Below are 62568 nucleotides of genomic sequence, written 5' to 3' on the forward strand. Positions count from 1 at the left end.
GTCAACACTGAGCCACTAACTCAGGTTAATCCAGTTTAGGATTCGGCTCGAGTTCAACTTTAGGAAGAAAATTCCCAATTTGAAGACCCAAGTCAATGATCAGATGGTCGCTTGAGTGATTCACCTCTAGGTCCAAGTATTTGGATATGATGCTTGGGATCACAGAAGGCTGGATACAATCGATCGGGCATTGGATTTACAACTAAATATAAATCATTCATATCATTGACACATAGAACACGAAATCGAACTAGAGTCCAAGTGTGGGTTTCTAAGTCTAAACTGGTTAATCCAATTGGACTAAACCAATTTTGGGTCCCTAAGGATTAGGTTTACTTGATCCGACCCATCAAGGGTCACGATCCAGGGGATCCAAAACACATTGTTTGATAACATGCTTAACTTAGTCTTTACTTTCCAGCAATAGAAAACTTAGGTTAGATAAGGACTAACTATTTGATTAATACTTGCCAACCTAGTACCAGGGTGGGGCAAGATGATAGTACGTTAGGAAGGTTTGGGTTAAGTGGTCAAGAAGGGTAAGGAGAACCTGACTTGATTCACTTAGTCAGACCAAGCTAGCCGAAGCTACCTCGCCACATCCTAGACTAGTTAGACCAAAGTTTATCAAGAAATTGGTTAAGGTCATAATTTCCTAAATTAGTTTTGTCTTAGAATGTGGTCGTTGCTCCGATAACCAAGAAGACCTTTGTGCCTCGCCACTGCTTGGAAACTAATTTTTTTTGAAATGTGGACTTAATTGATTGACGGTTAAATCTGAATCTAACTCAAGGTTAATCAAATATAGATACCTTAAACAATAAACCAAGATAAAATCGGTAAAATCATCTCACAACACCCATAAGATCAACTGGTTGATCACTTAGACTAGGGTGAGATGAGTTAGGTAATAATTTTCTAAATCAACTCAAACAACTAAATTAATAATTTAATTCTAATTAATTTTTAAAACTTAAATGTCTTAATTAAAATTTTCAAAACTTAAATATCTTAATTAATTTTCAAAACTAATTAATTTTTTCAAAATATATTTTAATTAATTTTTCAAAACTTAAATATAATTTTAATTAAATTTTCAAAACTTAAATATATTTTAATTAATTTTTAAAACTTAAATATATTTTAATTAAATTTTCAAAACTTAAATATAATAATTTAATTAAATTTTTAAAACTAAAAATATTTTAAAATATTTTAAAACCTAAACCTTAATTTTTGAAATCCTAAATAACCTTCAAAACCTAGATAATGTTTAATGCTTAAATTATGAAACCCTAGGTTCAAAATAATTAAAACATTAATTTAATTAAAAATTCTAAAAATCAACCATTAAAATGCAACTCAATCGACTCAAGTCGACTTGACCAGGTAGTTGAGTCGACCTGAGCCAACCCTAAAATGGCGTGAATTTTTTCATGAAAATGTCGTTTCGCTGACTCAAGTCGACTTGACCCAAGCGTCAGTCGACTCGCACCGCCAACTCAAGTCAACCTGAGTTTCACTCGAGTCGACTTGAGACGAGTTTATAAAATAGCCATGCGGCCCCACACGGTAAAAGCAACAAAACCACCTTTTTACCCACTTTTTCTCAATTCTCGTGCATCGCGTGAAGCACGTTAGGACAACGGGAATCTTCTTCTATCAGCCAAAATGCCCAAGTAAACCCTAAACTTTTCCCATATTATTAATTTTGTAGTTTCTTTCATGTTAAAACTATAAAATTTTGTGTTTAGACGATATAAGAGAGGACGTGAGGCTGGACCCTCCAGGACCCCCTCTACTGACCCTAGGTTTCCTACCGATGAGTTGAGACTTAGGTTCGAGGAGCTGTCCTTCTTACCATTACCCTGTAGATCTTTAGATAGAGGTTTCTTTTTACAGATCATGCACACTATCCATGCAGATCATCGACCACTACCATCTAGACAGGCTGGTTTATTGTACGACCACGACCAACACTACGTTGTGTGCCGAGTTGTACAACAATCTGGTCCAGTCTCGATGATCATACGATTGCCACCCGTGTCGGACAGAGGGACATCACCATCACTCCATCCATGATTAGCACATTCGTAGGATTTTGTCCCTCCCAGTCCACCTTCATAGTCTATCCACCCACGGATCTACCTTTTGGAGATCCTTATTCTGATATTACCCTAGATGTCATGCATACCTACTTTTTTCCAAGAGGATCGAGCTCCTGGATTTGTGTCATTTCATTCTGGCAGACTTAGGATACATGACTATGTCCTGTATAGGGTTATAGTAAACTGCATACTACCGCTTGCCACCAGGGATCTCACCCGGATGAGACCCTTTCATTCATTTTTGCTATATGCATTTATCCATAGATTAGACATAGACTTAGGTTTACTCATTTTCCATACCATCATCTATGCATCATCTGTAGTGACCAGTAGGAGAGTCCACATGCCCTACTGTCACATTTTGACAGGACTACTGGGCACACTAGGGGTGGATACCACTGTTGGTGATATCCTACCTCCTGGTGATTTTGATTGTATAGGTTCTAGGCACATATCCTTAGGGGGTGTAGATGTAGATGATGAGGGGAGACTTTCCTGGAGGCAGGCACCTCAGCCTCAGCCTCAAGCTCAGCCTCAGCCACCACCCCAGCCCCAGCCCGAGCCAGTAGCTGATGATATGGACCTTGGAGCTGAGTTAGAGGAGTTACTTGGTCTTCTAGTTCTACCATGCTCCACCTCCTCCACTGACCACTGACCAGAGATTGACCAGATTGGAGGACTCTCTTCAGACTGTGATAGGGAGACTTGATGTTCAGGGTGCTAGCATAGCAGAGGTTCTACAGCTACTTAGAGCTATGCAGCAGCCACCACCACCACCACAGTAGTTGATCACTTTTGTATTTTGGACTTACAGTTGACATGTTTTTGCTTATACTTGACTTACTGCATTATAAACCATAGACATGCATGTATAGTTTTACTTTATGCATCAAATTTTTTTTTACTTTGCTTGTCTATTTTTGGTTAGGATTGTGCTTGGTAGACTAGTAAAATTCTGATTTCAAAATTTACTTTTATTTTTTATTTTAATCTATTATAAATAAGTTTTCAAAAGGATTTTTAAAACTTTATTTATTTTATTTTGAAAAATGTACCTTATTTTTAAAATTTTATTTTTTAAAAAAGTAAGAAATTGATGATTTAGCCTTAGACTAGACTCAATCCCCTAGAGAGCATGTACCTATAGATCTAGGTGGGCATCTCACAAAGCATACTAGGTAACTTGATTGTGTTTTGTGAAACATAGATCGGTGTGAGATGTATAGGATTCTAGTCTAAGTACAAGATGCTTATTCTGTGCATCGAACCTTACTTAGACTTTAATAAATAGTGATCAAGTTAAGTGTCCCTATGTCCAAAAGATTATTGGGATGATACACTTAAACTTGGCTAACTGGGTCAAGCTACTACTTTCTAGTAGTTAGCTAAAACCTAAGTTGGACACGTGCCCCACGGATTAAATTTTTTTGTCTAACTATATTAATTATTATTAGCTTGGACTCAATCCCTTAGGTTTATTTTGATTATGTCAAAGGGGGAGAGTTTGTGAGTTTTAAAGAAAAGTTCAAACATGATTTCAAAATCTTTTTAAAAGCTTAATAATGCTTTGAAAAAAGTTTTTGAACTTAAGCTAAAGTTTCAATTATTGAAAAAGTTCAAAAACTTAGAAATTTTCAAAATTAAAAAATTTAGGACTTGAAAGTTTTGCTAAGTTTGTTCAAACTAAGCAATATCAAGTTCAGGGGGAGAGAACTAAAATTTTTTCAAAAACCTGCTTGTTTTACAACTAAGCATAAATTCAGGGGGAGACCTGAAGCAGGGGGAGTTGTGAGTGAATACACTTCATGCATACCATTTTTTATATAGTTGTTCAACTTATTATTTTAAGTTATTTATGTTATTTAACTTAACTTGAAACTTTAGTTGCCATAATCAAAAAGGGGGAGATTGTTGGTGCAGGGAGCACCAGACGATCGAACCTTAATTTTGATAATGGCACTAGGTTCAAGTTAAGTGTGTTGCTGAGCTGACATTGTTAATCCAAGTGTGCAGGGAGCACAGGTTTGAGCTAAGTCCTAGTTGAGACTAGGCAAAGGACTAAGTCCTAGTTGAGACTAGGCACTGGAAAGTCCTGATCTGGAGGATCAGGCGGAAGACTTGGCAGAGTCAAGGCACCAGGTGAAAAGTCCATGCAAGGTCAGGAGGACCAAGGGGCATGGCAAAAATCCAGTCATGTACGGTCAGGAGGACCGGAGGACGTGGTGAAGTCTGGGCGGTCAGGAGGACCGAGCCGCAGCAGCAAATCCTGGGGGCTGAGGACAGAGCCGAGCAAAAGTCCAACGAGTCAGGAGGACTTGGTTGGCACAAGGTAAATTCTCCTGAGTGGAGTGGGTCAGGATGCGTTCCCAAGGGGAACAGTAGGCGTCGGTCTAACCCAGGGTCTCACTGGAGACCTGAAGTTAAGACCAAGAGACAGTTCTAGGAACTGACTCTCCAAACTCTTATTTTGCATGTTATTTGGCTAACTTTTGATGCAGGTTGGAGAGATTGAACACTTAGACTTCGAGCGAAATTTTCCAAAATTTCAGTGTTGGAGTCGACTTGAGTGAAACTCAAGTCGACCTGAGTCTGGTCAATCGCAACGGAAGTCGACGTAGTTCAGAATTTCTCCACGTCGGACTAGAGTCGACTTGAGAGGGGACTAGAGTCGACTTGAGAGTGCAGCAGACAAAGGTTATCGGAAGGTGCCACGTCGGACTAGAGTCGACTTGAGTGTGGACTCGAGTCGACCTGAGGACAAAGTCGCCGCGGAGAAAATGGATCTACGCTGAGCTGGAGTCGACTTGAATTTGAGTCAAGTCGACCTGAGCACTGTATAAAAGAACATCTCGACCAGAAGTTCGATACAACTTTTTCTATGATTCATACGAGCACTCTGTCGAGACGACGGCGCCCTGAGCAACCTCGAGCAACCCTAAAGCCGCCGCAACACCGAAATCGCAAGGAAATGACGATCAAGCAACTTCGGCTTCTTTTGGTAACAAGTTGTAGTTTTCATTGTAAATTCATTTACGATCTTGTTATTGATTTGGTTTTGTATCATTTGACTTGTGTCCATAAGGAACAAGTCTTTAGTGGATTGCCCGTCGGAAACGGTCCAAGACCGTGGGCCTTGGAGTAGCAGCCTTGGGCTGTGAACCAAGTAAAAAAATCGACCGTCTCTTTGTGTTTGTGCTTTTTACTTTACTTCCGCATTTATTCTTTGTACTCATACTGTACTTTCCGCACAGTTTTAACTCGTTCAGTTAAAAATCGATTGAAAAGTAACAACGCGCTATTCACCCCCCCTCTAGCACGTTCTATCGATCCTACATCAGCTTCCAGGCCGTGGTGAGGCATAGGGGTCTTCTTGGGTATCGGAACAACGACCACTTTCTAAGATAAAGCTAATTCAGAAAATTATATGCTTAGTTAGTCTAGAGAAAAACTTTAGTCTAACTAGTATAGGATATGGCAAGGTAGCTTCGGCTAGTTCGACCTAGCTAAACAGATCAAGTAAAGTACTCCTTACCCGACTTGACTACTTAAGCTGGGTTTCCCTAACATACAATCATCTCGCCCCACCCTGGTATTATGTTGGGCAAGAATTAATCAAATATTTATCCTTACCTAGCCTAGGTTAATCTAATGCAGAAATAAATGAAAAAAATATACAAAAGGCAATTAATTAGGTAAAGTTTTAGGTCCCCCTGGATCACGACCCCTGTTGAGTCTAATCAAATAATGTATTTGATCCTTGGGGACTCAGAATTGGCTCAATGCAACTAGATTTGTCAATTTAGATTTTAAAACCCATGCTTCGACTCTGGATTTTTTAGGTCTGTGCAGTAGTGTCATGAATGCTCTATTTTTTGTTTTGTGTCCAATACTAGATCGATTGTATCCAGCCCTTTGGTTTTCAAGTATCATGTCAAGATACTTAGATCCTGAGGTGAATTTTTCAAGTGAACTTTTTAGATCGTCAACTTGAAGCTTCAATTGAAAATTTTCTTTCTCAAGTTGAACTTGAGTTGAATCCTCAATTTGAGTAACCTCGATTGACGATCCCGAGTTGACTTTCTCCTTAAGGAGAGCTACCTCCTCTTGGAACGATTCAACTAAGGCATTGGACTTTGCCAATTTCTTCATTAAACTAAAGATAATATAATATAATTTTTTGAACTTACAGTGGTGTTAGAACCTTCGAAAATGGATGCGGATCTGTGGCTTGAACTTGAGTCTGTGTCTGACTCGCTATCGATCTCCTTTGGTTCATCCCTTGCCAGAAGTGCGAGGAAGCTTGTCATAGGTTCTTCATCTGAATCTTCCGATGATAATTCATCCCATGTAGCCTTCAACGCTTTCTTCATGGATCTTCTTTCCTTTTCTGATTTGGGCACTCTGCTTTGAAATGTCCTTTCTTGTTGCACCCGTAGCACTTTAGATCCGCTTTATCGGTTAAAGATTGCTTGGAGTTTGATTTTTATACCAGCTTCTTCACTTCTGACTTCTTGATTCTGTGCTTCTTCCGTATCATTTTGCGGACTAAGTTCACCAACTCCGTTGTGACCTCGTCGTTGCTCTTAGAGTCTGATGAGTCAGTTTCTTCTGTCACCTTTTTTGTTTTCTTTTCTTTAGATGTACCTACAAGAAGGGCTACACCTTTCTCTTCCACTTCGGTGTTAGACTGTTCATACAACTCGAACTCTGAAAATAATTCATCTAACTTAATTTTTAAAATGTCTTTGGAGACCTTGTAAGCATCAACCATAGATGCCCATAAAGTGTTCCTCGGGAACGCTTTCAAAGCGAACCTTATTATGTCTTGGTTCTCCATCGATTGTCTAATTGCATGAAGCCCGTTCAAGATATCTTGGATCCTTGTATGTAGAGCGCTTGCCGATTCTCCGTCCATCATACGGATATTGTATAGCTTATTCATTAACAGATCCCGCTTGCTAACTTTGGTGTTCGAGGTGCCTTCGTGCAATTCGATTAACTTATTCCATAAGTCCTTTGCACTTATGAAGGGTTTAACTCGGTTCAACTCCTCCTTGGTCAATCCACATTGCAGAATCTAGGTTGCCTTTGCATCTGCCTCTATCTTCTTTCTCGTGGCCACATATCATTTGTCGCAAGTCTGTGGTAAGCCGCCATTGTCAGTCGAAATTGTGAATTTCATCTGGATGACTATCCACATTTTCACTTGTGTCTTCAGGTGGTACTCCATTCTACATTTTCAGTAGATAAAGTCCTCTCCGGAGAACAACGGTGGCCTTGCGGTACTAAATCCTTCCTGATGCGCCATTTATCTAGCACACAAAAAGAACAATAAATTCATTCCAAGACTTGGTCTTGGATTAGTTGTGCGGGAGGAAAAATAAAATAAAATTTTAAAAAAAAATCTGAAAAGAATCTTAGAAAATCTGCTCGACCCGTGGTTGCACTAAGTTTGAGCACTCCGCTTTGATACCAATTGTTAGGATGTATACTGAAAAGACTTGCTCTTTTGTATATAAACATTTATGAAATAAAGTATCATGTTTTGGTCAAATGATTGCATTAGTTTAGTTTTGCAATAAAGTCCTCTTAATTTACATTGTAGATAACTTGGTGTCTGTGAGACACAGAAGATCATGATTATCGGCTCCTTGTAAATTATAAACTAAGGCTCACAACCAAGATGACTTTGGACAAACCATCGAGAACGGTTGTAGTGTAATTCGGTGACTGTCTGTCTTGACTGTAGAATTACACTAGTACACTTTGTGTGTATTGAGTAGGACCATTGAGGTTGTTCGATTTACACTGACTCGCAAATTGAACAAGACCTCTGTTATTATACTTATGCACTCTTAATCCCGATGTAATAAATGGGCACCTATACTTAGTAATTATTGCTTTGATTTACCAAAGGGTGAGATCTTTCCGTCAGATCAAATATTCTCGGTAAGTTGGGTGATGTTACTATCTATACGGTGTGCCATTGATTATAGAAGGAATCCGTGTCCCAGTAGGGTTGATGATGTCCCCTTGAAGAGCTCATAAGGATTGTCAAGTCAAATCTTGCAAGTGGACTTAGTCCGACTGACAATAAGGATGAGTGGTACTATTCAAGGTCTTAGATGTTGATTATTGAGTTGTCAGTAGAACTTAATAATTAACGGACATACGATATCTTAAACACGGGGAGCAATGCATAAAATAATAAGAAGGAACCCATAACGTAATTTGGGGATTGGATTGGTAGTGCAATAATGATCCTCTAGTGGAATGGATCGTTGTTGATGGATGTAGGTGTGTATTCGGGGTTGAATACGGGATCCGAAACCCATCAGAAGGCCAGATCCAATACCTCCTCGAGGTCCCCACTGTAGCCTAAAGACATCTTCAAAAGGATGCAATCAAACGGATGAGATTAGTTCTCAGCCGTCGGATGAGATTTAATCTCAACCGTTGGATGAGATTAGTTCTCGACCGTAGGATGAGTTAATGGATGAGATCAGCTTGTATCCATGGGATTAGATCAAGTTGCATCCGTTGGATCGAAATAAATAAAGAGGAATAAAAGAGAATAGATTAGAACCGTTGGATGAGATTAAGTCGCGTCCGATGGACGAGATCTCTCCGGTTCGGTTTTAATTCTCTTTGGAAGGAAGAACCGGTTCACGAGGTGAACCAAGCATGGTTCAATGAACCACACGCCCAAGGAAATAGATCAGGGCCATTGGATCAAAGGGATTAAGTTATATTAAAGAAGATTATATCGTAACCGTTAGATGAGATTAAGTTGCATCCGACGGATGAGATCTCTTCGGTTCGGTTTTATTTTCTTCTTTAATATAAAGTTGGTTCACGGATTGAACCAAACCCATCCATAAGTGGCCGGCCACATCTAGATAAGGTTGGAATTATTTTTTAAAATAATTCTGAAAAGATCTAACGGCTAGAAACCAAGCAAGCAAATCTAAAGGCCCGGATTTAAGAGATTTCTATAATTTAGAATTGGTTCGCGGAATCAATCAAAATTAAAGAAAAATTTTGAATGGGCTGCCAAGACTTGGTTTGGGCGTGAGGCTATAAAAGAGAGGGATGGGGTGGGCGGCAATAACACAATAAATCCGAGAGAGAAAGAATACGAGATCGAATTCGGTCTCTCCTCTCTTCTTGTTGCCGCCGCCCCTTCCTCTTCTTCTCCTTCTTTTCTTCTTCTTCTTCTTCCTCCGCCCCCTTCTCCTTCTCTCTTGAGGTGGCCGAACCTCCTCCTCCAAAGGTGGTGGCCGGATCCTAGGTGGGAGACAAGACAAGGCGAAGCTGCTGCGAGAAGAAGAAAGGCGATCCAAGGTTTCATCATCCGGAGGTTGCAGTTCCTTTATTTCTGGAGGTCCGTTGTCCACCCAACGTCCAGGAAGAAGTTAGGAATACAGCGGAAGGCTTTGAGGTCATCTACAAGGTTCTGGTATGATTTAGTTTCCGCATTTTAAATCGTAGTAGAACTGTTAGAATTAAAACCGTAGTTAGTAATTTAGGAATCGGCGATCCTGAGGATCGATTGACTTAGTCTTTTGTAGACTTTGTCAATTGATCCAGGCGGGATAAAATTTTTGTCCTGTGGAGTTCTACGCTTCTCGGAGCGGGTAGAATTCGGAACATAGGACGGAGATCCAGAACGCCAACAAATGGTATCAGAGCGTAGGTTCTCCGATTCCGGAAAATTACTTCGGTTTAGTTTTGCATGCTAGTCACATATATTCAATAGTTAGAATTTGCAATAGATTAACTCGGTGTTGCAGGATAATTATTTTCCAACTATTGTGGCCATTATATGTGTGATTGCGTGTGTTGTGCATGATAAGGATTTTTATACGGGGTTGTCCGTATTAGTTTAATTTTTTTTTGCAAAATTAGAATTCATGTAAACTCCTTCAACGGAGTATAGGATCAATTTTGTAAATTTTATTTTCATGCATCGACCGGGTTCCTAGCAAGGCGTGGATCTTTGAGGCCACAAAGGCGCAGCGGAAGAGGAAGCGAGACGGTCAAAAAGCTGAGTTGCAGCGAAGGAAAATAAAAGGCCATAATAGTTGGAAATAGTCTTTATTTTATTTCCATATTTATTGCTGCTTTTATTTTTTGCTGTATATATGTGTGTGGTTGTGTTTAATTTATTAAACATATAAAATACACATAGGTTAATTTCCTACCCCTTAAGGACAATTAAGGAAAATTATGCGCGTATAATTAACGAACTCCGAAGTTGATCTTGTCTAGAAGTGGTGGTTGCTCCCATATCCAAGAAGGCCTTAGCCTCGCCACAGCCTGGAGATCAATTAGGAACTAGTTATTTATACAAGCATGATTAGATAGGAAATTAGAATCAATTATGAAAGCATAAATAAGAAGTTCAATAATTGATTTTGTCTAAGGCCACGGCCTGGAAATCAATTTATTGAATTAATTATTAATGTGATCATAATTCAAAATCCTCAAAGTAAAAACTAAGTGGGAGAGGGATTCTTCGAATCCCGCGGTCTCCATTACTGGTTTGTAGGTGATGCATACAGACTTGCGTGCTGGCTTAGACCTTCCTCCCCAACGGATGGGTCTGTATGCAGGATCACCAGAACAAACTTCCTTAGGGATGGTTATAGGAAGCTGCTTGGCTAGCGTATACGTCCACACTAACGTGGCATACGTGACACTGGGTAGTGGACTTAGTACCAAGTAATGGTGCACACTTAGAATGCAGTTAATAGTAAACGTCCACACTAACGTGGCTTGCTATTAAATGTGCATGACCAAAGTAGGACCAACTATTAATTTTATTGGTCAAAAAGATAGGTTGACCAGATAATAAAATTAATGGGTAAAACCTCCTCTTACAAATGTTTGAGTTAGTATACGTCCACACTAACGTGGCATGCTAATTCTCCGGTGTTTGAGGTGTTGGTGAATTTAATTATATTGTTGATGAGGAATCAATATAATTTTAAATTCGAATATTTGACCAATGGTTATTTTCATGATTTTCAGGAAAATGGCCTTCAACCCACTAGCTGTCATACTAAAAGAAAACAAACTTACTGGTCCTAATTACGTAGATTGGAAAAGAAATCTGGACATAGTGTTGACTGCAGAAGAGTAATCTAGGTTAAGGAAAAACTGGAAAAATTCATTCACAAACTCAAATCAGAGATCAACTCCCTTCTCTTCACTGATCTACGAAGAAACCTCAGGGAACGCCCTTATGGTTCTCAACAGCTTCTTCTGAATCTTTCAGCCAGTAAATCAAGACATCCCAGACAGCAGGGAACGCCCTTGAAGCTGGAATTCTCGTCGCGTGAAGAACAGAGGATGTATTTGCAATCGTTGCTGAAATCTGAGTAATAAATCTGATTAACAATACTTCTGGTGAAGATGGAACCGGAATGGTTGTAGGAACTCTTGGAGAACTCCAGAAAAGCCCTACAATCGGCTGGAAATCGCAGATCTAGGGAACGCCCTTGATCTGATGGTTCGGCGGAATGCGGAGGAAGGAAATGGCTTGATCCTGGAAAATGATCTTGATTGCGATTTGATCAACCTCTTGCTGGTTGCTGATGATTCATGAATTTGCCGTTGAAGACGGAAGCTGGACTGAGATCTGGAGATGCGAATGGAGCTTGGCGTCGGTGTCGCGCGCGCGGAGAAGCAACGCGATCCAAATTTTGCCCGAAGCCGCTGTTCTCTGCTTCAACTCTGGTTTTTCTTCTCCATTGAACCGGGTTCAAGTCTTTGAGTCCGGTTCAACAGTTCGGTTCAATTCCTAGGCTCAATTTCTGGACTGCTTTAACTGATTCGATCAATTAAGTTCAACAGTAACTTGATTTGGCTGATTTTGACTCGTCTGGATTTCCAATGATCCCGGTCTTAACCTAAAACCAAAATTAAAAGACCAATAATGATTAAGCAAATTTGAATTAACTCTAAAGAAAATCATGAATATCAATTTTAACACCAAAACCCATTATTTAACCCAAATAAACTCAAATGTTTATTAATTCGAAGCAAAATGCAATACCAATTAAACCAATCATCAAAATCCCCCACACTTATTTTTGCTTGTCTCAAGCAAATAAAGAAACTAAAATCCTACTTCAATGGCACCCCCCTAAACACATTCCGAAACATGATTAGTAAATCGAAGAAGCAACCATCTAAAATAATAAAGTTCAAAGATCTTAAGCATTCTTGGGCACTCACTTTAACTTTCGGTTTACTAAATACTAACTTCCACTTTCATGAATGAATTGAGCATGATATCACTCAAACCTCCCAGGATAAAAATTCATGTGGCTCTCCTTCTAAACTAAAATGTATGCTTTTTGGTAGAGGGCACTCAAGCTACACATGTTTCTTGAACTACTATAAACTTGCTAATCTTCTACTCTCTACCACTATTATGGATATAAATTCCAGTATAAAGGTAGAATGAAAAGCAATAAAGAAAGAGCATAAACAGTTTAGATTGCAATTTGAAGCAAGAAAGAATAAGAAGAAATTGGTTTTTTCAATGAGTGGAAGATTTGGGCACAAAAGATACTATATGATTGGATTTTGACCATTCTTTTCTACTTCTCTTCTTCTATCAGTCATCATTTCAGAATCTCGAATTTCAGTTTCCCTCAAATTTCAGCATTCCCTTTTCATTTCAGCATTTTTCAATTCCTGCAAATCCTGCACTTAAAAATTCTGCTAACTCCTTTTAAAATTCAAGCTTCTTTCTTCCAGTTATTAACATGATTTCTTCCATTCTTTTTCTCTTTTGTAGCTGGATTACTAATGCTCATTCACCCGCAATTAGCCTTGCAATTCAACTCTAGATCAGTCCATAAAAAATTTCAAATTCAGCTTGTAAAGCTAAACTGCATTTCCTGTTTGCATTTTTCTTCAATCTGATTTTTTTCTCTGATGCTGCCATCAACACGTTAGAAATTTTAGCATCTGAATCTGTTGTTTAAGAAGTAACTAAAATGAATTAAGTTTCCATGAATTCATCTGTTGATCAAATTCTTGAAACTCTCTTTAAACAACTTGGCACAAACCCCTTTGTTTTCTGATTTTTTTTTCTGATTTGATCTGTTACATCTGTTTTCAATAACTTCATTTTCAGCTTGATTTCAGCCTTGATTCCTCTTCGTTTGTACACAATTGGATCATTCATTCAATACTCCATGGATTCACATCAACTTGGCTTCAGTAGGTTAGAATTGCAGTAGCTCTACAACACCAAAATTTCAGATTTGCATAGCTTTGTCAAACCAGAAATCTGCACTGATTTCAGCAATTGATTTGTCTACGGTTCATTTTAGTTTCTGAATTCTAAAGCTTTCCAGACTCAACACATTTCTAACCATATAGCTCATCCAATGGCCATCGAAACAGCTCCATAAAAACTTATAAAATTCAGATTTGGCACATTTGTTTATCTTCTGATTTTCATTTGGTTTCCAAGCACTAATTCATGCACTGTTAACTTCATTCTCTCAACAACATTTCTGCATCTTATTAACCTCTTTTGTACCAAAATCCGACAGAAATAACTCAGAATTTCAGTTCTCTGATTCAACCACAATTTCACACTTAATAGCTTCATTCTAAACTTAAGTTACAATTGATCTTCCATGCTTTTCCTATTTCTGCAATTCTGAACAGCAAGATTGATCCAGCTTAGTTCCTTATCAGTTTTAATCCACTACTCCATTGCTCAGAAACTGACAGTAATCAAGCTCTTAGCTCTCCCCCACACTTCAACCATTGTCTGTCTCAGACAAACCAAAAAAAATACCAGCTCCAGCACTTTCCAGATTCCAGATTTTGCACTTTTTCAAAATATGATATTATCATTCAACCCCTTTGTGCCAAATCTGCAAAATCTCAAGAATTTAAACAGAATTTTCAGTTCTCTATTTTTCTGTATTTATTTCTTTCTGTTCTCCTTGCTGAAACCTTTCTTTTCCATCATGAAACTTAATAGATATTGCTAATAACCATTCAAAGTTATGTGCCATTCAAATCCGGATTAGTAGCTAAAAAATTTCAGGAATGAACTGCAAATCTATTGCAGCACAACATTGAAGGTTTAGAATCCGAATCTATTATTTAGGAAGTAACTGACAGGACATGGAATTTAACAGAATTCATCAACTGATCAGATTCATGAAACCTTTATTCATGCATTCACAATATCCCCTTTTTTTTCTGTTTTTATGTCTGTTTCTATTTCTGTTTCTTGAAACCTTCAATCTGATCTGATTTGATCCATGGTATCTCGAACCCATTCCAATCCTACTTCTTTGATTAATTTGCAATTGGTTAGTTGAAGGAAATCCAAGCAAAATAATTCACAACTTCATCAACTCATCACAAATTCTTCACCCAACAATTGCATTCCTTTCTACATTTAATAGCTTCACAACAATATAACTTCAGTAAGTTGTAGTCACAGCAGGTCCATACGGCTTAAATCTCTTAGAATTGGCACTGAACAGATTTGCCAATTCAGAATCTCAGAATAGATTTGCCAATTCAGAATCTCAGAATTCCTGCTTGAGCATATTCAAAACCTCAAGAGAAAATGGCAGAAACAAAAGATAAAACAAAATACTTAGCAGCATCTATTTTCCGTATTTGTGATTCACAGCTCTGGAAAACATCAATAAATCTGACTGAACCTAGCAAGAATTTGAAACTGAAATGCACTCAACACAATTTCCATAATCCATATTTCTCAGAATTTCAACATGCTTGAAACATGGCTAAGCTTAAAAATAGATTCTCTTTCGCATATCCATAATTAAGACTTAAAATCAGAATCTTGCTATCCATAACTGCATTCTCATTTGGCACATGAAATCCCTCACAAAATGTAAGATACTGGAAATATTCTATTACTGGTACGAACAAATTCGTCTCGCGAAGACGAACCAAACAAAACTTGTTTGGACCAAATCGGAGGTCGTTTGGCCACTAAACCAAGTGAACCAAAAATAAATCGGTTCACTAGGCATTGGTTAAGCTTGGTTTCTGGTTCAATTGGGTTTAGATGGTTCAGTGTGTTGGTTCAACCACGTTTGGGGGTTTGACTTGAGCTTAACTTGGGTTCAACTGTTGGATTAATGGGTTAAAGGTCTCAACAAACCCGTTAAGTACTCACCGCCCGATAAGGAACCCGATATAAGGCTTCATCCGCGATTCCCTTCTTCTCTCCCGAACTCGCGACTCCTCCTCTTCATTTCGCTGACGCGCGATCGTGCTCCACCACCAGTGCCGATGCCGAGGTGGATTGCCGACGGATCTGGCGTGCTCCAAGGGCTGGTTGATCTGTTCGGGCGGTGGCGGCAGACGCGACGCGATCACAGCAGGGGGCTGGTTTCGGTGGCTTGCGGTGGCGGCGAACCGAAGAAGAGGAGAAGGAAAGGTAAGCGGCAAATCTTAGATCTAGGGTTTCTTGAGCCTAGATCTACGGTTTATTAGGTTTTGGGTGTTGATTTGAGATTGATTGTAGCTTGATCGCTAGGTGTTCCATTGGGTTTCGGCCGTGAGCTGGGTGGTGGACGGCGGAGCTTGGAGTTGGAGATGATTCTAGGGCACAATTGGATCTATTGTTGAGGTAAGATCTTGAATCCGATGATTGTGCTATGAACTTGCTTGGATGGATTAATCGGTGTGAATCGGAGCTGAGCTGGGCTTTCTAGGGCAGAACCATCTGAGCTGAGGTAACGAACTCCTATGCTTAAACTTGGTTTGATCTAGGTGGATTCAACCGGATTGATGAGATCTTGATTCTGTTCGTAGGATTTTTTTTGTGTGGGTTCGTTTGTGAGGATTCCGATTGAACTGGAGTTGGTTTGTTCGGCTGTGAAGCTGGATTCAGATTGAGTATAATCAGGGAAGAAGAAGAGCTGGATTCTAGGGCTATAGCTGAGGTAGTGTCCTTGTTCTATCTTGTTCTATTAATGGGATAGATATTGATTGAATCTGTTGATATAATAAACCTCTGATGTTATATATTCTGGGGTAAGATTCGGATCAAGTTATCAGTCAGTGGATTTGTTTATTGTGATTAACCTCTTTTGTTAGGTTAACCTTAAGAGTTAGTTTATAATTGGCATTAGTAATTAAGATTATATCGCTTAAGGTTAACCTAAGTATAGATGGTTAAAATCAAGTATGACTCAGTATGATTCTATTAGTTATATTTACTTTGTTTGTGCTATAATTCTTTTACTATTGATTGTTGTGTTTTATATGCTTGATTAATTTTATAAGAGGTTTTTCCGTCGTGTAAGATGTTCAGAAAGAAGAAAGTAATAGTGCTTGTGTTCGAGATATAACCTTAGATGTAACAATCTTGAAAGTTGTAAACTAAATAAAAATTCAATATGTATATTTTGATTATTTTATATTTTCGTTGCATATTAATTTATAGAAAAAATATTAAAAAGTAGACATTATTTACCTCCTTTAGCACATTTGGTCATAATAGCTTGGACCTCTCAAACCACCCGGGTTACCTATTTTGTTAACTTGCATAGATCACCCTACCTTCCTACTAGACTAGATTGCTTGTCTTGATCGATGTGACCTATTTATCTTGTCTTACATAACCATATTGATTTGCCCAATTAGACAATTTAATCCATTTAACTTGACTAAATCACTCAGGTTGATCAAATTGACCCATCTATTCAACTTGACAACACTATTAGGAGCAATTAACCTACCTTGCTTGACCAAACTAGTTGCTTTGCCAAACTATCTTGCATATTCAACTAGTTCAATTCTTCATGTTTAGCTTGGCTTCCTCTACGTGAGAACCCAACGAACAAAAGTTGATACTCTTGAATATGGCATTAGGATTGGAGGGCGAGCTGCAATGCTTGTGAATTCGGATCGATACTTGTGAGACTAATAAACATTTTAAATCACAAGTAGATACTAATAAAGTGACATAGATAAATATTATTCTAAAGAAGTTATAGATAATATAAATATTTAGTTTATGCTTGCTTTGAGAGAAATCAAAAGAGAGATCTCTCGTTTGTCTAATTTATCATTTTCTCTAAATATTTTTTCCAAATAAACAATAGTAAGGTTGAAATTTCACAATCCTAGGACTCTTAACCATAAATATATTTTTTATTATTTAAAAAAAAGTATAAACTCTTCGGTAAAAAGGTAGAATTAACAATCCCAGTGGTGTCATACAATTAGTCTTACGCACCCTCTATGAGGAGGTCAATCAAAAAATTATAATTGATTACTACGGAAGAGGACATTATCTCAATTTCGTTAAAATTTGATCCTTATTTATTTTAATAAATCTATCCCGTATTAACCAATTCGAAAAAAAAAGATAAACTCAAACTTTGATTTAATTTTGTTCACAAATAATTAAATTAGAATGGTAGTGAAAATTTTACGCCTTGGATTATTTTAATTAATATGTATATATATATATATATTAATATATATATATTAATATATATATAGTTAAAACATAGCCCACGAACTCTACAAATTGGCAGAAGCGAGGCCAATATGTAAACAAGGCTTCACGGGCAACAGAAAGGATGTATTTTATTCACTTTCCATTCCTTTTCCTTATTCCTAGATTTGTTTCATCCATCATGGATTGGCAGAAGCGAGGCCAATATGTAAACAAGGCTTCACGGGCAAAGGTGAAGATGGATTTTATTCACTTTCCATTCTTTTTCCTTATTTCTGGGCTTGTTTCATCTATCCATCATCCACTCTCTCAAGTAAACTGAGCATTAGTCTGGCAGGTAGCCCACTAACCCGAGAGAGAAGGCAGAAAAGGAGTTGCAAACGATGGACGAAACCCGCAGCCGCCGCAAACGAAGGAGAGACTCTTCTCCACCTTCTCTTGATGTCGCCTCCTTCGATCGCAACGTCTTCCCTCTTCTCCTCGCCGCTGCGTCCTCCAGAACCAGCCCAAACGAGCATTCCCGGTCCGTCCTCCGGCGCTTCCTCCGCGCACATCTTGCGCTCATCTCGTCTCGCCCTTCTTCTTGTACTTCCTCGCAGCCTCTGCTTCCCGACGGCCTCATCGCCCTTCTTCCTCTCCTCCTCACTTCTAGGTTATTTTCTCACCTTCTCAACAACGCTACTCATATCAGTGCACCCATTAAAATCGTTTTTTCAGCTTAGTAACGTGGGTGATTCAGGTGGCCATCAGTGGTTAGATTGAGCGCAGATGTTGTCAGAAGCGCGGCCCTCTACTCTATAGAGATGAACACTGTATTAGCTTTGAATGGTGAAATCGTGAAAGGATTAGTGCTTGCCTTGGGTAACGGAAGGCGTCGGGTAGCCAAGACAGTCTGTAATGCTGTATTGGACCTGTCCATTTCTCAGGTCGGTAGAGAGCAGCTTTGTAAAGCCTTGTCAGTGGAGAGATTATTGTGAGTTTTCCTTTCTCGAAGAACAATCTTTGTGAATCGTTCATGTTCTTTTTTCCTATAAATTGGTTCTTTTTTACTTCTTGAACAAATTTAGTTGGTTTTAGTATATATTTTTCAGTTAGTTATTTATAGAATATGTTAAAATGTTTTGTAGACATATTCAAACACAATAGTAGATGGAAACACCAGCATTAAAAAGTCCTATTGAAACCAGCAAACATATGTTTGTTTGTCATCCGTAACAGAATATATGGAATCCTAGTGTAATTAATGGTAGATACTATCACTTTGTTTTTCTTCTTTGTGATCTTTTAGCAAATGGTAAATTATATTCATTTGAATGAATGGACTATACATGAATTACCCCATTCAAATCATCTAATATTATGTGCAAAGCGAAAACACAAAAAGCAAAATAACTGACATTGCATAGCATCTATCCATTCCACAAAACATACTCTATAGCTCGTGAGTAAACAAACGTGAAAAAATAAGTATGCAAAGAAATCCAAAATATGAGTTTGCTTCCACTAACATCCACCTCGTCCTTATTGTATAACATGTTCATGAATGTTTGGTTATTCCTAGTATGTAAGAAATGACATGATTTTTTTTCTTTTCCTTTCTTTACACAAACTGTGCAACCCTTCCCTCTCCCCACCACCTACATTTTAGTTTTCCCCTTAAACTCCATGTTTCACATTAGTCTATTCACCATCTACAATTTAACCAGCTTTAATGAATATATCTTTCTTTTCCATAGAATGCTATCTATATTCAAAATTCCCCCTCAAACTTTGTGTCAAATCAAATCAACCCATATTCATTTACAATATTGTTGGGGCAAGTGTGAACGATGGTTGAATGAGCTAGCCGAGGTGAGTAGTAATTGTACTTGCAATTGTAAATTTAAACATAATCACTAATAAGGTGTATAATGAGGTTTAAAACATTTGTTCCTACTCCACGACTTATGATTAGTCGGCGAGTCACATGTTGAAAGCCCATTACCTTTCTACTTTATGCATAACCTCTGGAGGTGGAAAAATATATTACATGAATGATAGAAGAAGATTAAGAGGAAGACTAGAGAGTTCAAGGGAAGATCCAATAAAATCTAACCAATCTCTATTTTGCCACACTTCAAACGCCCACATCGCTCCTCTTTATAGCCTTTAGTCTCTTTAATTTTCCCTTAATATTCAGCTAATCTATTGCCGATCAGTCAATTGCATCCATTACAACTGGATACATCATTAGTCAAATTGTTTCTTGATTGTTTCAGCCTATGTTTGCCAACAACTCTGAGCTGATTGGATTTCACCATCAGTCGACTGCAACATTGTAGCTCTTAGGTCATCCGATAGTTGTAGCGTAGCTTTGTTAGATCAACGATCATTATCTATAGTTGATTGTTGTCTATAGTAGCTTTTTGGAAACAATCGTTATAATAACTAACTGTTATGTTATAATCGATTAACCATCCAATAGTCGACTGAAGAAGCCATTAGTTAATTACCTAATAGAACAATTATTTATATTACCACTACTAATTGTGGTAATTCTAGTCGACTCAAGAACCACAAGTCGATTGTTTAACAGAGATGATAAAAATAATAACCTTTTGTTCACTTAGCTAAGTTGACTCTTTAGTCGACTCATTGATGAGTTGACTTTTAGTCGACCGACACAGTATTAGTTAATAATCAGTTGAGTGGCACATTGGTAAATTGAAGGTCTTAGTTGTCTGCTGAGTAGACTCAACTATCAGTCGACAAAGATGACTGAAGTATTGAACAAGTCATTTCTAAGGCTTTCGTTGAGTCTAATTTAGCCTATGATTTTCCAATTTTACATGTGCACTCACTCATCGTTGCACAAATGAAATTTGCCAAGTTATTGGAGAATATCCTTCTCTATGACCATTTTTTGAGGTCTTCTTCGTCTGGCCAAGAGTTCGATGAACTTTGACTTGATAGGACTTTATCTTGCTAGACATTCGATGATCCTTGAACTGTAGGGACTTCCTTATGCTAAATACCGCTCACCCTTGATTTGACTTGCTTCTGTTTAGCCGTTATCTGTCAAGACTTCTTATCATCGTGTACATACATTCTCACAACTCATCAAATACATATTCTAACTTAACCTTTTGCTGCACATCAAAACCAATTGTTCTAACATTTTTATAACCCTCTAAATGACCATGGATAACTCCAATAGTTTCTTTGCATTAATGAATGTTAATTAATTTAAATCACTAGTCGATTATAACTTAAATCACAAGATCTTTATCTCCTAGTTGTTGTCTTTAATTGACTCATCAACAATCTAATTGATTGAATCCATCCAGTTGACTTAAATTTCGTTAGTCGATTAAACCACACGATTTTCAAATGGTCTTATTTTCATTTTCAATCAAGAATCCAATCGACTATTTAGTTAATCTAATGCTCAACAATTGGTTGAAAAGTTGACCTAGCTGCTAATAGATACATTCTTATTCGTGAACAATTTAGCCTGAGTCAACTCTTTATTGACTTAAAGCTACAGTTGACGGATTAACCTGTAGTCGACTTGATTAACTACAACCTGAAAACATGTCGAGTCTTTCGCCTTTAAGAATTTAATTGAATTCTAAAATTTCAAAGTACACTTCACTCAACTTTCACAACTGATATGGAGTTTATATTTGCAGTGTGACCTTACCATTGAAGCCATCTCCCATATGTCTTAAGTCCTTTGGATGCATTGAGCCTAGAACTCGTTTCGCATGTCATCCTTTACACTTTTTATATGTAGTTCACCTCCTTTTGGTTGTCGCCAATGCCACTATCTTGATACTCTTTGTCCTGTGGTCCCTTTAATGTCTCATTTCATTCTTTTTGGATCTATAATAGCCCTTGAGCTATTGATCCAACCAAGCTCCTAGATACTTCTTCATGCACATAGAAGAAAGCTAACTTAAACCTTTTGCCAAACATACAAAACAATATGGTTCGACACGAGCACTTAGAGCATGACTCTACTAACAATTTTATTTTGATGTTTACAATTCATTTATAACGTTAGAAAAAAAAAATAATAAAAATGATGAACCTAAAATAGACTCCCTTGCACCTAAGCTTCCACTAGGTTAAGAATTTATAGAATAAGGAGATAAGGTTAACTTAAACCTTATCTTTTTCCTCCCTTTTGTTACACATTAAAAATAGTGATAAAGCATGATAGAAGATATGTAATTGATCTAAATATGAAAAATTTAGTAGAGAGATCATAACATGTCCAAGGAAGTCTAAAATATACATTAATATCTTATTTCAAGACGTTTTGTTAAACTTCAATCATTCACTCTCACTATTTTGAACAGTTGGCTACTGGTACAAAGCACTCTCACTATTTGGAACAATCGATTGGTACCTGAAAGTAAATTAATTCTTAGAAAACTTTAAAAAAAAAACCAAAGAAATTTCTAAAAAAATTTAAAATTTAAATGACACATAAGTATCATAGAAATCTAAAAAAGGAATATTTTTCTTTAAGAATAATTATTATATTTTTCCAGTTGATATAAAGTTTCCAAAATAGACTAATCAATGAGGAATTCAATTTGTAATTCAAAATTTTTTCATTAATAAAAGCAGGAATCAATATAAAATGATACGACTAGATATATTATTTTTGTATTCAAAATTTCTAATCTTGATTTAGAGCCAAATATACACTTGTCAATCTATTTGCCTTTCTCATGATTAGCCAAAAAGATTAGTTTGCATCTTGATGATATTGGCTCACTAGATGCATCGTGACAAGAATTATGAACCAAAATCTAAATCCTAAGCATCTTACTTGGGTTCCTAGACTTCTTAATAATAAACAAGGAAATTCCTAGGTTTTTTAATGAGATGTAAAGAGTAAGTGAATAAGCAAATAAAAAATGTGTTCTAACCACTATATGAAAATCTTGATCAAATTTTCCTTATGGTTAGCTTTTCAAGAAAGGTCTAGAAATTAATGAAAGGTTTGGGCAGCCAATAAAGCTTAGGCCCAATTGGATTTACTAAAAGTCTTTTTGGAATCCACTTTTTTCTTTTATGTTTTAACTTCATTTTGACAATAAGCAATATTACAATAGTCTACTTTTCTTTAACTATCTCTGTATGGCCTAAACCATTTTTGTAATAATTTAATTTTTGACTCCCAATAATCATATTGAGTGATTTGGAACAAATGGTAAATTGCTCAAGGATTTTTCTTAAAAAGTATTATTTTCATTTTGAAGACCATTTTTAAATCCTTCTCACAGGAAAAACATTATTCTTCAAAATATCAACAAGATTTTTCAAATGGACATTTCTTTTTTCAATTTTTTCAAAGATATAGTTAGTGAATAAATTGCATCTAATAATTGCACAACTAAAAGATTGCTAACCTTACTTACTGAGTTGTTCAAGTCATAAAATTTCACTCTCCCTTGGCTCGAGCTTGCTTCTATACATGAGATAGACATAATTCTATCATCTTATATAGTGAGAGCACGGAAATTCTTTTGCTTTGTCTCTTTCTCCTCCTCGGATGAAGTGACCACCAATGTGACCTTTAATGCTTTCTTTTTGTTCTTTTCAATTTTTGACTTTTTTCCTTTCATCAATTTTGGACAATGACCTCATGTGCCTTTTTGGCAGTTGAAACATTAGAGTTTCTTTAATTCTTTTTTCTCCTCAAGAACTTTTTCACGTTGTTCCTACTAAGATTCAAATTATGAAAAGCTTTACCTACTTGTCTTACCATGTATGCTTCTTCGTTGCTATTCGCTGAAAATGATCATGAAAATTCTAAAGGTTCAGAGGGCAAGGACTTCTTTTCTCCTTATTTGCTAAAAGTGTCATTCTTGTTCTAATATCTTTTTCTTCCAAAATTCTGCATTAATTGACTCATATAATTCTATAGTAGAAGAAAGATCTTTTAGTGTACGTATCTCGAGGTTTTTGTATTTTGTGACTTGTACAATTGTGTAGTAAAAGAAATATCTTCTTATGTACATATCTCGAGGTTTATAGAAAGGCCTTGGTCATTCAATCGTTACAACTCAATTTTGTGAGATTAACGACTACTTTTTGCTGTCTTCTTAAATCATCAATTGATTAAATTTAGTCAAAACAGAAACATTCTATTCGCGAGTCGCCAAGATTGAGTTGTAGTTTACTTAGCTTATTAGTTGACTCGATTCCAATATTGGTCAATTGAACTCAGTTCAATTAGTCGACTAGGCTTTGAATAATAACATTTTGTTTGTGAGCTAGCAACATTGAGTGGATTCCTTGTAGACTTAGCTCACAAATTGATCGGTAACTCCCTATAGTACTCTGTAGTCGATTGGAGTATTGACTACAATTATCCTGATGATGCCTAAGTTAAGACCTACCCTCTCCTAAAGTTACTAGTCTTTTAATTCCTCACATAAGAGCTTACCTTGTGTAGCTTACCACCAAGGTTGTCTCTAGCTAGGTTACTCATCCCCAATATGTATTGAGCCCTCAGGTCGCTCCACATGCCATCCTTAATGCTTCTCCCATGTTGCTTGCCTTCTCCTATGCTAAGTGAACCTTGAGCCACCTAGTCAATCAACTTGGTCGAGCTAGGTCAAGCTTAATGAGCTACTCCAACACCATTTTAATGCTTCTTGTCTTACGGTCCGTTGGATCCCTTATGCAATCTTCTCTGAACCTGATCAGAGTTTCAAGCCATTACAACACTTCCTCGTCGAGTCATGAGCTCCGCAAGCTCGATGTATGACCTACTAAGTACTTGCTCAACACACATCTAACACATACCTTATGGTATGGTTGCACCAACAATCTCTCTTTTTTGATATTTGACTCATTTAAGTTAGATTTAAGTTTGGAAAATAAAAAAAAAAGAAATGTGACCTAACATACGTTCCCCCTACACCTAAGTCCACATAGAGCTATGAATTTATTAAATTTCTACTACAGGAGAATAAGATTTCTAACTGAAACTTTTCCTTCCACCATATGATATAACATCAAAAAGAGTTTCAGTTATATCATTAACATATGTCTTCAAAATTTCTCCTTTATGATTTAATGCATCTAAAATGATCATTAACATATGTCTTCAAAATCGCCATATGAATTATAACATGAATACTCAAGTAATCATGATGGAATGATCCATTTCTGAACATCTTGAACAAAGTCCAGTCAACTAAACCCAAATCCAATGTTGGCCGATTGATAATTGATGTAGTTAACTCAGCTCTTGAATTGCACAAACATGCCAATTTTTGAAATGCACCTAAAATTTTATAAATCTTGAAAATTTTAAAATTTTATAGAGAGAGTTGTTTCAACAATATCTAGTTAAAAAATAGTTATTTTTACTAAAAATCATTGCATTTCCAAAGCTTATATTTTCTCAAAAATTGCTAAAAGGTTCAATGTCCCACCTTAAAATTTGCCCCCATTTAGTTGTATATGTCAAATAGATCCTATATGTATGCAATATAATTTAAGTTCATTTCATGCATCTTCCAATGTTCCCTTGTATGAAACTCCCTAAGGAGTCAATCTAAGATTGAGTTTGTCACTCATTTGACATTTCCTAGAACCCTTTCATATGCCAAGCGCATGTTTTTTTGGGACCCAACACCTATTGGCCCCAATTGGGTTCACAAAACACTTACTAGAGGTAGCCTCTCTAGTCAACCTTCTAAGTTTGAATGCCTTCCTAGCTTTTCCAAACCTAAATGGTTTACATGTACCATAATCATATGCTACTGGTTTATATGTACCATATTTAAATGTTACCCAAGCATATGATAGTACATTAGCAGCTTTGATGATGATGGTTTTTACTTGAAACTAGACTTATGCTACCCTAGTGTATGATGGTTTAACCTTGATAATGATGATTTGTACCCGAAACTACACTTACCATGTTTATCACTTTGCTTTCCTAGCATTATGTTCAAGCCCTTAGATCCACTGATAGATATTTTAAAGGTTTTTTTTTTAAGTAATCAAGCATTGACCATAAAATTGGATTTTCTAATTCTAGGCTCCTTAGTTGAAAATTCTCATGCTTCTCTTTTATGTTTCTAGATTAGGTATGTGTGTACACTTCTTAGATTATTTTCCTAGGCTTCTATGCTCTTTTCTAACTTAGGTAAAGTGGCATCATCGTGAAATTTAAACCTAGAATTATCACCATATTTAAAAATAAAATTATGCATAGATTTGAATTTAAATTCAAATTAGACATTAAAAGTTTCTTTTACCTTTGGAGCTCACCCTTGATTTAAGCCTCCAACTTGTCTATCTTCTCTTGGATTTTTTCCTTTTCACTCCCTCCTTAGTTAGACATTGTGGTAATGACCTCTTAAACTTACCTTTTTCTTCCTACAACTTGAATTAGTAAAATTATTGAATTCAATAGGTTTATGATTTACCTTCTTTATCTCTTTCCTTGCATATGGACTTTTGTTCTTGTAGTGTCCCTTCGTATGCCATTCAAAACAAATAATGTGCTCTTTTGACTTTGTTTGGAGGGAGGCACTAGAGTGTTTCTCTTTAAAGATCTCTGCCTCGATAGACTTGGATTCATCCTCCTTTTAGATGGTTCTCCACTCGATAAATAGGGTCTTATATACTTATTCATTCCCTCAATAATTGGAACTTAAATCTCTTTCTCTTCCTTTTAAATTTTCTCTTGTACTTAAGCTCCCTCTTCATATATAGGGTTCTCATGATAATGAATGATCTCATTCCAAAGCTCCTTAGCATTTCCAATCTCATTTAAGATATGTTGGGTACAACCGAAAGCATTGAGGCCATTGCCTAGTCTTGCAACAACCATTTACCTTGTTGACATAATAATGCAACTGATTCCTTCTTAGCTTGTTGCTCTCGCTATGATGAATCATTGAAGAGTATTCTCACTCTCATACCATTTGTTAGAGTGGAATTATAATGCTTTTCCTTCATATTTAATTGCATGGTCGCCAGTTAATCCTGCTGGGCAGTCAGACTCTAGTACCACTTGTAAGGACTATGAGGAATCCGCTAGGGGGATGAATGAATTTTTGGTGTAATCGATCTTTTATGTTTATGATCGATCATGGTTTTGATACTTTAGGCAAAGAGTTTAAGTTTGGCTCATTATTGTGTTTTGACATATGTGTGAAGTCGTTGAGACTTAGGTATGTCCAATGTGGATGCTTGATGACTCAATGGGTTGAGGTCTTTGGAGGAGGATGGCGTGAACATTTAAGGGATCGTAGGATGATGAGTTGATCAGAGTGTTATAAGCCGAAGGGGTGAACCATGTAAGTGAATAAGTGAGGGATGGTGCATGGAGTGAGTCACAGGGTTGAGTGCATTCGAGCAACGAGTAACTTGACAAGAGAAGACCTCAAGGCATGGGAAAACTATAGGAGTTGAGTGACATGTACATATGGGGCGAGAGTAGGACTTGACATGCAGACTCGACCTTACAATGGCTATAGTCGAATGTAGTATTTCAATTGATTGGAACTTCAAATCCCAAAACTTGTTTATTGTTTGGTGTTTGTAGTTTGGATCAATTAATGTAACATTCAATCAATTGATGGTTGTCAATTGTGTAGTTGACTTTGCCTTATTGGTGAACAAATCGAATTAGAGAATAGTTGGTTGATTATAGGCTAGTTTGTAGATGCCTATACTAGTCAATTAATGCTGTAGAGATAGAGTCAAATGGAGTTGTAGATGGAAGCCGTATTCAAATAGTAGTGGTACAATTAGTTGACTGCTGAGCACTAGAATAGTTAAACGATCCTAACAGTTGAAAATTGGGATGGGAAGATTATATATAAGGGACTCAACAAATTGAACATTTGATCAAGAGTTATTCAATGGTAATACTCAAGCATTTTGTTAAGCCTTTTTTTAATCATTTTATTCTTATATTGTAGCTTCTTGTGTGATCATCGAACGAGTTGTATAGGGTTTTTCTGCCTCTTATATTGTAGAGAAGGAGAAAGATAGTGGATGCTTAGAAGTGCTCCACTGAAGGATAGACAGGCTGTCGACTAAGAGCCTTAGGAGGCTCTTAAACATACCTGTGCAACATTGTCCTGTCTTGCTTTAATTTATTTTCAGCAACATATTTCATTTTAGTCTACTAACTTACAACATGCAACTTGCAACTTGTAGGACAAAGTGGTATTTATCCCTACGACTCCGGTCATCAACCACACATTCTAACATGAATAACAATTGATATGCAAATTACAAGCTTCTCCTCTTCTTAATGCCTTAGCATGGTCTCACACATTGATCATACAATGACAATAAAAACATAAAGAATTCAATGCATTTCAATCGCTAACAAGAAGATGTAACTTGGTTCCAAACTCTTGTTCCTACTTCATGGTCTATGACTTGTCAGTGAGTTACTCTTGAAAGTCAATTACCTTTCTCATTCTCGGATATCATTCAGAGGTGCGTAAAAACGTCTTGCAACAATAATCTTCTTAGGAAGATTTACAATAAGATAAAACAAGTGATAGTGTGTTGAATTCCTTATGTTAAGATCACTAGAGGGAGAGAGGATGAATAGTACATCGATGTGTGTGATTTATACCTATATTTTTTAATCCTATTTTGTACACATTTACTATATTACACGATCATATTTATATAAACTTCTAGCATTTGCATTCGTTTCATGATTTTAGTTCGGATGATTGCAATTTGTACTACTTTATACTGATAGAAAGTTGAGATTTTGACATTTGGAGTGAATTTGAATATGAAAGGCCTAAGGAGTTTGCATTTCAGTATGATCCATGGCCAAATTGTGCTACATTCCACGACCATGGACCACTCAAGAGTCAGAATTGACATCAGAGCGTCGATTGAGATTTCTAACACAGTACACGATTGTGTTCTCGAGTTGTCTATGAGGAGCGTTCCAGCAACCAACACGAGCTGGGTGTGTTACCTGACACGACCGTGCCATGCACACGGTCATGCCAGGCCACACGGCTTGGCCATGTCATCCAACATAGTTGTGGCGTGTGTGGCGATGCCTCCCCTATTTTTAAGGTTCCTGTTAATTTTGTTAGCTGCTTCAACTTTTTGGTTCCTGTACTTCTTAGGAAACTCTGTTAAAGTTCTAAAACTATAAAGAGAAGGGGCGATGATTTAGAGATCATTGAGTGATCGTTAAGATTGAGCCATCCCAGGATCAAGGGGATCTCCCAATCCCGTGATAGGGGATCGAGGAGGTCACATCGAAGACTTTAGAGGAGCTAGGACGTTAATGACCGATACTTCTAACTTTAGGGAGTAACTTTCTTTATCCTAGGATTAGGGAGTAGCTAGACGATAGGTTTGATGATTGATTTATGTGATTTCTCTTCTTTTATCTTTGATATGTGTGATTCTTGATTGGTTCTAGTTTGTTTAACTATTCATCTATGTTGCAGGATTAAAGGGTTAGCAATCAACTTCTCTACGATAGATCGATGGGCGAACACTGCCTTATAATCATAGTATATAAACATACATTGGATTTATAGAGAATAGGGGACGGATCTAATAGTGAATCTTAATCTCCGACCTATAGAATCGATTTGAGAGTTCCTCTGTAAAAGTAGTTGAATTCTCTCGAGGCTTACATGGTATCATAGAGCGTAAAGAGTTTGTCCTGATTTAATATGAGAGTTGCTTCAGAATAGACACATTTGGGGGTTCTTTCTTGTCTTCTTCCCATAGACATATCAGTTACTTTAGAAAATTTATCAACGATCATCGTGGTGAAATTGAAACCCTAAGATAGTCTCTCGATTTGGTCTTCCCATTATGTTCATTCAATTCTTTTTCTTAGTTTGCTTTGCTTTTGTAATGATTACCTCGATTTTGATTTGTCTATATAGCCTAATTTTCATCATAGACTGATATCCAATAAAATAGTCTCAGAGGATGAGACACCGTACACTTCCGATAATCTTGTATCAAGTTTTTGTTGCCATTGTTGGGGACTATATTTTTGCTGATACTAGTTTTAATTGTAATTTGATTAATCTTAATTTTTATTTTTTTATTTTTTACTGTTATTTTTCTTTTATCCCTTGATTTTTTTTCTTTTTATTGTTATTTTCATCTTATCTCCTTTCTCCTGTCTTGTGTGCAAAGATGGATGCTATAACTCAATTTAATGTTGTGAATTTTGTTAATGATTATTGTGAGGTTTGTGATGCAATACATCATATAACTGTCAATTGGCCTATCATATTTGTACCTTCGCAAGGATTACTAGTGGAACAAGTGCATGCCATCTACTATTTGAACTAGTGGCCGTAGGATGATTAGCATTCGTACACTTATAATCTTGGTTAGAGAAACCCTCAAAAATGTCTTACATGAACTATCAAGATCAAGTTGGGGATGACAATTATGGACCACTATTAGAATTTTATCAGACAATAAAATCCAATGCAGAAACCTTGCTAGACAGTTTTATTAAGCAAAGGAGTCTAGACAGAAGCTCGTGGAGATTAAATGACAAATCAAATAGGTAGCAGGTAATTTCGATGATTGGACTAACCATACTATATTGGAAACTTAATTTTTGTAGGTGGCTAGTTCTTCTCTAAGGGCTCCAGATAGATTTTTAGGTCAACTTGAGACCAATTTCATTGTACATTGCGATGATATCACTTTGGGGAGTGGTGAAGCTTTGAAGAAATATGAGGAGAGTGAGGAGGATGATGATGGTGTAAAAAACGAAGAGGTTGTAGATTTTATGTTTCTACTGCATTTATTATATTAGAGATGGATCCTCGAGCTCTCGATATTTTAGAAAAGTCTTTCCTAGCCACTGTCAAATACGTAATCAATGGTAAATCCTCTTTGGCGATTGGTGAAGGTAAAATTATATGTGAACTATCTAAGGTTCCTAATTAAACTTTTGTAGAGGATGTTTGTTGTAAGGTGTATTGTCCACAGTAGGTGAATAAAGAAGAATATCATGAATGTCTTCCTGACGACCCTTTGAAGTTGAGCATATTCAATAAAAGACCAAGAGATGGAGCGAGCAAGTACCTTGTTCCTCCACGAGCAAAGTTTAAGACAGTGGCGAGCTTGTGAGATTGATCATCTTTGATGAAGAGCCAAGAGCCAGTGGTAGGAGAGTCAGGAAGTATCTTGTTCCAGCAAGAACAAGATTTAAGCGATATTTCCTTAAGGATTCTATTACGAGAAGAGGGAAGCACAACTAGCTCAAACTATGCGCTCTCGATTGAGAGGGTAAAACTTATGATTTAAAATAAGCGTTTCTTGGGAGGCAATTCAAATTTCTTTCTCGTTTTTCATTTGAGTTTTCATTTTGTTTCTTCATTTTAACTCTTTTATTTGTTTGATTTCAAGGATAGAAGATTCCAAAACTGGCTTATGGTAGTTGCCACGGGGGTGGAGAACTTTCAGAATGAAGCACAACCAAGCCATGGAGGCCACCGCGCTTGTGGTGACCATTGTTCATGCCAACACAGGACGCCCCGTAAGCTCCACGGGCTTGCCGTGTCGAGTGACACGGTCGTGTCATGCCCGTGGAGGAGGGTTATAAACCTCCCATGTTTTTCCACAATGGTGAAACCTAAATTTATTTTGCATTTTGTTTTCTTTTGCAATTTAAATTTTGACACTTTATTTTGATTTCTAGATATGTTTAGGATACTAAGAGTTCAAGGCTAAAATTTCTAAAAGAATGAGTACCAACCACGCACGAGGCCCCTTTGCATATTGAAAAGCAAACATCGATTTTTAGGTCATTTCTATCCACCTTTATATAAGTTTGTTCTATACTGCAAACTCCTATATATTGAGGATAATGCATATTTTAAGTTTGGGGGGAGTTTGGTTAGCTTAGCATTTTCATTGACTTAGTTTTAATTTTCCTTGGTATCATACCATTTTTTTTCATATATTTAATTTCTCCTTAGTATTATGTCATTGTATTTTATTTATTTATTTCAAGCATTATCATGTTCATCATGTTTGTTGTTAATTATTTGTTTCTTATAGCACGTTATAGCATATTAAAACTTAATGTCTTTGTGAAAGCATGCTCATATCTTTGGTGATTTATATTTTTCTATCTATAGTAATAGGACATGAGCATTGCCGAGTTAAAGAAATTTCACTATAGGCCTATATGTTCACATACACATAAAACTTGGTTTCGAGAGTTGAAATATCCGAAAAAAATTATAATTCATTTCGTTGGACTAGGACCTTAATATCCTTAGGGGACCCTAACATATTGTGATTATTGGAGAAACACTTGAGTTGAAAAAAAATATAGATAAGTGTACTCAATAAGAAATAAATAATGATTAGGTATTTATCTATTAAATGACTTCGATATCGAGTACTCCTTTGAGATCTTATATGGATAATGCAAACCATTCGGGGGATGAGCCTTGCATATGATAGGTAAGTGCCTCTTGTGTGGGTAACTCTAGGAACATAGTGGAATGACAAAATAACTTGTGCTCTGTTTATTCCGAGGTGTGGATAGAGAAAGGAAAGGATTCTCTAAAAAAGGGCAGCCCGGTGCACGAAGCTCCCGCCATGCGGGGTCCGGGGAAAGGATCCATTGTACGCAGCCTTACCTTGCCTTTGGCAAGAGGCTGTTTCCAGGATTTGAACCCGTGACCTCTAGGTCACATGGCAGCAACCTTACCGCTGCGCCAAGGCTCCCCTTCAAAGGAAAGGATTCTCTATAGAAAAAAATTCATCCACGTGGAGGAAGAGAAAAGAAAGTCAAGACGAGGTGTGGATTGTTAATGCCTCTTGGTTAGGGAGTCCTTTCCCTAGCTCGAGCTGCTCACGAGCAGAGACAACAGTGGTGGAATCGCCCTTCACACTCCGATTGTTCCTTGTCTTTGATCATCGATAGGTTGAGTAGCGTGCATGCCACGTTTTGTTGGACATTGCTATCCTCGTTCGCAGTGCGTATACCATTGGCGACCGTAGCAGGGTAAGGTCTTGTCGATGGTGGGATTCGGCAGAGCAGAAAGATTTCTTGCTGAGTGGCTCGGATTCTAAGCGGTCCAAAATCAGAAAAAGAATCTCCTTAGAGAGGAAATTGAAGGTATTCAGCCGATCCTCCTGCGACAAAATGGTAATGCCACTGACTTGAAGCCGCTTTGCTAGCTTGGCCAAGAGCTTATTCCCCCTATCGCAACCCATTTCATCTCCAGGGACGACGACCTAAACCCTTCGACGCAGGCCCTAGCCGCTAGCTTGATGCTCTCCACCATGGCGCTCTCAAGGATCTCTAAAGATGGCAAAGACAAAGCAAACATGCTGGATTCGTGATTGTGAGGGACTCGAGGATGAGTTGGCGAGAGAGACCATGGCGGCGGACGAGGAAAGCAACAACCCGTCGATGGAAGGGAGTGGAGAGGAAAGCAGCAGCTCATGCTGCGGCCGCTCTCTAAGTTGCCTGCTCCACCTCCTTCACAACGTAAGTGAGAGAATAGTAAGGAGGCGACAGAGACGAGGAAGATGGCGTGGTTCACAAGGAAGGATTTTCATTTTCGCTCGATTTGGGCAGATAAAAAAAGGTCCAAAAATCTATTTGCGGACGGATTTACGATTCCTTTCGTCTATTATTTCTTAATAAGTGAACAATGGAAAGTTTTTTGCATAGAAACTTTTCTCAATTTTTTGAATCCATCCTCTCAAGTAAATATAGCATTGGATTGGTAATTGATACTTTAGAATCAAATTACATTGCACTGCATACGAAGAACTGCCAGGTTAGATCTCAGTGAAATAATTTGTATGCTGCTCATTAGTATAACTGCTTGATAGGGCTAGATGAATTTACTAGGAATGATAATATTTCATTCACACACGAGTTTTATGTTTTTGCTTGAGGATAAGTAATGATTTAAGTCTGGGGGGTATTTGATTTGTGTCATTTATAAATATATTTTCGGTCCTATTTTGCATGTATTTACTACATTACATGAGTATATTTGCATTCATTTCTTTATTTTAGTTCGGATGACTGCGGTTTGTGTTTTATATTGACAGGAAGTGGAGATTTTGATGTTTAAAGCGAATTTGGAGATGAAAAGCCTAAGACGTTCCCATTTCAGTATGATCCATGGTCAAACTGTGCTATATTCCAGGGTCATGAACCACTTAGGAGGAGCGTCGATCAAAATTTCTAGCAAGGAATACAACTAGCTTGTGGTGCTTACCATGATCGTGCTCCATTCAAGTTGATGAGGAGTGTTCTAGTAGCCAACACGGGCCGACCGTGTCACATGACACGGCTATGCCAGGCGACACACCCTGGCCGTGTCACCCAACACGGTTGTGGAGCGTGTGGCGGTGCTTCATCTGTTTTTAGGGTTTATGTTAATTCTATTAGTCACCTCGACTTTTTAAGAAATTTTGTTAGGGTTCCCCTACTTCTTAAGAAACCCTATCAAAGTTCTAAGCTATAAATAGAAGGGGTGACGGTTTAGAGATCATCGAGTTATTATTGAGATCGAGTCATCGACGAGATCAAGGAGGTCTTTCGATCTCGTTATAAGGGATCGAGGAGGTCACATCGAAGACTTCGGAGGAGCTACGATATTAATGATATTAATGGTCGGTACTTCTAACTTTAGGGAGCAACTTTCTTTATCCTAGGATTAGAAAGTAGTCCGACGATATGTTTAACGATTGATATATGTGATTTCTCTTCCTTTATCCATGATATGTGTGATTCTTGATTGGTTCTAGTTTGCTTAACTATTCATTTATGTTGTGGGATTAAAGGGTTAGCGATTAGCTTCTCCAGGATAAATCGAGGGGTGAGCACTGCCTTATAATTATAGCATATAAACATACGTTTGATTCATAGAGAATAGGGAATGGACCTAATAATGAATCATAATCTCCGACTTATAAAACTAACTTAAGAGTTCTACGAAAGTAGTTAAACCCTCTCGAGACTTACATGGTATGCCATAGAGTGTAAAGGGTTTGTGTTTGTTGAATAAACATACCAAAAGAAATCATATTCCTCTCAATTCACCACCCTTTACATAAGAGGTCTATTTATATACAAACTAGGAATTTTTTTAAGGAAATAATCCAACTAAGGAAATTATAATTAGACTAATTGACAACTATCTAATTAAGAATATATATTAACTAATATAACCGGATAATATATTAACTAATATAACCAGATAATACTCCCTCTCAAGTTGAGCATAAATATTAATCAAGCCCAACTTGTTATAAAGTCCCCTAGTTCTTCAGTTTTCACGTATTCTGTAGTGATCAAGCCTTGTTAAATTTTTTCACGATCGAAATGACAATCAATTTCAATGTGCTTAGTTCGCTCATGAAACATGGGATTTAATGCAATGTGAATAACGGCTTGATTATCACATTACAATTTTGCTGGTACTGAAATTTTAAGTTCTACTTCAGTCAACAGTTGATATATCCATATTATCTTACATACAGACTGTGCTATAGTCCTATATTCTGATTCTATACTAGATCGTGACATAACATTCTGCTTTTTACTTTTCCATGAAATTAAATTTCCTTCAACAAAAATACAATAACCTAAAGTAAATCTTCTATTTATTTTAGAACCTGCCCAATCTGCATCTGAAAAACCTTCAATATACGTGTGCCCATGGTTTTTATATACAATACCCCGTCCAAGTGCTCCCTTCAAATAACACAAAATCTGCTCTAACGTTGCCCAATGATTAACTGTTGGAGATGCCATAAACTGACTAACAACACTAACCGAATATGCAATATCTGGACGAGTCAGTAAGATAATTCAACTTTTCAACCAACCTTCGATATCTCTCAGGATATTCAAATAGTTTATCTTCTGTGAGGTGCATGTTTTGAGTTATTGGAGTACTACAAGGCTTTGCCCTTGTTTTGCCAGTCTCATTCAATAGGTCGAGAACATATTTTCTCTGAGATAAAAATATATCTTTCTTGCTTCTTATAACTTCAACGCCTAAGAAATACTTTAGCACCTCTAAGTCTTTTATATGAAACTGAGTAAGAATGAAAGATTTAAGAGATGAAATTCCCGATAGTATCACTTCCAGTGATAATAATATCATCCACATACACAACCAACAGAATGACAACAACTTCTGATCGCTTGTAGAATACAGAATGATCAGATGTGCTTTTCACCATATCAAATTTTTCAACAATTTGACTAAACTTTTCAAACCAAGCATGAAGGCTATATTTCAAATTATACAAAGATTTTCTAAGATGACACACTCGCCCTATCTCCCTCTGAGCAACAAAACTAGGAGGTTGCTTCATGTACACCTCCTCCTGAAGATCACCATAAAGAAAAGCATTCTTGATATCAAGTTGTTGTAAAAGCCAATAATGAGTAGCAACCAGTGAAATACATAATCGAACTGATGTTAACTTTGTAACAGGAGAAATAGTATCAGAATAATTCATACCATATGCTTGAGTATAGCCCTTAGCAATAAGACGGACTTTTAGTCTAGCAACTGATCCATCCGGATTGACTTTAATTGTGAATACCCATTTGCATCTAATAGCTCGTTTGCCTAAAGGTAGATCAACCAAGTCCCATGTGTCATTATCATCCAAAGCTTTCATTTCCTCTATCATTGCCTCTTTCCAACTAGGATGAGATGTGGCCTCACGGACAATTTTAGGAATATAAATAGAATCCAGTGAAGCAATAAAAGAGCAAGAAGAAGACGTTAAGCCATTATAAGAAACAAGAGAAGAAATAGGATAAGTGCAAAGATGTTTATCTTTACGTAACGTAATAGGAAGATCATCACTCGGAGGTGGATATGATGACGAAGTTGTTGGTGCAAGACATAAATTAAGAGGCTGACGCCTAGAGTATACTTGAATAATAGGAGGCTTGTTAGGAGCCGATTCTGAAACAGGTGTAGATGATGTGATAGAATATACCAATAAATCTTCTTTTTGAGAAGTCGGGCTAAGTGAGGATTCTTCCATAAAGGTGACATCAATCGAGATAAGATATTTATTAATACTGGGATAATAACACTTATAACTTTTTTGAAGACGAGAATAACCAAGGAAGATACATTTCAAAGACTTGGAATCTAATTTTATGACATCCAAGTCTAATTTTGTGATATGTGGACGAACATCCTGAACAAAACAAGTGCTACCAAATATCTTAGAATTAATAGGAAACACTTATTTGGAAATAGAACTTTGTAAGGGATCTCACCATGAAGAAATAGATGATGGCATGCGGTTATAAGAAAACAGACTGTAGAAACTGCATCTGCCCAAAAAGATTTGGGAACATTCATTTGAAATAAAAGGGCCCTTGCAGTTTTAAGAAGATGTCTGTTCTTACGTTCAGCCATACCATTTTAGGATGGAGTATCAACACAAGAGGTTTCATAAAGTATACCATTTTGACTCATGTATATTCCTTAGCATTATCACTTCGTAAAATACAGATGGACGTATTTAATTGAGTTGTAATCTCGGCACAAAATGCATAAAATAGAGAAAATAACTCAGAATGAATTTTCATTAAATATAACCAGGTTACACAGGATAATCATCCACAAAATTGATAAAATACCTAAAATCAGGTTTAGACAAAATAAGACAAGGACTCCAAATATCAGAGTAAACTGACTCAAAAGGACTAAAAGCACGTTTATTTATTCTTGGACTTGAACCAAGATGATGATGCTTTGCAAATTGACATAACTCACAATTTAAAGAAGACACCCTATTATATTGTGGACAAAACTTCTTAAGCAAAAGAAGAGATGAATGACCTAACCTATAATGAGCCTCGAAAGAAGAAGTTACACTCGAGTAAGCAAGAGATCTTGGGATAGATGGGTCAAGAATGTAGAGGCCTCCAGACTCGTATCCTTTACCAATAATCTTCTTCGTCAAAAGATCCTGAAATAAACAATGATCAGGAAAAAATGAGATGCAACAGTTAAGATTATTAATTAATTGACTAACAAAGAGCAAATTAAAAGATAAATTAGGTAAATGTAAGATAGAGGATAAAAAAAGCAAAGGAGTAGGATTGATAGTGCCAGACCCACGAACACAAGGAGACCCATCAGCTAAAGCAACAATCAGAGTGTTAGATTGGAGTGAAAAAATAGAAAATAGATTAGAATTACCTGTTATATAATCCGTGGTTCCAGAATCAATGACCTATTTAGAGGATGAGGAAGCAAGACATGTGTTGTGGTTACCTAAATCAGCAATAACACTGACAGAGGAAGATGCAGATTTGAGTGATTCTTGATATTGAGATAACTTGACAAATTCATCTGCGGAGATAAGAATTGATTTCTCAGTGATATTATTAGTGGATGCAATATGAGTCAAGTGTTTTTGTTGATTTTTATACTAAAGCTTTTTGCATTCGAATTTTATATGACCCGACTTACGACAATAGTTGCATATAATACCATTAGAATTTGACATTCGAGTTTCAATGTCTTGTGAGCCTCCTCCTTTGTTTCCACTGTAAATAATTGATTTTTTAGGCACATAATTAGTATTGTGACTCACTAAAGCACTACTAAGTGGAATAGGAGTAGTATTTTCTGTACGGAGAATGCGACTGAATACATCTTGTAAGAGACCTCAGAACCAAAGAGTATTTGTGATTTGGTAGATTCAAAGTCAGGAGATAAGCCAGCAAGGAAGCTCATGATCTCCATTTGCTCTCTTTAGCGTTGTTGAACCTTCACATCAAGGCTAAAGGGCAGTAACATATTAAGCTCCTGTTATGTCTTCTTGAATGCCATAAAATAATTAATGAATGGTTGATTTTGCTTTTCCACATGGTAAAAAGTTTTGCAAATTTCATACATAAGGGAGATATTCCCTTTTCCAGAATACAGAAATTCTAGATAATCCATCAATTCTTTAACAAATTCACAGTGATTAGTCAAACCAATTACCTCACTATCAATACAATTTTGAATCTGAAGAAATAAGCGACCATTCTCTCTCATCCATGTCTGCCTCGAATCATCTTGAGGAGGGTCATCAGTAAAATGCCCATCTTTGTCAATACTTCGTAGGTAAAGACAAACAATTTTACTCCAATCTAAATAGTTTGAACTATTTAACTTATAATCTGTGATTTTAGACATCACAGACACAACTTCCGTCATAATAGAAGGTTTATTTTCAGCCATACTTTTATCTCAAAGAAAATCAAATAAAAGAAGAAACTGAAGTACAAACAAATCCACATGCGAAAGAAAGACTAAACTAATATAGCATCACGGAGAGATTAATTTCGGATTCGTCAAGGATCGGGAGGTTGGACAACAAACTTGACCAATTCTCCACCGAACACCACTGTCAACTCCACCGATCGGGAGGTTGGACGCGAATCCTATGCCGAGAGGACACAACGCGACCAAGGAAAGAAGAGGAGTTGTAGAGGAAGTGAGGCGGGAGGTCACCAGGCCATCGAAGAGGAGCTCGTGCTAGGGTTTGGCGGCATCTTTACTCGCGTTTCTGATCCGCGTCTGCGTCGTTTCGCCGATACAGGAAACAAGAGGGAAAGTGAAAGGAAAAGAAGAATCCGTAGCTAGCGCGACGTTCGTGTGGCAATGACAGTCGTGCAGACGGATTGGATGGCGGCGACAGTGAGTTGTGCTGATAACATCGGAGTGAAGATGGCGAAATCTAAATGCGACCTTCAACGCCAGTAGAGCCTTGATCCGATCCCGAATCGCATCAAAGCCAAAGGGTGCGATTCGTTCACACGAACGAAGCGTCGGAAGGAGAAGAAAGGAAGAAACGGGGAGAGGAAAACCTAACGCTCTGATACCATGTTGAATGAAAACACCAAAAGAAATCTTATTTCTCTCAATTCACCATCCTTTACGTAAGAGGTCTATTTATATACAAATTAGGAATCTTTCTAAGGAAAAAATCCAACTAAGGAAACTATAATTAGACTAATTGACAACTACCTAATTAAGAATATATATTAACTAATATAACTAGATAATATATTAACTAATATAACCAGATAATAGTGTTGATTTAATGTAGCAGTTGCTTTAGGATATAGACACTTTAGTGGTTTCTTTCTTTTCTTCTTCCCATAGATGCATTGGTACCTTAGGACGAATCCCTTCAAATATAATCTAGCATTGAGGTAAGAGAGAGAGTCACAATCAATTCGTCAACGATAATCGTTGTGAAATCGAAACCCTATGGTAGTCTCTCGATTTGGTTTTCCCTTTCGCTTTCATTCAACTCTTTTTGTTAGTTTCTTTGTTTCTATAACAATTACCTCGATTTCGATTTGTTTAGATAATCTATTTTGCACAATACTCAATAGCATGATCTCAAAGGATGATAATTTATTACTTGACGACATTGTGCACTTGCAGTAATCGCATATCATACATTTGCAAATCAAAATTATTTTTTTCTCGTGTATTCAGCAAGGACAACCATACATTAGTTCAACCATACATTAGTTAAAGATAAATAAAGAAACATATCATGTATTAATGGACACATCGATTTAATGTGGTTCACAATCTCCAGAATTGCTATGCCCATGATCTTATGCACAAAGAAGTAACAATAATAAGACACAAGGGGAGAATGGAATTTAACAATGAATGCTTTGTTCGTGTGTGTCGTAAGTCTTCCTTGATCCTTTGGTTTCCTTTTATAAACTCCCTTCACGAGATATTGTTATCCATTATAGTTGACAACACACTCTTTTGGTCAATCGAAAAACCTTTTCGGTAGACTACATGGGTTTGAGCTATTCCGTCGGCTTTATCAACGAAAGCGTCTTGTTTACTCAATATTGCTAACATGACTCCTTTTAGTTGACCGAACACACTTTTCGATCGACTATCAACCTACCAATTCGGATCTTTAATCCCATCGTCCGCATTTGACCTGGCTAATTGAGTTGACACCTTTTTAGTCGATTGTAATCCTTTTTTGGTCGACCAATCCTTTTGCCTTGTCCGGATCTGACTTGGATCCCGCTTAGTTCCGGTCACCTAAAAAACATTATTAGTCGACCGAATTTTGATTGATCGAATACCCTTTTGGTCGCTCGAAACTGACTCCGATCTACTAAGTTCGAGTCCGCCTAAGTTGAGTTCTACCCTTTGCCTGACTATAGATTCACTCAACTCATCTCACAATAGCTTATCTTTGTAGTCTTCCTCTTTATTTTTTGTCCTTCGGATGTACTGAGCCGTTTCGGCTTACTTCCCATACTTCACACTCCACCAATGCATTCTTCTGCCAAGCTTCTTATCATATCACAAAGCAAGACTTAATTGAAACCTTTGTCTAAACATTAAAACCATTGTCAAACCACTTGGGGTTCCAACTACTCGGGAGTATTAACAGCTAAAAGATAAAACTAATAAGTACAAGACAAAGACTTAAAAAAGACGAGACAATCTATATTTCTCTAGTCTTTAAACTCTCCTTTTGGTTTATAACCTTCAACCTCTAATTTCATTTACTATTCGCTTATTTTGTCACTAATTAGTCAACTGTAGCTACCATCACTTGATTGATTCCATGAATATTTTAGCTTGCAGTCTGCAAACAACTTCCTTAGTTGACTAACTTCCACCACAAGTGATTGATTTCCTATAGACCCTAGGTTATGCGGCTGTTACAACTCAATCTTTGTCACATCTATGATTGCCCTTTCTCTTCAAGTCATTAATGAACTAGATTCCATCATTAGTTAACTAAACTCAGTTAGTCGACTGCCCATTCTAATAGGCTCTTAACAGAAACATTCTACTAGCAAGTCATCGAGCTTGAGTTGACTTCTTAGTTGACTAAGTTCAGCAGTTGATTTGATTCCAACATTACTTGACTAAACTCAATCATTTAACTACTGAATCGACTATGCTTCGAACAAAAATATTCTATTTATGAGCAACTAAGTTTGAGATGACTCCTTAGTCGACTCATCTCATTAGTTGATTAGGAGCACTTTGTAGTCGACTAGAGCTTTGATTACAATCATTCTAATAATTAAGTTTTCTCCTAAGTTGTGATCTACCCTCTCACAAGGGTACTATCTCTTAACTCTCATAGCTTACACAATAATTTACTTTTTGCAGTTTGACTTAGCCACTAAGACCGTCTCCCACTAGGTTACTCGTCCCTCGGATGCGCCGACCTCTCGGTTCGCTCCGCATATCATCTTTCACATTTCACCTACATTGTTCGCCTTTTTCTCAACTACTATTAACGTTGTGCTTCAATGTTCCTCGTCCTATGATCCCTTTGATGTTTCATATTATCCTTCTTTGATCTTCAACAAACTTCGAGCCATCGAGTCAATCAACTTAGTTGCGCAAAATCAAATTCCATAAGATACTCCAACACCACCACAACGCTTCTCATCCTGTGGTCCTTTGATGCCTCATGCAATCTTCTTTGAACTTTATTAGACCTTTTAGCCATTGAGCATGTTGCCTTTGTAGGATCGTAGCATTGCTAGAGGGGATGAGCTTCTTTTCGATTGTCAAGTGCACAACGGAAATGAACATAGCACCAATATAACACTATAGAGATAGATATTTACTTGGTTTACAACTCCTAAGGTTGCTAATCCAAGGTTTAGCATTGTAGCGATACCACCACTAATCTTTTTCTTTGCCGAGCATCTTCTAGAGGCGGAGAAATCTTTTACAATAATAATTTTTTACAATCTTGAGAACAAGGACATTAAAGAGAAGAACAAGAAAAGAAAATCTCTCTGAATAATAATCTCTCTTTGCTTTTTGGACGAAACACAAGTGAAGAGGCGTTCTTCTCGGAGCTCTCTACTTCATAATGAAGCCTTCAACAACATTTATATGATCTTTAATTGAACAGGGCTGCTTCACAAATCTTCATACATTAATTGACTACTTGCAACATATCAATTGATTGCATGCTATATTTGGACAGAATTTGAATATTGAGCAAAAATTGGAACTTTGAATCCATTATTAATACCTATTTGAAACTGTATATCAATCAACTTTTACATATCTACTAGTCTACTGATAGTGAATAGTCGACTGATAGTGAACAATCCACTATTGCAGTGATTCAAAGTGTTTCTGAGTTCTCTGAATTCAGACCAATTGACAGTAGCAATCAACTCAATGTTTTTGAGCAAATCATGAATTTTAGGGTTTAGAGTATCAATTGATAGTAAACTGTTGCCAAAATCATAACTTGATTTGTGGTTTTGTCATATCAATCGACTTCTTTGTCCTGTGCAATTAATTGACTAATGCAAAAATTTCAAATGGATTTGTTGTTTGACTCTACTCTATCTGTCGACTGCATTGTGCCTATCAATCTGACTCTATCAATCGATTGCTATATGTCTAGTAGTCGATTGATGCCAAAATCACAAATTGATTCGTGGTTTGACTATACTAGTTGGTTGTTATATGCCTAACAATCGACTGATTGTCAAAACCACAAACTATTTTGTGGTTTAGCCATGCCGCAGTCGATTGCGACCATTCGAGTTCATGACTTCTTCATCCCTTTGCATAACAGTCGATAGTTGTATATCGACTCCTGTACTATTTCTCATTCTAATGAATGAGTCACACTTAACTCCTTTTACTCTCATCTCACATTTACCTCTTTTTAAAACATACCTTGTGCCAAAGAAACCACCTATTTCTTAGATTTTCATGCATGGAGCCTTCTCTTCTTTGTGTTTTCATTGTCTAACATCCGATCGCCTGATCTGCTAGGGCTTTCCTTCGATATCTAACATCCGAAACTTGATCTATTAGGGTTTTTCTTTTGCTAAGAATTCGATCTTCAACTTTCTTGGTCTTCATCACCTTACATCCAATCACCAGATCGGCCATGATTTCCTTTTTGCTAAGATTTCGATCTTCAACCTTTTTGGACTTCATCTCTATTAAGTTGATTTTTCCTGCATATTTGACAATCATGTGAGACTAAACAAGTTGTCTTAACTTAAATGTTGTCCAACATCAAAATCACATGCATGGGGCATGATTGCACCAACAACCTTACCTTGCCAAGTCATCATCAACACTCAACCTTGTCGAGAGCTCTATGTGTCTCTTCTCAAATTTCTGCACAACTTAACACATATATCAACCACATATACATATGCAAGAGTTAACTTAAATCCTTTGTTCAAACATCAAAACTCAAGTCGAATTGACCATTGACTACTTAGGTCATGATTGCACCAACAATCTCTTGGTTGGACAAAGTTTCTCCGATGTTGATTAGGCCATTTATGAGTTCCTTTTAATTAAGAGTGCATGTTTCTTCCGATTTTGATTAGGCCATTTATGAGTTCCTTTTAATTAAGAGTGTATTTGCGCCAGGATTCTTCATCTAACATTTTAAACGTCGTAGATGTCGCTTGACAATTTTTGCTTTTGTGGTTTTTTTCATACAAATTTACCAATTTCTCTTATAGATTCTTGGCACATGTGTAAGTTCCGATTCTATTTATCTCTTGCATAAGAGATGTTTAGCTTTCCCATTTACAAGGAACTCATCCTTTTAGTTTTTTTTACCAATTCACCATCTAGCTCCCTATGAGTCTCAAAGTAATACATCATAAATAAGGCAATATCAAAAATCTATTTTAAAAATACCTTCATTCCTTTTATTTTTCCATTTTTCGATGTCTCCCTCAAACTTGAAGGTGCAAATTGAATTTCGGTCATTGCTTCGTTAGCGGTTAGTTCTTTGAAATGCCCTTTCTCTAATATCACTTGTTAGACCACTTGTTAGGATTTATATGATTATGATCTGATAGCTAGGGGGGGGGGGGGGGGTGTTAATAGAACTTTGGCTTGAAAAATAAAAATTTTTTTTTTTTTTTTTTGCAAATCCAAATACAAAGATAAACGCACTGGATATAAATAACGATAAACATAGTATGAGAAATAATTTGTGGTTTAGAACGTTAGTTCCTACCCCACAACTTATGAATTTTTAAAAGTTGACTAATTTTTTCCCAACCAGAAGTGGAGAAAGCTTATACAAAATCATTTATAAAAAAATTAATATAGAAAAACCAATGGTTGTGGATAAAAGGGTTAAGAAGCTGAAAGGTATAAACTTTAAATCCTAAACATGAAAAACTCTGTAAAACAAAACAAGGCTTTGTGGAGCTATAACATGACCTGAGAAATGCAACTTTGTGGTTGTGATTTGAGCTCCCCTTGCCCTTCTTTTTTAACCTTCCAAATGGCGATGGATAAGGTGTATAGTTGTTCTACATTAATACCAGTTGGCTCATTTAAGCCACTAGTCGATTGCAACTTGAATCACGGTATCCTTATCTACTAGTTGTCTTTAGTAGACTTATTGACAACGATTAAAATCCTTCCAGTTGACTCAAGTCTCATCAATTGACTAAAGTGGATAAGATCTTCAAATCAATTTCAATCAAGGATCAAATGAGCTCAATTTTGTATAGTCTGAAATCTAAATCCTTCCGGTTGATCAATCTCATCAATTGACAATCTTCAAATCAATTTCAATCAAGGATCAAATGAGCTCAATTTTGTATAGTCGATTGAAATCTATTATAGTCGACTCAGTTGGATAAGATTGTCAAACGTTCTTATTTTCAATTTCAATCAAGAATCAAATTGTCTCAATTTTGTCTAGTCGCAATCGACTCAACTGCATGAGCAATTCAACTGGAGTCGGCTCCTTTGTTAACTCAACACTCCAGTTGACTGTGATAAACTTTCAATCGACTATATTGATTTCAACTCAAAATCTCTTATTTCTTGCTCGAGTCTTATACCTAAGTAAGAATCTACTTGAATAAGTACAAGTCACTTTGACTCACAACTCATATAGGAGCTTATATTCACAGTTTGACTTTGCCATTGAAGCTATCTTCCATCTAGTCTTATGTTTTTCAAATGCATTAAACCCCAGCTTTGTTCCTCATGTCATCTTTCACTCTTTCCCTTTGTAGTTTGCCTTCATCTAGCTATCGTCAATATTGCTAACTTGATGCTGCTCATCCTATTATCCCTTGTATGTCTGATTCCATTTTCTCTAATCGTCGTGCACATACAAGTCATATGAAGAAATCTAATTTAAAGTTTTTGCCAAACATATCAAAACAATATGGTTTAACATGATGACTTGTGACATGATTGCACTAACAGGACCAATATTGACTGATTTGTTGTAAGAGAAAATAAATGTGTTTAATTAGGCGTGGTCTAAAATTAACCTCATAGCATGTCTTATTGTCTTATTTGAGGTGACGGTAGCTTTTTAGAACTAAAAAAGTATGTGGCCAACACTCTGGTCTCATAAAATATCCAAAAGTATACATTCAACACTTAGATTCCTGGTTTCATGAAAATCAGTGCATCATGCTGACAATGAACCTGCATGGGCAACTTTTTTTAACCGATTCAGATTGTTGAAGATAGTTAATCTGTTCAATTAATTGGTCTGGGATGCTCTTGATTTGTATTATTTGCTGATTTGATGTACACGATAAGGTTTTGACCATGACTAGCTTTTGAGAGGCTGGACTGCAATGACATTGGTTACTGGTAAAACTTCCTTGTCTAGTCTGATTTTCAAGTTATTAACAAGGATTTTTTTTTCATTGGTATACAACAAATCATGTAATTATTACTAATCTTGTTCATGTAGCATGTGCTCACTGTAATCATTTGCTTTAATGTCATCTCATAAACACACTGTGGAATGACTTCTAGCAGATCTTTGTTTTATCAGGAAGTTCAGGTTAATCGTGTATTGGCTGTTCATCAAGGTATGAGAAAAGTAGCTGTTGAATGTTCAAAAGGAAGGCCTATGAATGAAAGCTTTGTAGCATTAATCCTTGCTGCAGCTGTAACTCTCATAAATAGTTCTACTGAGGATTTCTTGGATAGGATTCCTAGCGAGCTAATAAAAAGATGCTTGCCTTTATTGCAAAAAATTTGGAGTAAAAGTCAATGCCCATTGTTACATAATAATGGACAAAGATGCAGGCACATAATAAAAAATGGTCTCCCTACAACTATTTTTAAACTTTCTATGAACCAAAACCTTGCAACCTGGAATTTTGATAAGATTAGGGTAACCATGTTTGGTGATGCAGGCTCTGAGTTTGTTACTTTTGTATCTAAATATTGGGAGAAGTCACCAGTTCTACTAAGTGAGGCAAGAAAGATTCTGGAAAAAGGAAATGGTATTTTTAGATGTTTGATTGATGCTTTTAATCATCAATCAACTAATGATATCCTTGACTCAGTGTTGATGGAATTAGTTTCCTGCCAACCTCTTGCTTCAGATGAACTAGACATAAATTGTTTCTTAAATGAGAACACTTCCTTGGGTTCCCCACTCATATATGGATTAGATATTCGGGTTGTGAAAGCACAACAAGTATCATCAAAATCCTTCAAAAAGAAAGAAGTGCACTTTTTTGACAGTAGTTCAGGCACATTATTTAGTGAAGGTGATTATGCAACCAAATGTAAAAAAGCATTTCATGATGGTTTTACAATTGCATTACGAGGAATGGAATTTCGGTTTGCTGAAATTGCTTCTATTACTAGAGGGTTAGCAGATTTATTTGGTCAACCGTCAGTGGGGGCAAACTTGTACATCACACCACCAGGATCTCAGGGTTTAACTTTCCACTATGATGATCATTGTGTATTTGTGTGGCAACTCTTTGGTCAAAAGTACTGGTTTGTTTCATCTTTTCCAACATCTATTTTACCCAGGTTATATGAACCTATTAGCAGTTTGCCTAGCAGAGAGAATGAAAAAGAGGGAGGCTTACAGATGTTTCTCAACGAGGGTGATATTTTATACATCCCTAGAGGTTGTCCTCATGAGGCTCATACAATAAATGATGCCTATAAATCTCAGCAAGAATTGCGTTCTGGCCTTTCCTTGCATCTTACACTTTCTATGGAGGTCGAGCCACCTTTTGCGTAAGTAATTTTTTATTGCTGATTTGCTACATGCATGGTATTGAACACATTAATCTACCAGCAGGGTACAGTTGTTTCTTTTGACATACTATTTTTGTTTTGTGTTCTGTTACTGTTAGTACTTGAGCTTTACTAATTAGCTGGATAAAATTATGGCTGCTAAATAATTGTTTAAGTTTCATTCAGCTATTGACTTCATACAAGTATTGGATATGCTTCCAATTTACTCGGTTATAGGTGTTCAGGACTTCTGGATTCTCTTAACTTATATTATGTGTCTCAGACGCAATATTCAATGTACTGTTGTTTCTCCTTTTAAAATTTTAATTATATTTGTTGTATTTGGTAATTAGCACTGTTTACTTAGAGGGAACTAAAGGGCTTCTATGTAAAAGTGGATTGTTAGATACACTACTTGATTATTGTAGAAGCTCTGGTTTTTTCATCTATTGAACATCTGATACACTCATGTTGTGTATTCCAAAAACAAAAAAAATCTTGGTTTTGGGTGATGTTCTAAAGCATTGTGACATTCATAAAAATTGGAGATCAATTTAGGCTATGTGATCCTGATTAGTTATTTTACAGGTGGGAAGGTTTTGCTCATGTTGCTCTTCATTGTTGGCATGAGAAGCAGAAAGAAGTATCAGACTGCATCACAAGCATGGAAGCCAGGAGAAGAAAAGTCTTTTCTGTATTTCTTTTGCATGTTGCTATCAAGCTTATAGCTGATGATGTTTCTATCTTCAGGAAAGCTTGCTTGATTGCTGCCAAATTTGTAGAGCATCATGCTGATACCCTTAGGTTAAATCAGAAAGCTAACTTTTTAAAGATAATTAATGTAATCGACTTTAGCTCCAATTTCACGGAAACATTTGAGAAAACAGTTGTTCAAGAAGCAAATGACAATTTCTTGGAATGGATGAGGTGGCTCCGTCATTTGCCTCAGAGAGGAGATGAGGACGCAAAAATAGACTTTGATGATCCTTCGAGAATGTGGAGTGAAATCATTGAACTATCTAGCAAAGGGAATGAAGAAATGAAGGATGAATTCGTTCAGACTAAATCAAGATTTTGCAGATCTCTTGTTTACGAAGAAGCATGTAGAATGTTTCAGCTAACGTTGGAGAAGTATAGAAGAACAAGGAATCAGTATACGAATGGGATGTTGGCCCTTCATACTGCATAGTATTTGAAAATTTTATGTATTTATCTGGAATATTATCAATTTAGCTGAATTCTTGTTTTCTGTTGTGTAACGGGAAGTGTCATCAATATTATTGATGCAAACCTAATATGTTGGGAACCATCTTTAATCCACCGAATAGTATGTGATTGATTATGAATGATATTTATCATTTTAACTCTATATTTTCTTCAAGATCTCATTGTCAGTGAAGAAATCCTAATTCTGGGGCATGAATATTTCATATGGTCAACTCAGTTGTTGCCATAAAGTAGCGGCCATTAAAGGTGGATCTTTAAGCCGGTTCTCTCTCTCTCTCTCTCTCTCTCTCTCTCTCTCTCTCTCTATATATATATATATATATATACACGATATCCTGCGCGAACGAAAAAACGTGTCCCGTGCGCACGTGATCTTGACCGTTCATCGCGAAAAATTCAAGCCGTTTATAAAAAAAAATCATTGTAGCTTCTCTGTGTTGTCGGCGTTCTCGCCGCTGCCGCTCCCCTGTCCGGCCACCGGACCGGCGGCGATGGATGCGTAACTCACCGGCGCCGGACTGGTGGCCAGATTCCGGCCGGATTCTCCGGACTGGTGGTCGGATTCCGACCGAATTCGGCCGGAATTGGCCAACAGCGTCTGTTGGCCGATTCTGACCAAAATCGGCCGGAGACCTGCCGCGGTCGACGCGCCCGGTGTCGGCGCGTCGATCGTGGCGCGTCGATCGTGGCCGGTCTCCGACCGCGATTCGACCGAAATCCGGCTGATTTCCGGCCGACAGTGGCCGTTGGGCACTGTCCTGTTTCCGGTAGAATTCCGACCGGATTCCGGCCGTAATCCGACCGGAATCCGATGCCGGAATGTGCGCTAGCGAGTTGCGCATCCAACGGTCCGGGTCCGGTGGCCGGCGGTGATCGGACGGTGGCGCGACGGTGGCGCGACGGCGGCGGAAGTGGGCGGGGGTCGATGGTCGCGCACGGATCGCGTAGGAATGAGTCGCGCGGGATATCAAACCTCTATATATATATATATATATATATATATATATATATATATATATATAAATTCAAGTATATAGATAAAAAATGCATAATGGGATGAATGATAAGTGTGAGTTCACATGAGAAATGTTATGCGTCCATTGCTACGTCATGGGAAAACTAATAAAGATTTTGGGTTAAGAGCACTTACAAAAATTTTGATGGAATTGAGGTGGCAGTAAAACTTTTTCACAGGTATTTTTCTTCCGTTCCTTCGGAAAAAGGTGGAAAAAAAGAAAAAACTTTTAATTATTTTTTAAAAAATTGCTTGATATTATTTGAAGACAGTAAAACTTTTTTTTATAGTTGTCCTTTGAGTAGCCTTTAAATATTTTCAAATTAATTTTAAAATGCTATCTTAAATTATGTTTTAACAGTTAAGTTTTTTTATCACTTTTTTCCTCGCATCTTTGTTTTTTTTTTTGCTTCGAAGAACTGATAGGATGAAAATATTTGACAAGTTTCGTTTTCATACTTTTCTTATACCTATTACTTTTTTCAGAGGAAATTGAGAATCAATCTACAACAAAATTCTTGAATAAAAGTATATAAGTTCAATTAAATATAAATTTTTAATAATTAATGGTGGCAAATTTTGATATTTACCTAACTAAAAGATATATTGTTAATATTCAAAAAGACCTCAGGCTTACTCATAACCATATTGTAATGGTAAACTGACTTCTCCTTGAACCCTAGAATTGGGTTGAAAAGTGGTTTGGCTCAAGCTTTAGCTCATGGTTTATTTTCAATATCCTACAAGATCAAGTTCAAATTTGAGAGATAATGCTATGAATGTATTATTATATTTGAGAGGTGTTGTAAGACAATCGCCTTACGGTTATATTATTTATTGGATAAATAAAAATTTATTATTTGAGTACACATTCTCTATATGTTTGATTGGATTTTAAACTCATTTATTGAATGTCCGCAATACGATTCATAGTATGATAGAATTTGTGATTGGATCACAACTAGTGAACATCTCTTCCTTCGTGCGAGCGCCGCTGATCACATGGGAGAAAGCGAGTGCTGAAACCCTAGCCGCCGAGTTGCTCTCGCGATCCTCTGTTAGTGCTGTCAATCTGCTCATCGTCGCCGACCGCGGGAGTGAAATGCCGGAGCGCACGATTTTGATCTTCCTTCTCGACCGTGTGAGCGTGAGAAGTCGGGCAAAGGGAGCTTGCCTTGGCCACGATCAGTAGCTCGTGATGCCAATCATGATTTGAGTTAAGGATGGCCGAGTGCGTGAGTGAAGAGGCGAGTTCTCCCGTGTTCCTCTTCTACCTAATCATATGACGCCGATGGATGGTCCTTAGGACATGGTGAAGTATTGCTAGCATTGGGACGCCGGTGGTCATTATCTTCCTTGTCAAAGATCGGAGCTCGAGTGGAAGGGGTTTTCATTCGGTTGCCGTCAGCCACTGAAGCGTTCTTCATCATCAAAAATTATTTCTAGCGATCGGAGAAGCTGGGAGTCATCGCTAATTCGTTGCTAATCATTCTTAGTCTTCCGATGACTATCTACGATCTTCATGGAAACTTATGAAGCTTTTGGGACGTTCCATCAACGTCCAAAAGGTTTCGACCATTTGTCCTAAATCGATGATCAAAGGTTGACCACCGAAAACTACACCAGGAATATGATTACCGATGATAGTTAAAAAATTCTAAAAAATGATTGTGATAAACATTGTTGCATGTTTTTTCAAAATTAGGTTTTTCTCTCGTATCGACTGTTGATGCAGTCTGACCCAAGTCAAACCTGAGTCTGTTTTGTTGTTTGACAAGTAAAGTCATGTTAAATATAAAAAGATTTAAGTTTAGTCTTATCCGTGCTAGTTGGGCTAGACGAGTTGAAGTTTACCCGAAATAATCGAAACCCCTTGGTAATGAAGTGATTAAAAGCATGCATGGAGATTAAGGAATACAAAAATTAAGGAATGCATGCATGGAGATAAAGGTAAACAAGAATTAAGAAATGCATGCACGTCCGTGTAAGGAATGCAAGATTTAATTGGTTAACAAAGTTGATTAAGTGATAGCATGCATGCTTGGAGATTAAGGAATGCAAACATTACTTTAATCAAGCTCATGCACTCATGCAACACGTACAAGCTCAGCTTGGAGATTAAAGATGCGTTACCATGGTCGACCAATGGTCGACCAAGTATCCTGATCGACCACACGGTCGATCAGGATACTCTGATCGACCACGTGGTCGATCAGCTAGCCATGATCGATCACGTGGTCGATCAGGTACTTAGTGACCGTGCCGAAAAATAAGATCCTGTCCGGGAAAACACTATCTTGCCCGGGAAAACTTTGTGTTGGCCGGGAAAAATATTATCTTGCCCGGGAACAAGTTCATCTTAGTCTAGAGTAGGTTGGCCGGGAAAAAGGGAAGTGAAGCTGAGAAGAAGAGAAGTGAAGCCGGGAAGAAGAGAAGAGTATCGAGAGAAAGTTGCTCGGGAACTTGACCGGGAGAAATAAGAATTTGCTCGGCAAAGAGATTAACTTCGTCGAGAGACATTTGGCCGGGATAAGCAAAGCCGAGAGCATCATATCCTTGTTTATCTGACTTGGAGTTGCCCGGGAGGATGATTCATACACATGTGAGGCCGAGTAAAAGATAACAGTGGCCGAGAGAAAGGGACAATGACCGAGATCTATTACAAACCACATTATACAACTAGCGTGCTTGATTTCTATCCTTCACAATCAAATAACATACTCACCATAAAAACAAGTTAAACCATTAGCCATATCAACTATCCAACCACAAAGCTAAACATCATACAGTATCTTATTCAACAATACTAATTAAACAAATCCAATTCCAACAACATACACATTCAACAATCCATTTCACAACAACATATTTTTTTATATCAATATAACCATTTCAACAATCAAACATACAACATTTTGTAACCGGTTGCAATCCCATAAGACATATCATGCACCATCTAATTAACACAGGCTATTACATCATTAAAAAAGATATCACAATAAACCAACTGAATTATTCATTCCATTAAGATTCAACATTCATACATGAAACTCAACATTCAAATTGATCAGCAACTCAAATTGATAATCATTCAACCAACACAACAAGAATAGAAATAATCAAACGAATTGGGAGGATTTTTTATTTTAACAGCTAACAACAGAAACAAAAGAACACAAAATAACATCAGAAGCTAGAAATTAGGGTTAGGGTTTCTTCCCTCCTCCAATAGGCACAGAACAGAGGACAATAAATCCTTCGGTGGAGTCATGTTGACTTGGAATGGTTGAACATCACTGGAGATGGCCAATCGCCGACGAGCTCATGTCGGGGAAAGCCACAAGTTCGGCTGCTGCTCAGCCCTCTCCCTACTGCAAACCACAGACAAGATTAGGACCAAACAAAGCCTTACCTCGTGTTCTCGATGGAAGATACGGTCGGAGAATAGCCCGACATCCCGTGCCAAACTCGGGTGGATGTGGATGGACAGCGAGCTCCGCCGAACAAATCGCTCACGATGGCGCTCACTTTTGTGCGGACAGCGAGCTCCACCCACGGTGATAGATCCGTGATCGCCGGGGATAAAGAAGTCGCTCGCCGGGCACTCCACTCACGGCGAGGTCTCTTGCGATGGCATTGGCATTTGTCATCTGTAGAGGTTGCCAGCCATCGCTTGTATGCTAATCAGAGAGAGGAAGGTGACGGAGAAATTATGATAGGAGCTCGGTGAGGAAGAAGACATCACGCGATGAGAAGCTACAGTGGAAGAGAAACTTAGCGGACCAAGCTCGCTTTACGCTGAGCCAATTTTGCCCTTTTAGGCTCGCAATTGAAATGGGTGCCGCTTGAACTGGATGAACCATTCACTGAACCGGGCTTAAGTGGACTAATTGAGCCAATTGAAATGGGTCAGGTTGAATTGAATTGGACTGGGCTATATTGGGCTGAATGAAATTGAAATGGACAAATCTGATTTGAACTCAATTTGAGTCTAATTTTTTAACCTGGTTGAGCCAATTAGAATTTGATTTGAGCCCAACTCAAACCAAGATTGATTTTTCTTTCAAATTGGATCTCCAAATATTGTTGTCTTCATCCTAATTTCCTGCAAAATCAAATACAACAAATTAATATCCATAATTACCTCAAAATAATAAAAAATAGAATAAAGATTGAACATTCATTCAAAATAAAGAATAAGCCCAAAATCTAATTTATAACATAAAATATGATCAAAAATAGTCCAATCTAACCCTAATTAACCCCAACCCCGATCAAATAGTCACTTATCAAATTCCCCACACTTATTCTTTCATGTCTCATGAAAGTAAACCTACTATACATTATTTTCCACCCTAACAATATCAATCAAATTAAGAAGTTGCAACAACAAGTTAAATAAGAAATTCAAATTCTAAACACTCAAGCAAGTCAGAACTCAATTCTCATATGGATCAACAAAATAGCAATTTCAATCCACCCTGAATAAATTGAGAATGATGACTAAAAACCTCACAGGATAAATAGTATGGTAGCTCATCCTCATAATCATGTAAATAGTGGATCTCTCTCAAGCTACTCATGGTTCATGCTGTTAGATTTAAGAGATGTCCTAAGGCAGTCGCCTTACGGTTATACTATTTATTGGATAAATAGTAATTCACTATTTGAGTGCACATTCCATATGTGTTTGATTGGATTCTAAACTCAAATATTGAATGTCTACAATACGATTCATAGCATGAGAGAATTTGTGATTGGATCACAACTAGTGAGCATCTCTACATGTGCAATTATGAATATATTGAAACTATTCCTAGTTAAGGAATTGCTCCTTGATGAGTACGGACGTCATCGATTCTGTGGAGACTAGCACGTTTAAACTCCTTGGTTATCCAAGCAGCTGATCTCACTGTTGGAGACATTGGATGTTGAAAGTTAAATGTGGATGCTGGTTAAAGGTAACCAGTTCATTGGAGTGACCTGCCTTGAGACTTCATATGGTTCTATACATATGTCAATGAAGATCTCAATGTAGCTTAAGTCCGAGTTTCCTTTGACTTGTAGTATTCAAGTCACCTTGGTCATGGAGGGTTATACTTTGACATCTTAAGCAAACATCTTCGATAAGGTGTAGAACCGAGATGATTAGATATAAGTCAAAGTGTCCGAAGGTATTTAAATAGCCCACAGAGGATTCACCGCTCCTTGAAAAAGAATATGTATACACTGCAGCCGCTTGTTAGGATTGTTACTAAAAGTCTTTGGGTAAAACATTACATGTCAAGAGTACAGTACTCTTGGACACATGTACAAGTAACTTGAATACACTGGACAAGAAAGCTAGATTAGGCTAGGTGTGATGTAGTCAGCCTAGTAGGGACCGACACATAGATCATGTCCTTAACCAAGTGGGTATAAGACAGTGAAAGGAACGAGGGACGTTTAATTGGAGCTATTAAAGGGTTTAGAATTGTTCTGAAATCAATCATTGATTTTTCGATCAATTGGAGATCATGATGTACTACTAGGTGTCACTCATGATCGTTTCGTAATTAATAGTTAATTACGGATGACCAATAAAACTAGAAACCTATTGGGTCACACGCACTACAAGTTCTCCGAATGACTTAAAATGAGTTTGAGAAATGGATTCTTAGAATGAGAGAAATAAAATCTGGTTAGACCGGACAAAGGATAATATGATGGAATTCATCTTGCGAAGATGAAATGAACGAAATTAATTTCGTTCAAACCAGAGGTCGTTTGGTTAGTGAACCAAATGATTTAGTTTTGAACCAAAATTGAACTAACTTGGTTTGGTTCATGATGAAGAAGATTTTGGCAAAACGAATGTGATGAGGAACTTTGTCTTGTGAAGATGAATTGAACAAAATTAGTTTGGGTCAAAACGGAGGTCGTTTGATTATTGAACCAAGCAAACCTAGAATGAACCCGATTCGTTATAGTGAATATGGGTTGAACTCGGCTCAACCAAGGTTATTCGTTCCCCCGGTTCAGCCTGGGTTATTCGTTACCCCGGTTCAGCCTGGGTTATTCGTTACCCCGGTTCAGCCAATGTGTGCCGACCCAACCTAGGTTACTGTAGCTTCTCAATAAAGCCTCTCATGATTTCTGCCACTGTGCATCTCTCCCTGTGTCTCCCTTCTCCTCGCGTCGTGCTGCCACTCCCGTCAGCTCGAAGATGTCGCCGGATCGGAGAGCAACACCGCTGATCCCGATCAAGATTTTAGGGCTATAGGTTGCGCTCCCTTGCTCCACCATAGTTTCGCCGACCGCAAGCCTGGGAGAAGCTACCGGAGCTTCTTCTTCCCCACAGCGTGACACTGCTCTTCGTTGGTCGCGTTCGCTCGACTGGTCGTCCGTCGAAGAAGCAAGGAGATGCGACTGAAGGTCGAGATTCCTGTCCACGAGAGGCCGAAGGAGATCGCCACCACCGCCTCCTCTTTCATGATCGGAGTCCTATCGCTGTAGCCGACGTAGGACGCCGCCGCTGCCTCCTCTTTTGCAATATTCTCCTCGCGTTACCGACCAGCACAACAGAAGCCTGGTGCTTCTCTATTTTCCTGATTGCCATCAGCTGGAGCCGGAGCTGTGTTTACTCGGCCGTGTGGAAGAATAGGAGAAAACCTTGTTTTGACTGTGTGGGAGGGAAGGAGGAGATGTTGTTCATGTTTGGCTGTGTGGGAGAAGAGGGAGAAGCTGTCTGATTGTATTCGGGAGTTTTACCATCAGAATTCGTTGTCCAATCTTCGAAAATTGTTTTCTATCATCCGACAGATTATTCGGGCGTTGTCAATCTACAACGATCGTCTGACGATCGTCTACCTACTTCTCGAGAGCTTGTGAAACTTTTGAAGAATGTTCCATCAACGTCGAAAAGGTTCCAATTATTTATCCGTTAATCGCGGTCAAAGGTTGACCACAAAAAACTACACCTGGAATACGATTTTTGGTAATAGTTAGAAAGCCCCTAAATGATCGCGACAAATATTATTGTGTGGTTTCAGGAATTAGACTTTTCTCTCGAATCAATAGTTATCGATCATTGGCTAGTACCGAAGACGATGATGCGACTCATGACTTCTGAAGTTGTCCAGACGAGAGCTTGGCGTGGATCACTAGTAGAGGTGGAACTTCGACGAGGACCGCTCGATTAATGTCAGCACCGCTTAACGTCATCAATAAGTTACACATTGAATAATTTAGTATTATGCAAAATTTTAATTTTCTGCCATGCCTTGTACATGTTATTTCCTGCTTTGCATGCGTGTGTTGTGATAATAATTAGTTTAATTATTTATTTATTTTCGTTGCGCACGTTTGCAAAATGTGTTAACACGCATATTGCACCGGGACGATCCCAACACATGCACTACCATAAGCTTGATCCTTTTCTAATCTCCACCACTATCATATGCACAAAGTTGCACAATTCATAAATGTTTATTAACATAAAAAGGAATAATGAATAAGGGAGAAAACAATGTATGTAGGAGAAAAGAATAAAGAGAATAAAATCAAGGAGACAAGTGGAAGACATGGGAAACCATGATATACTTCATAAATGAGTCAATGAAATAATGCCCCAATAGATATCAATCCAAACTAATATGGGATAATCTAATAGCAAAAAAATAACTCTTAACCTCTCCTGCACTAAAACATCTATAATAAAACTCAATAGTAGGAGAAACAAGAATTGTAAAAACTTATTATCTACCATCCTTAATAAATTTCACCAACTCAAACTTTTATTTTTATTTTATTTTATTTTATTTTCAATTTTATTTTCTTTTTATTTCTTTTCACTTTTTTTTCACTTTTCTATTTTTTTCCCTTCACTGAATCTATTTTTTTCCTTTTATTTTTTGTTTCTAATCTATTTTTTTTTGAATTTTTTTCAATGATTTTTTTGCCAAATTTTTTTATTTTTTTCACCTATCTAAAAATACAATGAAACAAAACACAAATCAACTAAATAGAAAGCAAAAAAATAAAATAAAATCTAACGGTTTGTCAATGGTGAACTATCTACTCACACCCCCACACTTAAATTTTTGTCCGTCCCGGGCAAAATTATCATCTTAACATTTAAGGTTCCCAAATCCAATGAAAAAAAATGAAAGAGATGGTAAGAAAAAATGATGAATGGTAAAAGGATTATTCAATAACCTATGCTAACAAAAGATAATGAATGAATAAAGAATAAGGAAATGACCTTCATAAAATCTTGCAACCTCATGAATGTGGTTTCAACAGAATTGGAGCAAGTTTTAGAGTAACAATCACCACAAGTACCACATAACAAATAGATCAATACGGCTCAATTCTCACTAGGTATGCACAAATCATCAACTCAATTTACCAACATGGAATCTATCATTAAGTTGTGACCACATGTAATCCAAGAACTCTTTCATGACTATGAACCTCCAAAACTGACAAACTTAGTTAACTAAATTATCACAATTTCTAAGATGATATGAGTCATACAGGGTGAAATTATTAAGAAAGAATGATAAATAATTATACACATTCTAAGCTAAATTATGGAATGTATACACATCCTAAGCTAATACATACAATGAGATATATAAAAAAAAAACAAATATAAAATAAACAATGATGAATAATTATACACATCCTACCAAACAGAAAAAATAAAAAAATAAAGCAAGAAATGAAGTATATATAAAAACAAGGTGAGATCTAATAACACTCTTTTCAAGTTAGGTAAACAGTCTGTTTTGGGGTGTCACCTATAATGCAAGTTCCTACACGTTTGTATACCTCTCCAAAACAACCAAACCACAAATAAGCTAGATCCTATCATCATCCTCAAAGTCATTAGAATCAAAAGAATTAAACAATTAAAAATTCACAAATAAATGAACAAATGAATGAATAAGAAAAATGCACACATAAATAAATGAATGAAATGAATAAATAAAAATCAACAACACAAATATACAATCTAAAATATACAAACATCATGTGAATCTCGTCAAAATTTTGATGTGTCATTTTCAAAATTAAAAATTTATAATTAATCAAACCCCTATTTATCGCTTTAGGTAATATAGTAGAGGTCTAGGTCCTCTTTCATAGACTCAATGATGGAAGTTCTATTCTAGACACATGGTGTAGAGTTTTATTTGTTGATCGTCCTTATTCAATCCTAACTATCTACAAGACTCACTTATTGATAATTAAATCCTACAATTACCGAAAGAATCCTAAGTTACCAAAAGAATCTTATGTATACATAATTACAATCTAAAACCTACTATACATTTCTAATCACACATTTATTCAAACAACAATCTAATTTACAACATTAAATATATATTTCACATAATCACATTAATACACAACAAACTCCACAAATTTACATACTACTCCACCAAACATATACAACTAAATATACTTATCTAAACATCAATAAATACAACCATTAATTAAAATAAACAAGAACATGTTCATTATTCACACCTCCGATCGACCACAACATCTTAGGGTTCTACTACAAACCACATTGTACAACTAGCATGCTTGATTTCTATCCTTCACAATCAAATAACATACTCACCATAAAAACAAGTTAAACCATTAGTCATATCAACCATTCAACCACAAACCTAAACATCATACGGTATCTTATTCAACAATACTAATTAAACAAATCCAATTCCAACAATATACACATTCAACTATACATTTCACAACAACACATTTTTTTGTATCAATATAACCATTTCAACAATCAAACATACAGCATTTTGTAACCGATTGCAATCCCATAAGACATATCATGCACCATCTAATTAACATAGGCCTATTACATCATTATGAAAAGCTATCACAATAAACCCACTGAATCATTCATTCCATTAAGATTTAACATTCATACATGAAACTCAACATTCAAATTGATCAGCAACTCAAATTGACAATCATTCAGCCAACACAACAAGAATAGAAATAATCAAACGAATTGAGGGTTTTTTATTTTAACAGCTAACAATAGAAACAAAAGAACACAAAATAACATCAGAATCTAGAAATTAATTCCAATCGAAGACAATCAAACCTTCGATGGAGTCATCGAACCGTTGAACGTCGTCGGAGATTGCCAATCACTGGCGAGTTTGGTTGCTACTCGGCCCTCCCCCTGTTGCAAACCGCATACAAGATTAGGACCAAACAAAGCCTTACCTTGTGTTCTTGGTGGAGGATACAGTCGAAGAATAGCCCGGCGTCCCGTGTCAGACTCTGGTGGATGTGGATGGACAGCGAGCTTCACCAGGCAAACCGCTCATGACGGTGCTCACTGCTGTGCATATAGCTGACGACCGCTAATCGCCGAAACTGATCCACCCATGGCGACAGATCCATGATCGTCGGGGATAAAGAAGTCGCTCGCCGGGCACTCCATTCAGGACGAGGTCTCATGCGGTGGCGTCGGCATTCGTCATCTGTAGAGGTTGCTGGTCGCCGCTAGTATGTTGATTGGAGAGAGGAAGGTGATGGAGAAATCACGACGAGAGCTCGGTGAGGAAGAAGACGTCACGCGATGAGAAGCAACAGTGGAAGAGAAAACTAGCAGACCGAGCTCGCTTTGCGCTGAGCCGATTTTGCCCTTTTATGCTCGCAATTGAACTGGGTGTCGCTTGAACCAGATGAACCATTCACTGAACAGGGCTTAAGTGGACTAATTGAGCCAATTGAAATGGGTCAGGTTGTATTGAATTGGACTGGGCTATATTGGGCTGAATGAAATTGAAATGGACCAAATCTGATCTAAACCCAATTAAGTCTGATTTTTCAACCTGGTTGAGTCAATTAGAATTTGATTTGAGCTCAACTCAAATCTAGATTGATTTTTCTTCCAAATTGGACCTCCAAATATTGTTATCTTCATCCAAATTTCTTGCAAAATCAAATACAACAAATTAATATTCATAATTACCTCAAAATAATAAAAAATAGAATGAAGATTAAAAATTCATCTAAGATAAAGAATAAACCCAAAATCCAATTTATAACATGAAATATGATAAAAAAAATAGTCCAATCTAACCCTAATTAATCTCGGTCAAATAGCCACTTATCAAGTACTCTATAACACCTACTACATTTCAAATAAATATTATCTGATCTTGATAGACCCTGTGAAACCTAGCAACTAACTGCTGCAATGTGTAGTAGTATCTACTAGCTTCTACAAAGTCTAGAAGTTGGCTGTGGTTCAAACCCTAACCTCTAAATCCGGTTCAAAAACATAGAATTTTTGAATGAGACTTACATTAAGGGTATTTCAGATTATTCACTTGAAATGGCACACCTGTTATATTTGAGAGATGTCATAAGGCAATTGCCTTACAATTACACTATTTATTGGATAAATAAAAATTTACTATTTGAGTGCACATTCTCTATGTGTTTGATTGGATCTTAAACTCATTTACTAAATGTCTGCAATACGATTCATAGCATGAGAAAATTTGTGATTGATCACAATTAGTGAGTATCTCTATATGTGCAATTATGAATGTATTGAAATTATCCCTAGTCGAGGAATTGATGAGCACGGACGACATCGATTCTATCGAGACTAGCACGTGTTAAACTCCTTGGTTAGCCAAGCTGCCGATCTCACTGCTGGAGATATTGAATGTTGAGAGTTAAATATGGATGCTAGTTAAAGATAACTAGTCCATTGGAGTGACCTGCCTTGAGACTTCATATGGTTCTATACATATGTCAATAAAGATCTCATTGCAACTTAATTGTGAGTTTCCTTAGACTTGTGATATTCAAGTCACCTTGGTCATCAAGGCTTATACTTTGATATCTTAAGCAAACATCTCTAATGAGGTGTGGACCTGCGATGATTGGGTATAAGTCGAAGTGAGAAGTGCCTGAAAGTATTTGAATAGCCTACAGAGGATTCACTACTCTTTGTAAAAAGAGATGTATACCCTACAACCGTTTGTTAGGATTGTTATTGATGAGCTCCTGCAAGAGTATGGGTGTCGTCAAGTAATAAAAGATATCGAACCACAAGGATCATGAAATTTAATCAATAAACTTTACACAAAAAAAGTTACGAACACACGAGTTTTTAAGATGGGGCAAGAGTGAGAGAAGTCAAGTACCTACACCTCAATCAAAGGGAAATCAGCTAAATGACAGGATTGGGAAACGATTTAGGATTTCGGATTCCTCGAGATTATGATTGATTGATCATGGATTCCTTACCATTCCTCAATGATAATACTAATGCAGAGATTCTAACTAAGATATCTAATCAAACCTCGTAAGGACCTTTTGAAATAATCATGACTCCTCTAATTTTACGACTGCTAGTCTAAGATGATACCTAGATAGCCTGGTTTTATGGTTCTCCCGCTGTCACCGGGCACTCCAGTAATACTACTGGTATCCTACTCCCTATCACCGAGTACCCAATTAAGGACCTCTTCCTAGCGATTAATAACAATTAGTTATCTCTCATGAGAATTCATTACAATCTAAGAATCTCCTCGGAAAGTCCAGTTAAAAGTTCACCTTCTGTCACAAGGCACCCCGATCATACGATCCTAAGATTTCCATTAAACTATAGTTGATGGGCGTAGG

The 62568-nt window shown here is 37.1% G+C and overlaps 1 protein-coding gene across 1 annotated transcript; it reads left to right on the forward strand.

Annotated features, from left to right (window-relative positions):
• Positions 1-17966: 17966 nt before the first annotated feature.
• LOC141832256 (uncharacterized) lies at positions 17967-49032 on the forward strand. The gene is made up of 4 exons (XM_074719750.1): positions 17967-18250; positions 18338-18571; positions 46437-47663; positions 48252-49032. Exons 1-4 carry the CDS (start codon positions 17982-17984, stop codon positions 48850-48852), a joined length of 2331 nt encoding a protein of 776 aa, XP_074575851.1. The 5' UTR covers positions 17967-17981; the 3' UTR covers positions 48853-49032.
• Positions 49033-62568: the final 13536 nt, after the last annotated feature.

The sequence above is a fragment of the Curcuma longa genome, chromosome 7 (genome assembly GCF_044706935.1).
Source record: "Curcuma longa cultivar G26 ecotype Majalengka, Jawa Barat chromosome 7, ITB_CL_G26_1.1, whole genome shotgun sequence".
NCBI lineage: Eukaryota > Viridiplantae > Streptophyta > Magnoliopsida > Zingiberales > Zingiberaceae > Curcuma > Curcuma longa.

Coding starts and splice junctions, on each gene's coding strand:
- LOC141832256 (XM_074719750.1), top strand. CDS start 17,982: ATGGACGAAACCCGCAGCCGCCGCAAACGAAGGAGAGACTCTTCTCCA. Junction 18,572..46,436: donor TTGTCAGTGGAGAGATTATT/GTGAGTTTTCCT, acceptor GACTTCTAGCAG/ATCTTTGTTTTATCAGGAAG. Junction 47,664..48,251: donor GAGGTCGAGCCACCTTTTGC/GTAAGTAATTTT, acceptor GTTATTTTACAG/GTGGGAAGGTTTTGCTCATG.